The sequence below is a fragment of the Rosa rugosa genome, chromosome 2, assembly GCF_958449725.1.
Source record: "Rosa rugosa chromosome 2, drRosRugo1.1, whole genome shotgun sequence".
NCBI classification, from domain to species: Eukaryota; Viridiplantae; Streptophyta; class Magnoliopsida; order Rosales; family Rosaceae; genus Rosa; species Rosa rugosa.
This window is the reverse complement of record NC_084821.1, coordinates 54,118,770-54,175,175: the sequence shown is the minus strand read 5'-3', so window position 1 is coordinate 54,175,175 and position 56,406 is coordinate 54,118,770. Positions and strand designations below refer to the sequence as shown.

The window sequence follows — 56,406 nt, the reverse complement described above, 5'->3', positions numbered from 1 at the left end:
GCGACAATTTTAAGGAACTGTGAAGAACAAGTGAATTTAGCCATATGTTTTAAGTTTAGAGTAATGTGAACCACCTTTTGGTATACCACCTAGAGCTTACCTTATGTGGCAGCATATCTGACATTGTCACATCATTTAATGAAAGTTTATAATTAGTGAATGATTATACCATATCTGCTGCCACATAAGGTGGGCTTTAGGTGGTACACCAAAAGGTGGTTCACCTAGCATTACTATAAATTTAAAGTTGAAATTATATATAACAATTTAAAACTGTGCATTTATTTTCAGCCATTAGATTCACTTATCCCTCATAGTCTCTGAAAAACTATCTCTTAGGTGAACAATACTCTCTTAATATTAGTGTAGACTTGAAGTGGAGTTTAATATTTTTAGACCAAACACATGAAGATGTACTTCAATGATGTTCACAAAAATGGTGGTCGGGTCTATTTTGTTGCTATTTTTATTGTAAATTTGGCTAATTTTATCAATCTTTTTTAGGGAATGTCATCTCTAGAAATTTACTGTCATTTTACCGTGTTACTACAACTTTTGATGGCTATAACATTACTTTTGAAAGAAAAATAAGCATGTAAATGAAAAGTATCCCTAACGTGAAATAATATTATGACTAGAATGAGAAAAAAGTTACTAGTTTTTTTTTGTGTGTGTGTGTGTGTGTGTGTGGAAAGAATGGCTGATGTGATTGCTCTCAAGTCTTAATTAATGAGACTGCTGAATACAAGGGGAGGGGGGAGGGGACATGGAGCCTAAACCCCTAATTACAATAAGCATATAGAGGACATCCCGAAATAATATCAGAAGTCTCTACAAAATACATGTATTCAAACAAGTACCAATTAGCAAAGAGTGCACTAGTGGTTACTCCATTTGCTTTGACAGAGCGGTGACATACTAGAAAGATAACTCGATTACAATGAAGCATAATTACCAAAATCACAGCTTTCCCACTATGTTGTCTCCGGAAAATAAATCCGACGACACTCAATTTCATCCTGCCACTAGGAGGCTGCAACCATTTAACAATGGATCGTCGCCTCGCTAGGTCAAACAAGGCAATTCGAGTGCATACTGAAGGAATGGATGGATTTCAAAACTTTTTAATTAGTGCGGAATTAGTTTAACAATTAAACTACTAACTAAACATAAAATTCATTCCTTTAACCCATGATCTTGGATTATTATGATACGTATATAAACATAGCATGCATAGTAAGGAAGAACAAATAAGTAGTTTATGTTCTACTCACCTTTGGAGCGTGATTTTAATCCTATTCAAGTGAACCACCAAAGTTCCTCTCCTTGATTTCTCCTTGTGTGTGTTTCCTCCACCTTGAAGCACCTTGAATTAAGAACTCCTTCTTGTGCTTGTAATCTTCTCTTTGATGTAACAAGTAAAGCCACAAAAGGATATGGCCTCTAAGGATCTTCACCAAGTGAATCAAGAGATGAAGAAAGATGAAAGAAAAGAAGAAATTATGCAAGTGTTCTTCTTTCCTTTAATTATGTAATGGACCAAGAGAGAACTCTCTCTCTCTCTCTCTCTCAAATTTGAAAACAATAGTGTGTTGATATTCTTTTGTCCATGCTTTCACTTTATATAATAGGAAATAAATCCAATTACTAAAAGAAAAATATTGACTTTTATAAAGCCAATAGTCCATACATGTTATTGGGAACTAAAATTGTGTCTTGGGCTTTCATTTAAATCTCATTTAGTGAAGCCCAAGTCCACACCAAAACCCGACAATCGTTTAGGCCCAATAGGTTCGGTTTTTTACCCGAAAATCCTAATTATGTTCAAATAATAAATCTAATTAATTATTTGGTCATAACCAACTCTTGTTTAATCTTCTTCATATACAATCTCAAGGATCCACTTATATGGTGTGCGATCTCTTAGGTTCTAATTAACAAGGCAATGAAGTGTATAGAAACCATTCTATTTTGTTTACAAATCAAAAACTCCATTTTTGATTCTCCCTTGTTATTAGGATTATAAATGTTTATTAATCCTCGGGGACTTCACAAGTCATGAATGACGTCTTGCAACATATCATGACTACCCTAGTTAATGTAGAATGACAAAGAACCTATTCAATTGGAATTACAATACAATACGGTCCTTCTCTAACACGATGTTCTAAATCACATCATCGGGGTATGGAATTGATATGTCAATCCCCTAATGTGATTTTTCATTCTTATGTGATTCTTAGAATATGATTAGAAACTCCTTTTTAATCTCATTCAATGCTTTGGCCAAAGACTCATTGAATCACATCTTTGAACATACACCTTATTTACTTAAGGATAGAGATTCCTTATTGTACACTCACATGTCTCTATGACCGAATTGATTATACCAATGAATGCATCTATTATATCCATTAAGGGACACAATATTATTGCATCATCAAGAGATAATCCATTCACTCATAAGACAACTATGGTGTCTCAGGTCAAAGGACTAATTTGTATTATTGCAATTTAGAGTTCAAGTTTGACATGTAAATAAGACTCCATACAAGAACTCTAATGATCACGTTCAATGTACTCTTTAAGTTAAGGGCACCCACATGCTTGTATTAGTGTCTCTACACAAATGATAAGAGACATATCATCCTCCATATTGAGCATACATAGTATGTGCTAGTCTTTCCGGATTATCAATGTCCAAGTGATAATCCTATGACTAGGAACCTTTTAGGATAAGAGTGTGAAAGAGTAAAGGTCTCACACATCTAACTCTTTATATTACTTTCTCTTTAACTCATATTCCTTGGACCTTGTTCAATCAAATATTAAATATAAGCAATGAACAATAAACTTGCCCTTAATAATAATTTCATCAAAATGATTGTTTTAGGACACAACTCTTTCACATACACAGGCATTTAGTCCGACTAACCCTACAAAATATATGTAGGCACTTATTTCACACCAAAGACGAGACAACACTAACCAACTCAAACAAATAAAACTAAAACAGAAATTAAAATTACCAGCCCAATGTGAAAACTTGGACCTAGAATAAAACCCCAGGCCTAAGCCACACCAGGCCCAGGATAGTCCCACCATTGGACAATGGCCAATAGGGCCCAAACCTTGATTCCAGCCTAATACAACTTGGGCATAGTTGACTCAGCCACCATCGCGTCTCCCAGACCCGCGTGCCGCAGCCTCTTTCAGAGCCCGACTGCCGTCGACCCACCATCTCCGTCAGAGTTCTGGCAGATCTCCTCCTCCACCACCACAACCCCAAACCACGAGGGTCTGATACGAGGAACTGCCATCTCCGGCAAAGACCCAGTACCAAGCCTCTCATCGACGCCAACTGCTACACGATTCGATCGGATCCACCCACAAATCCAAGCTCCAGATCGGATGCGAACTCCGTCCACGCAACCGGTTCAGCCACGAACCGTCCTTCTGTGCCTCCGTCACTTTCAACTGGAACCTAGGCAAGAGCAAACCTTTCAGCCACAAACTCTGATTACCAGACCAACCTCTTACACTAACATCCCGTCCGGCCTCACTCGACGCATGTCGGTGAGGTCAAAGGCCTGCACCCAGGCCGCAACATAGCAGAACGAGAACTAGTAAAACCATCGACAAGTTTTCTAGGGTTTAGGCACGTGGAGCGTGTACAAGTTGAAAAGTTTAAGTAAATTGACTTTTTTAGTATATGACTATTGGAAATAATATATTTAACTTTTATTTTTTATTTTTTAGAATTATTTGGTATAGGTGAAAACCTTATTTTCTCTAGCAGCGCTCGTTCTCACGCTAACACTATCACCGCCTCCTTGTGTCAACGATGAACAAGGCAGCCAGCTTCTAATATCAAGACTTTTAGGTCCGATCGTCTTCCTACCATTTGATAGCGGTGTCATAGGTTATGGCGGCGGTAGTGTTGCAGCCGCCAGTTAAGAGCTATTGTGTTGGGGCCCAAAATATCTAGGGCTAGGGATTGTGGGGCCCGTTGGGGGGTCTAGAGATTTTGGGCTCCGTTTTGTGCTCAACAATTTTGATGTTGGTGCAGCTTCAAATCTGATGTTGATTTGGTGCAAGGTTTTGAAGAGGAATGTTGGTGAGGATAAGCACTCCAACCCTAAGGGGAATCGAAGGAGATGGTGGTTGCCTAAGGTTTGGTCTTAGTTTAGTCTATCTTAGTTGAAGATCTTCTATGAGTCTTCTTAGAAGTGTTGTTCAATATGTGCACTACAATTGCGTGCTCAGAGCATATTAAGTAACAACCAATATTTTTCTTTGAAGGCGAAGTTTCTATTGTATACTTCAGTGCTTTAATGTTTGTTGGAGTAGTTTATGCACCAAAGTAGGTGTAGGCCTATGTCTTGTATTGGTGTATGCACTATTCCAACCTTGAGGTTGTTTTCATTTATCCAATGAACTGTCTTACCCTTAAAAAAAAAGGTATAGATGAGTTTAAATCTGTAAGGGAGAGTGAAACATAGGATAAGTAAATTACCAAATGAAATTCTTTGTCACATGTTTTTTTTTTGAAACAAAATATTCTGTGAGGACCAGCATTTTGTGTATAAGATGGAAGAAAATATACTAATTAGCACTCGTTGTGTGTATATGACATTTCTCGATCTCCAACAATAAGTTGGTGGAGGTCTAAATTTCAAATCTTTCTTCCCTCCCAAGTAAACAAAAATCCACGACTATATGTGTGTGTGTGTGCGCGCGCCCTATTCTAGCTTCAATGACAAAAAGTACTTTCCTTACATAATTCAGACATTAAGATTATCTACGTTGTTATGTTGAGGATTTCTTTCACATTGAGAGCTAGATTTGCACACAGCTAAATGTGTAATGTTATTGAGCTTGATCTCTATATTCTTTTATATTTTGAAAGAAGGCCAGTACGGCAGTCCTTAAGTGTTGATCATTAATGAAACTGCAGAATACATTAAGAGGGGGGGGGAGGGGGGATATGATATACACCTGAACCCCAAATTACAATCCTGAGATAATTACGAGAGTTTGTATAAAAAGTATGTATTCTAACATGCACAATTAGCGAAGAGTGCACTTTTCTCAACTCTATTCGCTTTACAAAGGTGGTGACATACCGAAAAGTTAATGCTTACTTGAAGTAATAATATACTAATAAGATCAACTTTTCCACTATGTAGCCATCGAAAAAAACAAATCCATTGACACTTAGTTTCATTCTATCACTAGGAGGTTGCAACTAGACCTGTAAATGGACTGGATTTTGATCCGGACATGCTCCAGATTAGTGGCTATTGGACGGGTTTGGATCGAAAATTTTGATCCGAATCAGTTAACCCAGTTATTTAACGGATCAAATACGGATTTAGGTCGATCCGATCCGTTAATGATCCGGCCCGTTTTCGTAATAATAAAATATTATTTTTTATTAATATATTATTATTTTTAAAAAATATAAAATATAAAATATGAAGAATTTCTAATACAATTTTTTTGCAGAAATCTAAGGGACAGTCCATCACCCAAGATTCCAAGAAGCATTAAGAATTTTGATAATATAATTTTACTTTTGGTGATACTTTTCATGTTGTTTTAATATTTTATTAATATTTTATGAGGTATCATGATATAAATTTAATACTACTATTAAAGTTTTTTAAATATTTGAAATTATAAACGGTTCGGATTAGCGGATAAGGTATCCGTTAATCCGGTGGATACGGATTTGGATCGAGCTATCAATGATCCGCCGGGTTAACGGAGCGGGTTTGGATCAAATTTTTTTTTAAGTAAACGGATTTATATTTAGGTCGATCGGATCCAAATCCGGTCCCTTTACAGGTCTAGTTGCAACCATTTGAAAAACTAAGGAATTCATCGCCTAATTAGGGCACACAAGGTGTGTATTCCGTGATAGAGCTCACGTTGCCCAACCACAACTCAGTAAAGGCTTATTGCTGACTTAAAGCCACATAATACTAAAAGTAAAAACCAAAATAAATAAAAACAGTAAAAACACTTCAGCCTAATTTGGGCCCAAAGTATGAGTTCAGGTTCACAAACTATCCAACATATTGTTGATGAGAAAATAACCATTGGGCCAAGCCACCCTTTTGGTATCGCAGCCGCCGCCGCCGCCACCGCCACAGTTGTCAAACAACCATTGCTGGCGAACAATTACTAACAACACCCATTCAACCCGATTTGGAGCATTTCTTTCCAACAATAAGCACCGACATATATTATTCCATCTCTGACCCAGATCAAATCTGCAACCAGATCCAAATCTGGCAACCATAGCAGTACGATCTGATCCCACCTACCTCAATCTCCCATCTCGAAACAATCTCTCCAAGCCGTCAGCGAAACCCTCATCACCATGAATCGATCCTGAACATAGCAAACAGACCCAGAACACCATACCAGACCAATAATGCAGTGAACTGACAGTGGTCCGTTCGATGAAGACATCTAAAGGTTGCGTTGCCAGATAGACAGAGGGGAGAAGGCCAGATAGACAGAGGGGAGAAGTTGATTTCCTCAGGCACTTGTAGGCGCGTTCCAAATTTCTAGATTTTTTTGTTGTTGTATAAACTCATTAGAGAGCTTTATTTACTTAATCTCTATATTCTATCTTGTCCAAAAATAAAATCTATATTCTATTAGAGGAGACCAGACTTTTGAACTACATAAAGGAGTTTGTACAACTGAAAAAAAAAAAAAAAAGGAGTTTTTTTTTAATCGAAGTAGGTCAGCCAGTTTTATAATATTCAGCAAGCAGTACCAGAAACGACACACCCCTGAGGGGCCGACAGAAAGAGCCGTCCTTAGGACATACAAAGTACCTATTCTAGAGAAAATAGAACCTCACACTCCCAGGTACACCCACCTTTTAAGGAAATTCACGCACCTTATTTCTAACAAAACCTAGAAAACTCAGAAGCACTTTAAATAAATATAACAACCGAGCATCTAGATTTTGTGACCTAAAGAAAATTTAAATATTGCTAGTAGATGAGGTCGTAAATTCCTCATCTACCATAATAAAATAAAAAACAAAAATGAAAAAAGCATCCCGAACCCTAGCAAAGATTGAAGCCAAAGCCCATGAAAGGGCCCAGACCCAACCAGATCTGCTAAGGACACCCCAAGCAGTGGCTTTTCCCATCACCACGCCGCTGCCGCCGCCGTCCTCGTTGAATCCCTGTAGCGACGCATCCCAACCTTCCTCGAGAATCAGGATCCCAAATCCGACCCCGATCTCGGGAGGCCCAATTAGGTCTTCCCTTCTACCACCAGTACTCCAGAGCAGAACATAAGCATGAGCCCGAATCAGGCATCTAGATCCGATCCTGCGCGATCCCAATCTTGATTCCGACCCTAGTATACCAGCTGACACGAACTGAAGTCGACAGCTGGAGCCGATCCCAATGCGGTTCTCAAAAGATGATCCCAATCCCAAGCCCAGCACCAGGATAAGGACTTCATTGTAGTAGTCTTTCGACCCAAAACCGAGTCAAGAACACAATGATTTGCCTCCACCCCAATAACCAAAGTAGACGGCGCCTGAACCGACACCGGAAACAAAGCTCCCCATCTAGAGATCAGAGCACCATCGAAGAAGAGAACCCAGCAGCCCCAACAATTCAAGGAGACATGTTGACGAAGAACACCGCCGCTATGATGCTCAGGCCAACCAGAAAAGATAAAGGAGAAGAACCCCGCTCTCCTAGCCGCAGTAGCATCACCAAAAGCCATGATGAAGAATTTTATCGAAGACAGAAGTGGTCGAGCAAACCCTAGCCGAGCTAGGTCAGGGGCTATTGCATTAAAAAAAAAAAGGAGTTTGTACAAAGAAAAACAATAAAGGCTTTGACTCTAAGGTCAAATTTTATTACCAACCCTCATTGCATTTCCCGAGCCTCAAGTTCCTCAACGTCCATATTTATCATAAGGAAAACAACTCGATCTGGAGACTTTTTAATCTGTACTCCTGTAGACTTCAAGATCTGAGTATCGATGAAAAATAGGGAAGATGTGGTGAAATTCAACATCATTGCGCTAGCTTAGAATATTTAAAATTAAAAAAATAAGGAAGTGCAGTGAAACTGAAATTGAAATTGAAAGTGAACATGAAGAATTGAAGTATATATTAGTTACGTGGTAATATAAAATGATTAAGGTTAAGAGTTTTTTTTTCTAGAAAATAATTTATCATTGATATAAGCAAAATGATGATTTAGAAGGTATTGGTTATAGAATTTCCCTATCATAATTCGTTGATTCAATGAGTAGTTTAGAAACATAGTCAGATTCTTTGGTCTTAGCAACATTTTCCTATACCATGCCCCAAAAGATTTGGCAATTCCCTTTATGAAATTCAAAACCTATCTAACTGAATAAAGAATTGAGAAGTATATAAGATTTGTGCACAAATTAATCTGACTTGTCTTTAGGTCATTTTTATAGGTGAATTGAGAGGATTCTACAACCAGGGGTTTTGGAAGTAAAAAAGGGTTTTTTTTTTTTTTTTTTTTTTTTTTGAAAGGGGTTTGGAACCCAGCCTAGCTGGGAGGCTCAGCCCCACGCCCGGTTCCATTTATTATATTAATAATATGATTTTGCAACAGGGGGGACATAAAACCTGAACCCCGTGCTACAGGAAAACACTTACAATAATCCTCGTTGAGAACATCCTGAATAATAGTAGGAGTCTCATCTAACCAAACATCATCAATAGCAAACAAACTAGCAAGGTGCGCAAGTCTATCAGCAACACCATTTGCTTCACGGTAAATATGACAAATTCTAACTAACTGAAAAGCATTAAAATAATCGTTACAATCATCTAAAATCGGACTGACCTCAGATAAATCCTTCTTCGAACTATTGAGTGCAGCAATCAGAATGGCAGAGTCGCTTTTAATGTCAATTTCAGACCAACCTTGGTGAATACCAAGTAGAAGACCTGCTCTACATGGCTCAGCTTCCATATTTAGGACTAAGTGAGCATGTAGAAAATGTCTAGATAGAGCAGCAATACCCATACCAGCGTCATTTCTGACCACTACACCAATGCCTCCACAACCATTATCCGCTCTAAAAGCCCCATCCACATTGATTTTCAGCCTGCCACTAGGTGGGCATTGCCATTTGGTTAAAGGCCTCTTCTTTTTCCTCACAGCTTTCGAAAAAAGAAAAAGAAAAAAAAGGGGTTTCTTATATGCTTTAAATTGGTTGATAAATTAAAAACAAAGGGTGATATTGGTTTTGACACATTCATTTATTTATTTTTTTAACAAAGAAATGAAATCTCTATATATCAGAAAGTCAGAACAGCACATACAATATATCTCTATGTACTTGTACTTGATTTTAACAGATTCATGTATTTAAATCAAATTTAGCATTAATTAGCGTTAAAAATTCAAATCCTCCTTGAGGATCATCTTCTCTTTCTGGTAAATAGGTTACCTTAATTATGTTGTGGTTGTTGATATGTTCAAGAACTTGATTCACTATAAATTTTGCCAAAAATTGAAAACATTATGAAACAAACATAAATAAGAAGTAATTTATTGTATTTCCAACAAAATAATATCATATTATAGGAAGCAATAATATACGGGGTTGAAAATGATTGCTGACCTTAATTAAGACGTAAGATTTGATTCCTTAATCCTATATGGCATGCCATGTCATATCCACATCATTGTTGTTATCCACGTCATCATGTGCAAAAGTCAATCATATCCATTTTTATCCAATAAGTATTATTTGTTCTACTTGATTATTATAATTATCTTTTTACCATGTAGAGAAAATACATGGCTGCCGGAGTTGTGGGGAAGATGCAGGGCGGTCGGAGTCTTACTTTTCCGTGGGCTGTGTGGCTTCCGGTGTTGATGTCGTCGACATCTCTTTATCTGGATCGTCTATTGGTAAGGGCGTCAGGGTCCCTTCCTCGATATCACTGGATCCACGATGCCGGACGGCCGGAGGTATGGTGGCAGGTTGGTGTGACTGCGGCAAGATCACAAGCTCTGTTGAGTTGACTGCAAGGGCAAACCCTAATTGGATTTGGGCTTTGCTATGTTTGCCAGAACTGGACTTGGGCCCTATTGAGCTGACTAGGACTACAAAATGTGGGTTTTTTCTGTTTTGGATCCGGATTTGGGATCCCGGTGGATTTATTATAAAAACTTGGGATTCAGGACGATTTTTGTCTCGGTACCTAATTTTTTATTGGGATCAATGCCCGCAAGGAACTGCTGGGATTATTGATCTGAGGTTGTCAGCGAGTTTATTGATGGATTCTGCGGAAAAATTTTATTGTCAGTTTCTTATTAGTTTACTCCCCCATGAGCTTCACTCAATAGGTGGAGTGATATTGCGTTTAGCGGTGTCTTTTTCTGACGGGCCCCACAAGGGCGGGTCACTGTGTAATATTGCTTTTTCCATATTGAATAAAAATGGCTGACCTCATTCTACTAAAAAAAAAAAAAACAACAACAACAACAACAATAGAATTAAGCTTTTTTGTCAATATCCTAAAACACTTCCCACTAAGAAGGCTTCTCTCTCTAGCTGCTAGTTTCCTTACAAACCCCAGCCGGGGTTTTTCAATACGTTGCTTGTTCGACAGTGGTTGGCAGCGGTATCGACTTTGGTCACGCTGCTGTAGCTAATGCCGAATGAGTGATTTTTTTATTTTTATTTTTATTTTTTTTTAAGAATAAGGGATTAGGCGATATATATTAGCTTCTCGGATGCAGACAATATAGGGAACATGTCCCACCCTCAAAGCCGAAGGTGAAAGGTCTGCCCCATTCTGGGAACTCACCACCCTTCCCCCTATTCAATTTATTAATAATAAAGAAAAGAAAAAATTTCAGTTTACTACCCTGTGGTTTACACTCAACATCATGTTAGTCCATCTCCTTTCAATTTGATCAGCAACACTCGATCTTATGCTTTCAATTTCAATCAGCCGTGCCAAATTTTTTATGAGACATCCAAATCAGACGTTAAATGCTGATGTGGCAGCGACAAACTCAGCTAGTAGTCCCAGAGAAAGGGGTAAATTCGATATTTCACTTAATTTCCACATTAAAAAGAAAAAACTCTTATTCTTCTCTTCCTCTGATCCTCCTCTCCCCACAACTATCTCTGGCGCCCAGCAAATCCAGATGAAGATGAAGGGAATGTTGAGGTGGCCTCCGCCAGCTTCTGGCGAATCCTGAATTCGATTCCTTGCTCGCCAGCACGAGCGACGATCACACTACACCGAATCTGATTGTCTCTTGCATCACAAAAAGTCAAGCCCTAGCATTGATACATATCCCAATTCACCTGCAAATCAACCAAAAACCCCAAATCTGAAACAAACTCAAATCACCACTTTCTACTGCACTTTACAATCAGCATACAACGCAAGCAACCAATTCCAGTCCAAAAACCAATAACAAATTCATTAACTCATCGAAATTTCCTTCTCAACTCAAATAACTAGTATAGTTACGGTAATTTGATAAAAGCGATAACCAGGGAGAACTCGATCTCAACTTAATCAACCACAATACATTCAACTTCCACACTTTGATTCAAAGTTCGGGATATACCTTGACTCACTACCGAAACTGGGTTGATGATGAACTGATGATGTTTGACGCTGCAACCCCGCAAGCTTCTCGATGTTTGATCCATAAGTGCTATCAAGCTAGAACCAAGCCCAAAAGCGCCGAAAAAACTTGTCGGCGTCAAAGACAACGACTGGGTCGAAGCAACCCCAAAACCAAAATCAGTCAAAATCGATTGAATTGAAAAACTAAGCAGACTAAAGTGGAGTGCATGACGAGGGGATAAATTTTCATACCACTTGCAAGTCAAACAGAGGCCGAAGTCACCGGAAAATGTAGAAACATCGGAGATTGACAATCCCAAGCCAAACAGAGAACCAGAACCAGAACCAGACAATGTCTTCTATGAAGATCGATAATCCCATGCCGATGTCGTCTATGGAGATCGACAATCCCAAGCCAAACACCTCCAATCATTTTGGTTGTTCTTTGATCCATTCCTTGGGGAAGCGACCAAAACGGAAAAACGAAACCGAAAAATCCCAGAAGACGAAGATGAAGATGCCGGAAGAGTACGATCTAGCCAGGCCGAACGACTACGTGGAGTGCAGGAAGGAGAGACTTTCTCAGAAATTTGTACAGGTGTGGTTAGCCAGTTAGCCTTCAACAAAACTATCACATCTCCACCTTGGCAACAAGGCTTTGCATCCATACCCAAAACCCAAATGAAATTTGCATTCCCTAACTGTAATCTAAGTAAGAAAATCAAGCTATTAACCCCAATTTCACAATTGGTATCCAAAACCCTAAACCCAAAAACTAAGTACAATTTCTCAAAAATCTTCAATCAAATAGATGCATTCATAGGAAATAAACAATATGAGTAATACCCAAGAAAAAAATCGGACCCCAACCTGAGAAATCAATTGTTCTTGGACTCAAGGAGAGGATTTCTCAATGTTCTAAACCTCAAACACGAAGAAGTGAAATGGAAATTGAGTTGAACCAAGATAATAAGAGATGGTGTTGTTGACCTCAAAGCTTTTAGACGATAGATTGAGACATTTGAGGCTTGTGCTCAGGTTTTTCTTCAAGTAGAGAGGAAAAAAGTAGTGTCGAACAGAACTAAAAATTGGAAATAAGATGAGATGGGCTTAAAGAGCGAAATGAAAAGAAATAGAGCGGCAGACTGAAAAAAAATTGGCCATGGCTTTTAGGACGTTTCGAACGTCATGGGCTCAAATATTTTTCATGGCGTTTTCAAACGTCATTAAAAAACTATTGGTGACGTTTAGGAAAAAGCTATAAATTTTAATGGCGTTTGCTAAATGCCACAAGTATAATATAAAAATTTGGTATCAAATAAACAATGACGTTTCAGTAGAAAAACGTCATTGAATATACTTTTCGTGACGTTTTTCATAAAATGCCATAAAAAAAATGTCATTAAAAGTACTCTTCCTAGTAGTGGTTGGATATGAATCTCCAACTATCGTCCGCTACCTTGAACCCTTGACAGGCAATCTCTTTACCGCTAGATTTGCGGATTATCACTTTGATGAGACAGTCTTCCCATCGTTAGGGGGAGATAAGAACACAAATGTTCAACAGGAACGACATGGTCTGTCCCCACTATGTCTCATCTCGATCCCCGTACCGCATAGTCCGAACTTGAAGTGCGACGAATTATCTAGCTCCAGAACGTAGCAGACACTCTGCCTGATGCGTTCTCTGATGTTGCCAAAGTGACGAGATCACACATACCTGCTGCAAACGTGCCTGCAAGGATTGACGTCCCAAATACTGGACGTAACGCCGTTCTTGAGGTACCAGGAGATGGCGCCACTGTCAATATTGGCAGTGATGTGGCGTCTATGGTCATAGGTCCCTTGAGGAAGTGTGGTAGACCGATTGGTTCGAAGGATACTCGCCCTAGAAAGAGAGCGAATGAGGCACAAACAAATCATTTGATCATCGATACTCAAAATCTGTCCCATGAGAATGTTCCGGATTATGGTTATGTCCAAGAGACATCATTGGGGGATACCTCAATGTCAGAACTTATCCCTGAGAATGTAGAGATCTCTGTAAATTACACTAGTGTATATGGGACGTGGGAAAGAAACTCCATCATCATTGATGATGTATTCGCGTATTCCGTAGGGCTTGAGATTATTGAGACCAATGACATCGAACCACGCTCCGTTGAGGAATGCCAACGTAGAGCTGATTGGTTAAAATGGAAAGATGCGATCCAGGCTGAACTTGATTCTCTAACGAAAAGAAAGGTATTTGGAAAGGTTGTACCAATACCACCCAACACCAAACCAGTTGGTCATAAATGGGTATTCGTTAGAAAGCGTAATGAGAGAAACAAGATTGTAAGGTACAAAGCTCGCCTTGTGGCGCAAGGCTTCTCACAACGCCTTGGAATTGACTACAAGAAGACCTATTCTCCCGTAATGGACGTCATTACGTTCCACTACCTTGTCAGTTTGGTAGTTTTCGAAAAACTGAACATGCAGCTTATGGATGTGGTTACTGCATATCTATATGGGGATCTAGATACAGAGATATACATGAAGGTTCCAGATGGACTTCAGTTACCCAAATCAAGTGGCTCTAAACCACAGAGTGCGTTTGCCATAAGGTTGAAACGCTCACTATATGGATTGAAACAATCCGGAAGGATGTGGTATAACCGTCTAAGTGACTACTTGATTGGTAAGGGATATGTTAACAATGAACTATGCCTATGTGTGTTCATAAAAAGAACAAGTTCTAGATTTGCAATAGTAGCAGTTTATGTTGACGACATGAACATAATTGGCATCCTTAAAGAGTTGAGGGAAACTGCTGAACACTTGAAATCCGAGTTTGAGATGAAAGATCTTGGGAAAACACGGTTTTACCTCGGTTTGGAACTTGAGCACCGTGAAAATGGTATCCTGATTCATCAATCAGCTTATACCCAAAAGATGCTTAGGCGTTTCAATACTGAAAAAATTAAGCCTTCAAGCACCCTAATGGTCGTCTGTAGTCTTGATCCAAAGAAGGATCCATTCCGTCCAAAAGAAGAAGACGAAGAAGTGCTAGCGGCAGAAGTGCCCTACCTAAGTGCAATATGCGCATTACTGTACTTAGCACAATGCACAAGACCGGACATTTCATTCGTGGTGAACTTGTTAGCTAGATATAGCTCTGCGCCAACACGACGCCATTGGACTGGTGTTAAAGATATCTTTCGATACCTAAGTGGTATGATTGATATGAGCTTGTTCTATCCCTACAGAGAGACGATGGATTCAGATCCATCATATGCCAGGGATGCCACACATAGTGGTCTGCGTTCCCTCTCCCCATCCCAAAACGATATAAGTGTTTTGGAAGGTTTTGTTGATGCTGGGTATCTCTCTGACCCTCACAAAGGTCGTTCCCAAACTGGTTATGTATTCACCATGGGAAAGACCGCAATATTTTGGAGGTCTACAAAACAGACCTTAGTCGCTACTTCTCCGAACCATGCAGAGATTATTGCTCTTCACGAAGTAGTTCGTGAATGTATATGGCTTCGATCTATAGTTACGCATGTTCGAAGTAATTATGGTCTGAAGTCTATCACAGATGAGTCAACGAGCATTTATGAGGATAATGCTGCTTGCATTGAACAAATAAAGCAAGGGTACATCAAATGCGACAACACCAAGCACATATCGCCCAAGTTCTTCTACAATCAGCAACAACAGAAGCTCCTCAAGATCAAAGTAAATCAGGTACGATCTGAGGACAATGTGGCAGACTTATTCACTAAGTCATTGCCCAAATCCATGTTCGAGAAACATGTGGCAAGCATTGGCTTGCGAAAGTTATCTGAACTCCTATTATCGTACTCATCAGGGGGAGGCGCAGACATCAGGGGGAGATGTCTACATATTCATCTCGAAACGTGAAGGCTAGGCCGGGTGTGTTGTATTCTTTTTCTTCTTTGACCGAGGTTATTTTTATCCCACAAGGTTTTTGTTACTCGACAAGGTTTTTGATTAGGCAACGAGAGGAGCACCACATTTGGGCGACACAAGGGGGAGTGTTTAAGTAAATCTCTATTTTGTGTCTGGCCCAAACTCTAGGTTACTTGACCTAGTGGTAATAGGGTTTAATTAGATAATCTCAGAGAATCTTAGAGATATCCATTCAATGTACGATTACCATTTCTTGTACAATTCAGATTCTATGCATTGTAATCCTCTATATAAAGAGGTCATTATAATCAATAAGGATGTACAACAATTTTCTCTCAATTCCCGTCTCTCTAAAACAAATCTTTCTATTTTATTATGTTACTGTTCATCACCCTCTCTCTCGTCATTCATCCTTTTATTATATCTTTTCTGGGTTTTAGGCATCACTGGTATCCCAAATCCAGCAGAGAGGAGGCACACACATACACTCAAACCAGAAACCCTAATTAAGGACCTTCCTCTTAGCTCGCATTCAGACCCAATTCGCAATCGGCTTGACCCAAAATCGGGTCTTCAATTCCTGACCTTGTGGACGTGGTTTTTGAGGGTCTGTGTGGCTCAATCTCTATTTAAAGCTTTCATGACTTTTCGAAAAGGTTAGCCTTTAGTTTCTCTTGGACTGATTTGGGGAGAGATCCATCGATAAAAGTATCAATCTTCTTTGACCCGGCCACAGTCGATGGCGAATGAGGTAAGGGAATTGATGGAGTAGTCTGCAATAGAGTTTGCTGGGAAGAGTTGCCATACTTGATGAATATTAAATTACAAGTAGAAGAGAGAGAATATTCATGTAGTGGTCTGCAATTGAGTTTGCTGGGAGGAAGATGTAAACTCCCGAAGAACTGTTTCTGAGAATTGGGAAGGAACAGAGAGAGAGTCATTTTTATTTCTTTCTCTTCATTAATCATAGATATTATTAGTTTATTGTACTAAAATTTTAAAGAATTAACTATAGTTATGTTGTTAAACACATGGTGAAACTTTATGGAATGGTGGTATCGCCACCTAACTAAAGATATCACCACCTAAATTTGAAATCCGAATTATGGAAGCATGACAAAAAAGCTACTTGCAGACTGATATTTGACTGTAGATGGCTATATGTCGATCAACAAAGTTCATTTATACGTCTTTGTTTTATACGGCTTTGTTTTTTCTGGCAGGTGTCGATCATTTACTCTTTCGTACACAATAATAACCAAAAAGCACGATGACTGCATTGCAGAACTTTTTTTTCTTCTTCTTCCTGACTTTGAAAGATCGTTACGTCACTATAATTTCACACGCTTAATACGCTTAATTACAAAGCGTGTGTTAAAACAACCTATACGTTCTTCTAAAAAAAAAAAAATAATGATCTATACGCAATATGATTCTCAGTCAAATGAAATTATATGATTTCACATGGTTCATTACACAACGTATAAAACAACATGTACGTTCTTCTGACAAAAAGAAAAGAAAAACAAACAACGTGTAAAACAACATGTACGTTCTTCTGACAAAAAGAAAAAAAAACAAATAACGTGTAAAACAACATGTACGTTCTTCGGACAAAAAGAAAAAAAAAACAAACAACGTGTAAAACAACATGTACGTTCTTCTGAAAAAAAAAAAAAAAAAAAAAAAAAAAAAACCACCTATACGCAACATAATTATCAACCAAATGAAATATGTCCTAAGATCATATAAGCTTTTCTAGGGTTCTAATTCAGATTAGATGATGAACATTTATTATCAACTAATTAGATTCCCGCACGTAAAGAAGGTTCCAATTATATATTTTATATAAAACCAAATATAACTCTATAAAAGCAGGCAGACTACGCTATTGGTTTCCAAATCAATCCTAACTCGAAAGTAGCGATGAATCTTGTATTCTCCTCCTCCCCTACCTCAGTCTCGCTCACAAGAACCAGTCATCCAAGAATGCTAGTTCCAGGACAGCTACTACAAGCGTATCATACAACAAGAGGGAAACAAGCCATTGTCTCAAACTCATCATCATCAAAGGTCATTGATCCTACTCCGGCAGCTCAACGCCGATTAGCTCAATACCATCCAACCATTTGGGGTCCCGACCTCATCGACTCCTTCACCACTCACTACACTGTACGTATTCTTTTCTTGCAATGTATATTACTTGGGTTCACAGTTACAGTACTCAGTCTACTTAGAAAGTGTTATGAATTCACCACTCTTCTGTATGCAACAACCTCCTATTTCCTTTACGTAATATGTGCTTATTAATTCATGTTTTATCAATTTGATGCAGTATGAATCACATGGCACACGTTTGGAGGGTCTAAAGAAGAATGTAGCCAAAGCCATAGTCGCATCCAGTATTAAAGACGATGCTTGCTCCATTTTGAAGCTTATAGCCTCGGTGCAGCGGTTGGGAGTAGCATACCACTTCCGAAAGGAAATCCAAGAAGCTCTAGCTACTCTTCTTTCTTCCAATACTCTTAGTACCACAAATGATCTTCATACAGCGGCCTTGCAATTTCAAATACTAAGAGAAAATGGTATATCTGTAAGCTCAGGTAATTTACATACATACGTGCAAATAAAAACCCTACGTACATGCCGGAAATGTCCTGTTTCCAGATCTGAAATGCTATTTTGAAACTCAACAGATTTGTTTAACAAGTTTAGAAGTGGAGAAGGAAGCTTCAAAGATAGCTTAAGCAATGACGTGGAGGGACTTTTGAGTTTGTACGAAGCCTCACACCTTGGAATGCCAGGAGAAGATGTTCTGGAGGAAGCCAAGAGATTTAGTTCGAAAATTTTGAAACAATCCGTGGCAACAGTATTGAACGACGATAATCTAACGAAGCGAGTAAAGAAATCACTGCAAACCCCTGTACACTGGAGGATGCCGAGGATAGAAGCTCTGAACTTCATCGATATGTACCAAAGGGATGATTCTAAGAACCTGGCACTCTTGGAGTTGGCTAAATTGGACTATAATCTTGTTCAATCAGTATATCAAATTGAGATAAAGGAGCTTTCTAGGCAAGATATGCATCATATAATTATATGGAAATGTTTTATAACTTATGCTGTCAGAGTGACTATTAGTTGACTCTTGTTTTAATTTGTGGTGTGAGATTCGTATTTTAGCAACATATATAACATTGTCACGTAGCAAATAATTTAATTTCACGTATGTATAGGTGGTGGAGAAAGTTGGATTTTAAATCGAAGGCAAGTTTCTCAAGGGACAGACTGATGGAGAGCTATTTGGGGGCAATGGGGATTAGTCATGAGCCCCAATTCTCAGAATGCAGGATAGGCCTCACCAAGTTTATGTGCATATTAACAGTCATTGATGACATGTATGATGTATATGGATTCCTGGATGAGCTTGAGTGCTTTACAGATGCAGTAATTCAGTAAGTTGTTTATTAACTGATAGTAACCACCACAGGTGGTCGAGTTGGTAAGAACCTCCAGGTGTGGAACCCCCATACCCGGGTTCGAAACCCGCCGACACTTATTGGAGTTAAATCCCAATATATTCTTGGTGGCCAGGGGGGAGGAAGCATTCTAACAAGATCCCCCGAGCACGGATTAGTTTCTGGGCCTAGGAAGCCTTTGAAGACTGATTGAACAATAAAAAAAAACTGATAGTCATAGTTAGTAGAATATAGGAGGACGTGTATAGTACACGAAACGTATATTTAAATTCATTGAACAGTTTGAAAAAATATATTTTTTATTAATTATTTAATTAAATTTTTAATTTTAAAATATTAATTTATATTCATTTTTGTTGAATGATATGTGTAAAATAAGGAAAAAAAATTAAAAATCGTGTATAGTACATGTATAATACTTTTAGCTTCAATAATACAGAAAATTTAACGAGTCATTTTGAAAAATATGAAGTAAGGAAGTATTCTTGACAAAAAACGTAACTACATGTTTTATTAGTGTATAATACGAAAAATTACTAATTATGTTGATAGTCTAAGCTAAAAACTGATGATTTCATACTAACCGCGGCCCTTAACGTCTCTTTTTGTGATTTCTGAAGGCTTCACTCTCTGATATCTGGTGTTTTACTGTTTTTTAATGCAGATGGAATATGGAAGCAAAGGAGAAACTTCCCGAGTACATGAAGCCAATCTATATTGCCCTGCTCGAGTTTGGCAATGAATTGTCTGATAACGCATTCAAAAATAGTGGTTTAAACCCCCTCCCTTGTATTAAGAACGAGGTAATCATCTAACTCCTATAATTAAACCACATTCAAAAGGTTAATTTCATAAACTAATCAATAAGCAAAATTGATCCATGTTTTTTTATGGTTTTCGGCATGCAGTGGGTTAATCTTTGTAAAACCTATATTGTGGAAGCACGGTGGTTCTATGGCGGATATACACCAACTCTGGAAGAGTATTTAAAGAATGCATGGACTTCAGTGGGTGGTCCTGCAGTAATGCTCCATGCTTATTTGTTAACCGAAGGATGCCAACTAACAGAAGCTTCACTCGAGTCCTTTAACCATGGCTTTCAACTGATATATTGGTCATCCATCGTGACTCGACTCAATGATGATCTTGGCACTTCCAAGGTATATATATCATATTGGCATAATATATTACGTATTGTGTCGTCATACGTACAACATTGTTAATCTGATAACAAATTTGAATTAAATTTCACGTAAAATAATGTTTCAAACATACATATTTCTTTCAAAAAAACTGACGTACATATTACAGAGTTGTTAATATATATAATATGTGAGACCGTTTTAGAAAACATGCAACAATGTGATTTTTTTTATTTTTTTCATTTGCTTAAAGCCTGAGGGCGAGAGAGGTGATGTCGTAAAATCCATTCAATGCTACATGGAAGAAAAAGGCGTATCGGAAGAAGAAGCACAGGATTACATAAAGGGTTTAATCAGCTATTCATGGAAGAAAATCAACCAAGAGAGTGCCAAAACTAGCATACCAAAATCCATTGTAAACCTGTGTCTGAATATGGCTCGGACTGCTCACTGCATTTATGAACATGGGGATGGTATTGGAAACTCAATTGGGGTGACTAAGGATCGTTTGATCTCTTTGATTACAAATCCTATCCCGGGATAGGATTTGTAATCAAAGATTTGTTTAACTTGTAATAAGCACAACAAGTCCCAACAAGTTAATTATCGCTTCTCTTAGTTCAGACTAGTTTGTATTTCTTTGCTTTGTTACACTTTTGGGTTATGGCTTCATATCATTGTGCTGCTCTTATTTTGTATTAGGTGGGGCTTGTCTCACCTTTTAGGGAGGTTTTGATCTGGTTCCCCTCCCATGCGTGTATGTTTGTTTGGTTTAATAAATGTCTAGCAGAGGACAAGCGGTGGACTCCCGGTTATAACAGATCCCTTCGGGATTGTATGGGTGCTGGTCACTCTTTCAGACTGTTAGAGAAGCTAATATCGCCTAATCCTTGTTAGTACAACTAAAAAAAAAATGTCTATCTATCTAAGTGTGTGTGAATCACTGTTCTTATGTATGTTTTATGTATTTGCTTTCCAAGGACTTGCAGACTTGCAATCTTGTGGCTCCATCATACTTTAGCTAGGTAGATGTGTTTCAAATGATTTGGCCAAAAAAAAAGTGTTTCAAATGTGATTAATGAGATGCATAATCTTATTTTCCAATCTATCAAAAAACATTGAATGGAATGAAGAAGAACAAAAATAGCAAGCTTAAGTGAAATACTTTCTATTAATTTTTGTAAACGCATTGAAACATAACTGCAAATAAATTTCATGGTATGGCTACATAGTCTATGAAAGGCATTTTGTTTGGTTCCACTCGTTCTATGAAGTTGGTCTGTATAATCATAATATTAGGATTGATCATGGCATTTGTTGTTTGATTTATATGATCAGTCCTTCTGTTTCTTCTTTTGTTAAGTTAGTGGCGGAATTGAAAATTATCTTCTTTTTTTTTTTTGAACGAAATAGGTCAGTCTTTCATTAGATTCAACAAGCAGTACAAAAGCGAAACACGCATGAGGGGTCGACAGTAAGAATCGCTCCTAGGAATCTCAAAAAACCTATTCTTAGAGAATAGCTCCCCAATAGTCCCTAGTACACCCACTTTTTAGTGACAATTACGCACCATTATTCAAACAAGAACCATAAACCTCAAAGCACACATAAATGGCATCAACTAAGGCACTGGTTCTTGCGACCTAAAGACTAAAATAAAGCTGAAATGGTCGTAGAAGGTGACAACTCACCTTCCACCCTTCCCTCTTCAATAGGAACCTCCCCTACCTGAGTAGTCTCACCTTCTCCCCTTTGCATGGTATCATGCTCCTCAAGTATCTCAGCATCCGGGGTGACAAGTGGTGAATCAAAACTCAAAACTTTTCCTTGACGTTTATACTTTCGAATTTTCTTCTCTTCATGTTCATCTAAAGACTTAAGCTTATTTTTGCTTCCCTTGGGATGCCCAAGCTTCTTCTTCTTTGGAGAAACCAACGGCTTTCCATTCTTATGTTGCACAATCAACGAGACACTCTCTCCAACTTCCAATTTCGAATCAGGAAAAGCCAAGTACTTCTTCCCAAAACGACTCAAACTGGATGCAGCCTTTCTTTTCTTCCCAGCTGATAACACTTGCATGGAAGAAAACTCCACCCTAGCTAGCCTTCTCAACTCCTGTCACAGTCGCCATTGGTAGCAAAGCCAACACGCCGAGTCCACGGCTTTCTAAACACACTACAACAAAATCTGGCATTAGTGACCAAATTGTTAGTGACCACATCAAAGTTTGTCACAAATGCTATTGAATCAGTGACCACTACTACATGCTGGTCACTAACACTTTTACGACTAATTAAATTCATTTACCTGCCCATCATTCAATTTTTAATGACCAAAGGTTTTAGTATTAGTGACCAATCATATTGGGTCACTAATGTTTTTAGACTTTATAAGGCATGGTTCTGGTTTAGTGACCAAATTTTTCAAGAGGGAATTTTTCACTTGAATCTTAAAGTAGGCGGGTTCTTAAAACACGGCTTTCAAAATGAAATTCTTTTCCAACCGCGGTACTCCAAAGCGCTATTTTTAACCCCGTATAAAGATAAAATCCTTGGTTCCGGAGACACATCCCTCTTTATCTTCATCGTCCTGATCCTCCCTCACTTGTCTTCCTCGCCCTCAACCCCTTTCTTCATGGTGGGTCGAGGCCTCAATTTGGACCACTTTGGATGCCGCGTTATGGGCTTCTGCCAATTACGATTGCGTTTGGATATCATGGATTACAGGTTTGTTTTTGGCAAGTAAAGCTTTGAGATTTCAGTATGTGGTGGGATTTGAGAATTGGAAGGTTTAGTGGTTGTGTTTTGGCTTTCTATCAATTTGATTGGCTGCATATCTTCTATAATTCTCCATCCCTTTGATATTGTAATAGTGGAGCTATTCAGTAGAGCTATTGTTTGAGTAGATTGTTTTGTAGTGGGTAGAAAGTTCTTAATCAACCCAAAATGTTTGGATCTTAGGCTGGTGATTTGTGATTAGCTTTTGTGTGAAGGTTTGCTTTCCTTGACCTAGGGAAATGATGAAAGAAGCATTAAAGTTTTGGCTCGTACAGATTTTAGAACAAAGTTCGTTGCTCGTAGATTAGTTAGGGGATGAACCCCTATCTGGCATTCATATCAACAAATGCTAAACAGAGCATGAGAAGTTGCTTTTTAAAAATTGGCAAATAGCAATGAGAAGAGTTATGAGTAGATTAACTATGGTTTGTGAAGGGTAAGGTCTAGGGCAGACGCGACCAAAATTTAAATTTTGGGCCTTCTTGAACTTTCAAATATTGAAATGGTTTGCATATGACATGGCTTTGATGATATGTGTAATTCAATATAGTATTCACTATGAGCAAACTAGTGTACTCAGTTCTCTCATGATTCCAATTTACATTAGAATCTGATCATTAAGTAGTTAATGTATCGGAGTTTACTATTTGCATTCTGTTTATTTGGGTTCTGACCACCTTCTATTTAATTTTATGTGATACCAGGAAGCAAGTGATATTCCTTTTGCTGCGTTGACTACTTGGCATGCTCTAAAAGGTACTGTAAGGATATCTGAGGGGTATGTTCTTATATATATATCAAGATTGAGTTGATTGTTTCAGTTCTGAGTCAAAAAGGTTTTTTGAGTTAATTTTCCATGGCTTTTGTTACATTCTTCTGTTTCGTTTTTCAATAAAAGGTTGTTTCTGTCAAAAAGGAAAAGTATTGACTGAATTTTCACATGGGTTTATCATTGTGTATGATGGTCTTCCTTTCACCCTGCTTGTACTTATCAGTGTAAGAAAAGATTGTCCTTGTCTAGCCATTTCTCGGCGAAATGAAATTTGTTTATTGACTCATTGGAGATGCCAGAATGAAACTTTTAGTCCCCAATATTTATTTGTGACGTTATATTTTCTGAGTTGCTATATGTTTCTGAATAATGATTGGGTTGAAGATGTCCCTTAGGCTATTTCTGAGTATTTTCGTTTGGATCTGGGCTTAATTGTATCATTGATAGTTTTGATGGTTGAAGGTTGTAAAGAATATCTCAGCAGGAAAGGTTGTAAAGAATATGATTACTATCTGGATGGACTCCTTGTTCATTTTATTCACCAATAAATTGTCTTCTTTCTTATTTGAAGATAAATAAGTATAATTTTCTATATTTTTCAGAAACCTTATTGCTTCATATATTCTGCACCTTATCTGCACAGGCAAAGGCTCTTTGTGGTGGGTGGTGGAGGAGCTGTAGGTTTTGCTGCAATCTGAGGTATCCACCAACACATGAATCTGAAGCTTTATTTCTTCATTTATTTTTTAGTTATATTCATGGATTTATTTCGTCTCTTTGAGAAAAGTTTGAATACTTTTTTTTCTTTTGTTTTGTTATCATAATAGGGATTGATAGTGTGCTTATGTGGAATTCATTGGAATTAAGTGGACTTGAGAAGTATTAGTACACTTTGTTGTAAGTTGAGGAAATTTTCTGAATGAGTGTTGCTATTGGGACCTCCAAATTTGCTCATCTGACCTCTCTACTCTCTACACCTCCTTCTTGCTTTTAAATACCCAATGTTTGCTCACTAGACCTCCTTTTGAATTCCTAAAATAACCTTAGTTATATTATTCACATACAAAACAATAAATTACTCATTATACCTCTAATTCACTCACTACACCTCCATTTGTTTTTTTTTTCTTCTTTGCATGCAAACACAAAAAGTTACCCAAACAAAATTTCTAGAATTTTCGTTCATGAATCAAACGGTCAGAACTCTTTCATTTAATTGAAACAAAATTATTTACAACATAATCTGACAATTAAGTAGCACCCCAACTGAATAGTTTCAAAGTAAAATGGTTGCTCTTAAGATTTGACAATAAACTTGTAATTCTTCCTATACCCATGTACCAAATCCCATAGCTGATGCTACAACTCTATAACCACAATTACCATCAGACTCAACATCAAATGAACCTAGAATGTAAGGCCTCATACCGAAAATGAATTGCACCGTATATTTTTGTGTTAGCTCAAATGGTGAAGTGCTTTGAGTCACGCAGATAGGCTGTACAAAAATAATTACATGTTAGCTTCTTTTTTTTTTTTTTTTTTTAGGTGTTGTAATTGAAATTGTTATTATATACCACAATTGAAAGACACACCTGATTTTTCTCTGGATGCTTATTTGATTTTGTAGAAGGCAACACAGTACTAGGAGATGCATGAACAACCTTTTCAAGTAGTACTTGCGACTGACTACCATGTACGGAAAAAGCCTCGGCAATCTCAAAAGCAGATGGTAGACGACGAGTGCTACTGTCAATCTTAGAAGGACGCCCTTTGGTTTTAATCTTCTCATTTGGTTCTTGAAGCATTGTGCAACTTGGATTTATAAGCTCGTCAATCTTCAGCAAAACTTGTCTCTTGGTTTCATCATCTTGTTCTTCTAGCCATTTTTGTAATTGTGTCAAACGTGGTCTTACCATAACTTTTTCTTGGGGATCAATTTCCTCCACAAAATTACCTACACTTAACCGTCTCCAATGAGAATGGATAGCATCAATTGGGATAGGCTGATGGGAATTTCGATATTCGGCAATCTCATGTGCACATGGTAATTGGTGCGTGCGGCGAATGGCACAACCACATGATACAACATTAACTCCAACTGCATCAACCCTATATACCATGGTTGAGTTAGTGTGTATGTTATATGGAGGAAAAATTAAAAATAAAAAGAGAGAGAAAACGTAAAAAAATAAAAGCAAAGGAAATTACGTATTTGATTCACGTACAATTTTGTTTAGAGCAATAATAGATACATTACCGATCAATTCTTTCAAGTATGCATGCTTAAATTGATGTTGGACGAAACATCGGCTTTTTTCAAAGGATGCCTTAATTTCAGTGTGATGCAACTCCATCAAAGAGTGAATATAATCCCATGATGTGCTGAAGTCAAGTTGGCTAGAACCAAGTTGTCGCTTAAGTTTTGAATGTGCACTTTCCACCCTAATAATAAAAATTGAAAAAAAAAAAACATAAAGAGATAACTTAGAGTGTGTTCACATAGAATAATAAATGAAATACGACAAAAAATAAAGACAAAATAGTTAAAATTACCTGTTTGATGTAGTGGTACCAAGATGCATACAAGTATCTATCCATGCAGCCACAAATCTGTCTTTATAGCTGTTTAACCAAGTGGTTTTCAAATAATTGATGGCCCCAGGAAATGTGCTAAATTTTGATTCAAGTAATTTTAAATTGTTCGAGTACTCATCTTCAGAATTTGAATTCACCACGGACTGCCAATCATTATTAAATGTATCCCATCCTTCTTTTGTTGCGAATAATTTCTTGCAATGAGTTAACACTTGCTTGTTGATGTGCCAACGACATAATACATGTCGTGTATTCGGGAATACATTACTTATAGAATTCATCAGTGCCAATTCTCGATCTGTAACCATCACACTTGGAGCACATTTGTCATCTAAAAGAGTCTTCAATCTAGTTAAGGCCCATGTATAGTTGTCTTCTTTCTCTTTTGATATGTAAGCAAATGCAACGTTGAAGGTCTTGTTAGTGGACGTGATCCCAACAATCTCCAGAAGTGGAAAGCGATATCTATTTGTTTTGTAAGTGCAGTCCATGATAAGTACATGTGGAAATGTACATAAAATCTCAATGCTGTAAGGGTGACACCAAAACAAATCCGTTACTTTATCACCATCACTTCTATGATGCTCAATATACTTGTGCTCAAACAAGTTACTTAGCAGTTGCTGCATTTGTGTTCTCCCAGCCCTAATTTTTGTCCTATGCCGTTGTCTGGCATTATATATTGTCTTCATTGCTGTCACATTCTTCGGATTTCTTCTCTTGATGGCTGTCAAAATCTCTTTAGGCCTCATTAAACTTGTGGACATATCCATCAACAATGAATTTTCTTTTTCTGACAATCGACCTGCGAATGAGTGCCCATGAAGGTATTCTGAAGCAGCATGATTATGCACTCCACAAACCACCTCTAACTTCCATTCGTCTCCATTTTCAATATTGATGCCTCTTAATGAAAATGGGCATCCACATTTCTTTGTACCAGTAAGCCTCGGACGCTTTTCTTTTCGACTATCTTCATCAGATTCTTGTGTATTTATATCAGACTTCAAAGACTTATATGCTTTATACTGACCATTCCTCTCACAACAAAATCTTATTTTAGGTCTCTTCTTCTTATTGCCAATTTTTCCAGAATCAGACCTTCGGATAACAATCACAAAATTGTTTCTCGTTCCTTCTGAACGAGTCCATTCAAGCAACTCAGCTTTACTTTTGAATATCTACCAGTAAAAAATCTAATCATGATTCAAAATAGTATGCCTTCGTGATATTGAAAGAAATTTATAAAAGAATTTACCTTATCAGTTGTAAATTGATTGGTATGATCTAATACATCATCCACTTCAACCCTGCTATCTGGAATAAAGGTATCACCATGTTGTTGATCCTGTGTGTTGTAATTGAAAAACAAAAACATAAACACAAGCAAGTGATGTTGATTAAATGTAATGTCAATCAAGCATGTATATTTGTCTTTCAAGCTTTTGAGAATCATATATAGGAATATAGTTAAAGCTGAAGAAAACTTTAGGCATGCATCAGCATCATTTTCAAAACTTGGACCATATTTTTTTACCAAAGAAAAAATAAATCATGATCCTAGCTAGACTATACTTGCAGCCGCACACACAGCTTGATTATAATATTTATATATAAAAGTGAACCCATTAACTCCTATGCTCCTATTAATTTAAACAATGCTTCAATGTGGTGATTATACACACTAAAGGTCATTAAGAAAATAATTTATACACATAGTGGCCTTAATTAATTATTATCATATTTGGATGCAAAACTTTCATGTATCAGTTACTTAATTAAGGGTATAGCAAACGCAGCAGAAGAAGAAGCAAAAAAAAATTATCTCCCAGCCCTAATTTTTGTCCTATGCCGTTCTGGATCAGTTACTTAGATATGGATGCAAAACTTTCATGTATATATGATGATGGTCATGCATGTTGATAATGACCATCGTGATGATAAAGATAGTATTGGAGAACTAGAGAACTCAATTAAGGGTATAGCAAACGCAGCAGAAGAAGAAGCGGAAAAAAAAAAAAAGAACACCAGCAATAACGGAAACAAAGTACCATAATTCTGTTGAAGTCGGCCCCAATCTTTGCACCTGCTCTTGTAGTTATCGTTCAAGATAGCTGTCCAGTTTCTATTGAAACAAATCAAAATCTAGTTGGTAAATTCAATCCGTAATGAAAAGCATAACCCAAAAAACCAGAAAGCAAGAAGAAAGAACAACATCAGACCTTGATGGGCAGTGGAAGAACATCATCAAGCCTAGTTGCAATACCTCTTATGCACGTCACTGGGTTTGACGTTGTGATCAGAACGGGACCGTTATCATAGATTAGAGCAACATCATAGGTCTAGGGTTTAAACCACTGTATCGTGAAAACTAGGTTGAAAGATTTGTAAAGAAAATACTAGTTAATTAAAATTATTGTCTATAATTGTCATTTTACAAGAGGATATATATGTAATTCAATAATTCAAAAGAGGTGGAGGTCAAATGAGCAAATTTGGAGGTCCCAATAGCAACACTCTTTCTGAATTGAGGTTCCATCATATTAAAGATTTCTCTAAATTTTCTACTATATGTTTGTACAGTTTACGAATTTGGTCATGTGTATTTGAAGGATTTGTGACTGGGTTTCTTTCTATTTGAATTCAATTGTCTCTTTAACTGATTACTTTTGATTTTTTTGTTTCAAATTGTATATATTGATGAGGCATTGTTGTAAATAGACTAATTTGAATTGCTGATTGGAAGACCTTTCGAACCAGAGCTTAATTCGGCCATTCTTGCTTCTAAAATGCCCTGTGAGTTTTATCAGACATCTTGTATGCCAAATTATATGAATATATTTTGTTGATTTTTGTCATAGTGAGCCATATATAGATTTCATTGTTCTTGTGTTTGGCAATTGGCTGTTTTTGTCAGTGAGGTGGAGTCTTTGTATGAGCTATATAAGAAACTAAGTAGCTGTGTAGTTAAAGATGGGCTTATACACAAGGTGTGTGCTTCCTCCTAGTATTGTTCTTGCTCTTTGAAGTTTATAAAATATGTATCTCATATGAATTATGTTTGAAAACTTGATTACTGAACTACTTTGAGGTTACTTGAATAACAACTGAATTGCTCTGCTCTTCAACTCAAAATCAGTGCAATGTAACTCTCTCCACAATTCCCAGTACCCATTGCCATTTAATTTAAGGTTTTGTACATTAATTCTTGTGAATACTCATAATTTAGACAATTTTTGTGAGTATTCATTATAATGTTCAGGTGTATAGGAGACCAAATATTATAATTTACAATTTTTGTATCTCCCCTTTAACTGTTTCTTGTAATAGCTCTTCTTTTCATTACGTAACAACACTGATGTTACTCTTGTGTCAGGGTGCTCGACAGGTACTCGTGCTGCAATAAAATACATCATTCTGGCTATCTCTGGTCATATGGATGATATCTTGGGAAAGTATAAGGTATTCAATAGTGTTGTTAGTTTTTCATTGCAATTGCGTTGCTTCATTTTTCTCATTCATAAAATGTGTTATTGCGTTGGATAAAAAACTATGTCTTGGCTTAGTAGAGGCTATATTGTCTCTACTTATATCAATTCTGTAGTAATGCTATTACAGTGTCAACATTTTGTAATGCCATTGTCGATATGCTCTTGGTATTGTTGAGATTTAGAAGTGCACAAAAGCTTGGTTTATTTGTGAAGTTAATGAAATCTTGCTATTTAGCTTCTCTATTGTGTACTTTTCTCTGTTTTCAGGAAGTTAAGCACATGATACTGTTTCTTTTAGAGATGCTAGAGCCATTCCTTGATCCCGCTGTAGGCAGATTCAAGGGTAAAATAGCCTTTGGAGACCTATCTTATGCATATCTAGAACGCAGGAACGGAATTGTGCTATTGCTATTAATGTGATCCGTACAGCAGTGCAGAAACCAGCAGTTCTTCCTTCACTGGAATCTGAATGGAGGCGTGGATCAGTTGCTCCTAGGTAATACATGGTTGTATTATTCCAAATCTTTTCTTGTGACTTTCTGAACAGATGTAGACCTTTCCGTAGTGGCCTTGCAAATTTGAGAAATACTTGGTTGAGATGGACCTGATGTTAATTTACATATGTTTAAGTGTATAGGAGACCAAATATTAAAAGGCCTAGAAAGGCTTTTATTTACAGATTTATTTATTTATTATTTTTTTTATGACCAATGTTTTAGTGGCCGGTTGAAATGGTCACTAATATAGGTATGTGACTGATGTTTAGTGACCAAATAATGCTTTTAGTGACTACATTTGACCCCTTCAGTGACCAATTCTTTGGTCACTAACACTATTACTATCAGTGTCCAGAATCTAGTGGTCACTAAAAGTTTTGATTTTAGTAAACACAATCTTTTTTTGATAGAATTAGTGGTCAGTATTGATAGAATTAGTGACGGACTTATAGTGACCATCTTTTTTTGGTCACTAAACACAATAAGTGACCAAAATTGCTAGTTTTTGTGTCTACTCCATTGGTCACTAATGCTGGAAATTGTTGTAGTGACGACCGGCAGCGGAAGGCTCGAGCTCGAATTCCCCCTAGAAACCTCCAAACCTGGATTCAGAAAATTAGGGTTCCCCATCACCTTGGAGCTCAAGAAACTCCCATATGTCAGAGATGCATAGTTACCCTTCCCGGTCACAACAGTCCATACTCCACTCTCAACAGAACCTGACTCCCTTTCCCCTCTAACCGGATCGGTGCTAACTCTTCCCGCGACCTTCTCTGTCGCCGAAGGCCCCACTTCTCTCCCCGGAGACAAGGACATACCCTCTAATGTAGCCGCCGGTGGCCTAGCCTGGAGCTCCTCCTTCTCTTTGATCAAGATTTTGTCACACCCTAGGGCATCGTGAAGGAACAATCCACAATCACGACAAAACCCCTTAACCTTCTCATAGGTGAAAGTTAACTACGACCTCACCACTGGAGAAAACTCAAACACCTTCCAGATTCGGTCGCCGAACATCGAACACGATATTGATCCTCTGCTCCTCTTCCTTTCTCTTTAAAGCATTTTGATCCATCATGGTTACCTTCCCTAAAGACGCCCCCACCATAGCTAGCGCCTTCTTGTTCCTTAAGGCAAATGGAAGCCCCTTCACAGCTACCCAGGTTTCCATCAGATTCAATGAAACCTCCTCTACCGGACTGATCCCGTCATATTCCCCCACCACAAGCATAGTATTGCGGTAGAACCAAGGATCAAACTGGAACACAAACCGATCACCTACGTATTGGATGGACAGTCCCGATCTAAGGTGCCAGATGTTAGCAATGGTACCTTTAAAACCTGGAAGCTTAGCCTTCGACTCTAGCAGCCTGCCCACCATATACCAATGGTTATCCTGAAAAGCCTTAGCCCCTGCATCCCCCAGTTCCACCAGGGATGAATCTGCTTGGATTAGTGCAGTCTCATGGCAATAATTGATGTCAGCCATCGAATGAAGAGTGAGATCGGATGAAAACGATTAGATTTTGAAGTTTTTGTCGATTTAGCAAGACACCGAGAAACCCTAGCAGAGACGACTAGGTCAGATTTGATTTTTTGTATTTGAAAAAAAAATGAAAATTATCTTTTTTAGTCAGTGTACAAAAGTGGAATTGAAAATTTTCTTTTTTTAGTCACTGTATAAAAACGGAAAATAATTGATACTGGTCTTTTTTTTTTTTTTTGGTCGAATGATACTGGTCATTAAAGATGGAAAATTATTGGCGTCCCCACTACGTACTCATTCGTGATGGACCGCAGTACATCCAAAACATATATACAGTGACATCACTCTAATAGAAAGAGCCAAAATATGGCCAATTCTTAGGTGCGGGTAGCCGCACCACGTGTACGGTGCGGCTGCCCAATCAAATCTCAGAATTTTTTTTCTTTGTTCCGAAATTGTCCCTGATTTTTAAATGTGAAATACCCAAAATACCCCCCTGCTAGGGGAATGATTGGCCTGCCGCACCACGTGGCGGTGCGGCTGCCCCACGCAAGAATCACTCGCCAAAATATATATTGTTTGAAAGAGCCAAACGGCGGCCCTCCCATGACATGACAAACCCCTAAATCCTATATCTATAATGAGCAAGGTTGTAATACACTAATACAAGAGTCACAAAATGGAAGCCATGAATTAATGGCCTTAAGCTCTTGTCTTAGTTACAAAGAAAATTAAGAAAATTACAAATCAAGGTTAAGAGAAAGAAGATACTAAGCGAGTCTTATACTATAATAATCAGCTAAGCTTTCTAATCAATCTCACTAATTCAACCTCTACAATTAAGACACGTGGCACTGCATTATTATGATGAAATACTTTGATTCTCAACACCCTCAAGCCTTGACCATTAATAAAATCATAGAATACAAAGGGAGGATTCCTTTTCAAAAAAAAAGAGGGAGGACATGCATAGTGTCAAAACCCCAAATTACAATAACCATCAAGAGAACGCCTCGAAATAATATCATCAGGATTCTCTACTAAATCTATGTATTCCAGCAAGCACTAATTAACAAAGAGTGCTCGATTGACATCTCCATTTGCTTTACATTTGAGGTGACATAACGAACCGACACTGCTCACGCGGAGCCATATATAGCACAAAGATACTAACTTTCCCATTATGTTGCCACCGGAAAATAAATCCGATGACACTTAATTTCATCCTACCACTAGAGAGTTGCGACCATTTGACGAAATAAGGAACTCGCCGCTTACCTAAGGCAACAAAGGTACACAAATTGTTGAAACCGAGATAGAGCCCACCTTGTTCTACCCGAAAAAGATAGCGACTTATTAAAGGCACGAAGCCACTTAAAATTAAAAAGCAAGAACAAAATAACTAAACATAAAACAAATATAGCCTAGGGTTAAAACCCAGGCCCAACCACCAAGCCCAAGTAGAAGGATCGAGTTGGCCATGAGAAAACAATAGTGGATTGTCATAAGCTTTAGTACATACTAGTTGCTAAGCCCCGCGTTGCTGCGGGGTAGATCCTGCAACATCCAGGGGTAATATCGTCCTATCACTATTCACTGAACAGTAATAAACAGTGCTTTGGAGTTTGCCTTTGAGTATAGAGTATTCCACTATGTAGCCACAAAAAAAAAAAAAAACAAATCCATTGACACTAAGTTTTATTCTGTCACTGGGAGGTTGCAACTATTTGACAAAGTAAAGAATTCGCCACCTAATTAGGGCACACAAGGTATGTATTCTGCGACAGAGTTCACATTGCCCTACCACAACTCAGTAGAGGCTTATTGTCGACTTAAAGCCACATAATACTAAAAGTAAAAACCAAAATAAATAAAAACAGTAAACACTTTAGCCTAATTTGGCCCCAAAGTATGAGGTCAGGTCCACAAACTATCTAACATATTGTTGAGAAAATAGCCATTGGGCCAGCCCACCCCTTTGGTATCGCAGTAGCCGCCGCCACTACTGTAGTTGTCAAGCAACCATCGCCGGCGAACAATTACTAACAACGCCCACTCAACCCAATCTGGAGCATTTCTGTCCAACCATATCCATCGACGCTTTTCCATCTCCGAACTAGATCAAATCTGTAACCAGATCCAAATCTGGCAGCCATGGCAGTACAATCTGATCCCACCTACCTCAATCTCCCAGCTCGAAACAATCTCTCCAAGCCGTTAGTGAAACCCTCAATACCATGAATCGATCCTGAACATAGCAAACAGACCCTGAACACCAGACCAAACCAATAATGCAGTGAACTGATAGTGGCCCATCCGACGATGACATTTAAGGGTTGCGCCACCAGATGGACAGAGGGGAGAAGTTGATTTCCTCAGGCACGTGTAGCGGTGTAGGCGCGTTCCAAATTTCTAGTTTTTTTTTTTTTTTTTTGGTATAAACTCATTAGGGAGCTTTATTTACTTAATCTCTATATTCTATCTTGTCTAAAAATAAAATCTCTATATTCTATCAGAGACCGACCAGATTTTTGAACTACCTAAAGGAGTTTGCATAACTGAAAGAAAAAAAAAGGAGCTTGTACAAAGCAAAACAATAAAGGCTTGCCTCTGAGGTCAAATTTTATTATCAACCCACATTGCATTTTCCGAGCCTCAAGTTCCTCAATGTCCATATTTATATCATCCGGAAAACAACTCGATATGGAGACTTTTCTTATCCATGCTCCTCTAGACTTCAAGATCTGAGTATCGATGAACAATAGGAGAAGACGTGGTGAAATTCAACATCATTGCGCCTCAGCTTAGAACATTTAAAATAAAAAAATAAGGAAGTGCAGTGAAACTGAAATTGAAAGTGAAGATGAAGAATTGAAGTATATATTAGTTACGTGGTAATTTAAGGAATTGAAAGGTAGAAGGCTAGAGCTACAAAATGATTAAGGTTAAGATTTTTTTTTTTTCTTGAAAATAATTTATCATTGATAGAAGCAAAATGATGATTTAGAAGATATAGGTTATAGAATTTACCTCTGATAAATCGTTGATTCGACGAGTAGTTTAGAAACATAATCTGATTCTTTGGTCTTAGCAACATTTTCCTATACAATGCCCCAAAAGATTTGGCAATTCCCTTTATGAAATCAGCAGATCTTGGTCCATGGAGTCCCAAGAAGGTAAGAGATTGCCTCCACGATCAGTGCCTGCTGCTCCTGGCAAAACCTATCTAACTGAATAAAGAATTGGGAAGTATATAAGATATGTGCACAAATGAATCTGACTTGTCTTGAGGTCGTTTTTATAGACGAATTGAGAGGATTCTAGAACCAGTGGTTTTGGAAGTAAAAAAGGGTGTCCTATATACTTTGAATTGGTTGATAAATTAAAAACAAAGGGTGATATTGGTTTTGACACATTCATGTATTTATTTCTTTAACAAGAAATAAAGATTTCATAGGATAAGAGAAAGCATCTCCGAGCTTCTCGGAGCGACTTTGGATTCAAAACTTAGGTTTTGACTGGCGGCGGCGTTATTCCTTTAGGTAAGGTGGCGTTTGTGGAGCGGCGAGGTACGACAGCTGGGCGCAGCGATCCTCAGCGTTGATCGTGGGTTGCAGCGAGAGGTTTCTGATTGGAGGCCTCTCTGACCGTGTTTTTTCTGGGTTCGAGTCAGCCCTTGAGCGTCCTACTGCGTAGGCGGCAATTGTTCTTTGATCTCCATCGGATCTAGCAGCTGAGGGTCATTCTGGGTGGCTGGTTTCGACAGGTTTGGAGGAGGTGGGTCGAGGGCAACTTCGATCTCCCTGGTTTTGGCCGCTGTGCAAGTGATCAGAATTTGCAGAGCTGCGTCGTTGGGTCGCCGGAGGCAGCATCGAGTTGCTGGTTGGTTTACAGGTGCTCGGATTGTAGAGCGTCTGTTTTGTAATATCTGCATGATTGATTTGCTGGTGGTTCTATTTTGGTGTTGCACCGGTCTGGAAAGGCCACTGATGCTGTGGCGAGGAAGGCTGCTGGAGGTCTGGTCGGCGGCAGCGGCAGCAATGGTGGCATGGCAGAGAATGGCCTATGCCTTTGCTAGGGTTGCTCATGTTTGGGCTTGGACTGTTGGGCCTGGGCTCCAATATGGGTTTCTTGGGCCAAATCAATGGGCTTTAGAGGAGGGTGTCTTACCACCCTCATTTATCACTTAGTGATGAGGGTGGGCCTGGCCTAAGAGGTGGACCTTCTTGGGTAGTTGGGTCATGCAATGGTCCAGGACCAATCGCTGCCAGATCAAGACTGCTACGGGAGTTGGTAATTATCTGGAATAAGATTAGCGCAAGCCTTTGTGAGTTTGGATAAGCTTCTATGAGTCTTCTATGACGTTTCTAGTTTCTTGCTTGTACCACAATTGCGTGATTGGCAAGGGAGGGCTACTTGAATGATTTCCTTTCTGTAGAGGACGAGGTTTATTCATTCTTAGATAGGCTTGCTTAAAAGCGAGTGTCCCAGAGATTTAATGATCTGCTTTAGCTTAGATAGGTTTGTTCGGATTTTCTTGCCGAATTTTGCTTATGTAAGTTATGGTACACTTTAGCCTTTGGATGTTGATCTAATGAATTCAATTTCTATTTCAAAAAAAAAAAAAATAGAGATTTCATTATAGGGTGATTCTACTTGGACCTCCTAATTTGTTCTTTGGATCTCCCATCCCAATTTTTTTCAACAAACTTCCTATTTTGTCCTTGTTTGTATTTTACTTTTTTAAAATTTTTTTTTTTTTTGATACCTCCTATTATATATGATACGTGCAGTTCCTTTGAACATCAATTTTTTTTATCTTTGTCCGGTAAGGAACTATATACATAGAGAGGAGAGGAAGGATTAATATATGACCACACTACCAACTTTAAAGTCTAAACTCTATACATGGCGTGGAGGGCCATTGACATGTTCGTCAAAAGGGATAAATACAGGCATACAGCAGAGTATTTAATTGAGAACTACAAGTGCAATTGTGTTGGAGTACAGAAGAAGGGCCAAGCTGGAGGCTACGTTCTCAACCCAAAAACCCACAAAAATTTCTTGGTTCTTGCATAATTTAAAACCACCTGCACATCTCAAGTGATGTAATCTGCTCTTTACTCATCGTACTTTTTCTCTTTAATTTCTCATGGCTACGGAATTATGAAGTGCATCACAAATTTTGAATAAAAAAAATAAAAAATAAAAAATAAAAACTCTATGATTCATATTTGTCAATTGGCTAAGACCAATTGCGAAGGAAGAGAGTGTTTTTAGAATAATGACTCTTGCGTATCAATGATATTCATTCTATATATTCAGTTTTTTTTTTAATTATAAAAGAGGGTTAAAATAGGGATTAAATTTTGACAAAAATTTAGATAGGTCCAAATAGCAAATTAAGAGGTCTGAATAGAACTACCCTTCATTATATCAGAAAGTCAGAACGGCACATACAATATATCTCTATGTACTTATACTTAGTTTTGATAGATTCATGTATTTAAATCAAATTTAGCATTAATTAGTATTTGCTAAAAATTCCAATCCTTCTTGAGGATCATTTTCTCTTTCTGGCAAGTAGGTTACCTTAATTGTGCTTGGCTGCTGATATGTTCAGGAAATTCATTCACTATAAATTTTGCCAAATATTGAAAACATTATGAAACAAACATAAATAAGAAGTAATTTATTGTATTTCCAAAAAAATAATATCATATTATAGAAAGCAATAATATACGGGGTTGAACAATCCTTTTTCTGCCTCTCAGTCTCTCTCTAGGGTTTCGATAAAAGTCCCCCTTCTCCGTCCGGCGGCGTGCCCTAGGGGCTCTGTCGTCGGACGGGATGTGTTGTTCCGCCTACGATGGTGGAGGTAGTGGTGTCCTCATGTGTAGGGGGTTCGACCTGGGCCGCCACGAATTGAGGAAGGTGGAGGAGGAGCTCATGGTCACTGTTGGGCGAAGATCTAGTTCTGGTCGGTGTGGTTGGTTGCTGAGGACGCCGTCGCTGGGTTTTGGCATCGGTTGGGTCGGGTTCTGGGTTGCTGCGAGGGTGGTGTCGAAGGGTTCTTGGCGGATCTGGGTTGGCATTATCGTTGTTTCCAGATCCGATCTCGAGATGGAGGATGGCTGGGCTGGTGGCGACGGGGTTGACAGGCGGCGACGGGTGGCGTCTTTGCAGGTGGTGCTGCGACAGGTGCTGCGCCTTCTCGGCGGGGCTGTACCAGAGCTGGGTTGGGCTTGGCATGTTGGCTGGGCTCTCCTTGCTTCTAGGGCTTGGGCTTGGGCCCTCTACTTGGGCTCAAACCAGGCTACTGTTTTCTTTATAGTTTTTATTCTTTTATGTTGTTTAGTTTTATTGCGAGTAATAAGTCTCTGCATATGTTGTGTAGAGCTAGTCGGGCCTTTTGCCTGTGGGTGCACTCAAAGTACCTTGTCTGCTCTAGGTAGGCGGCGAGTTCCTTGCTTCGTCAAATGGTCGCTACCTCCTAGTGGCAGGGTGAGACTAAGTGTCACTGGATATATTTTTCAGTGGCAACATGGTGGGAAAGCTGTGATTATGGAAATTATGCTATGCTGTATTCAAGTTGCAGATCGAGTTATCTTTCCGTTGTGTCACCGCTGCGAAGCAAATAGAGCCGTCTGGAGCGCGTTCTTTGCTAGTATGTGCCTGTTGGAATACAAGTGTTTAGTAGAGTTTCATGATATTATTTCAGGATGTACTCTAAGTGCCTATTGTAATCAGGGGTTTAGGCTCAATGTCCCCCCCTTGTATTCGACTGTTTCATTAATCAAAGCTTGAGGGCAGCTGCACCAGCCCTTTATTCAAAAAAAAAAATATACGGGGTTGAAAATGATTGTTGACCTTAATTAAGACCTAAGATTTGATTCCTTAATCCTATATGGTATGCCATGTCATATCCACATCATTGTTGTTATCCACGTCATCATGTGCAAAAGTCAATCATATCCATTTTTGATCCAATGAGTATTATTTATTCTACTTGATTATTATTATTATTTTCTTTACTAAAATATTTTTTCACAATATATATTAGCCATAAACGCACAACCAAAACAACAATAGAATTAAGCTTTTTTTAACACTTCTCACTAAGAAGAGCTGCCGCTATTTTTCTTATAAACCCCAGCTGGCGTTTTTCAATACGTTGCTCGTTCGGCAATGGCTAGCAGCGGTATCGACTTTGGTCGCGCTGCTGTGGCTACTGCCGAATGGGTGATTTTTTTTTTTTTTAACTTTAATTTTATTTTTTAAGAATAAGAGATTAAGCTATATTAGATTCTCGGAGGCAGACAATGTAAGGAACATGTCCCACCCTCAAACCCGAAGGCAAAATGTCTGCCCCACTCTAGGAACCCACCACCCTTCCCCCTATTCAATTTATTAATAATAAAGAAAAGATACAAAGTCCAAAAGAGGTACAAAGATGTCAATGAAAGAAAAGAGAAAGGGAACTTCCCCCTCATGTACAATTTTAAAAGAAAGAAACAGCCACGAAATTAAAAAGCTAGCACCCAAAATATGCCAAATTTTTCCTTGCAGCTTCTTGAAGTTGATCATGTAGCTAACCTTGCGCACAACTTCCTAAAATAAAAGCCTCTTCACAAGGCGTGAGCAATAGCAACAAACCAACATCTTGGTGGAGGGGTGGCCAGTGTGCACTGTTTTCAGGCGGTGAGGACTAGTTTCGGTTCCAGAGGAGGCGATGGCGGGGCTTCATCGTTTGACTGCTGGTGGCTTGGTTCCTCCATAGCTGGTTTCGGGTCTGAACCTCGTAGTGGTGTTGCTAGGTTGTGATGATACCTTGAATGCAGGGTGACGATGGCGCACAAGCGATGGACGACGGTGGCTTGGCCGCGGGGCTAGTGCGCATCTCTTCATGGGTTGAGGAGATTGGTTCTAGGTTGGGCAGCAGGTGAGCCTTGGCTGGCTTTCCTTTAGGCCTTTCGGGCTGCTATTAGATATATTTTTCGTACTAAATAAATCTCTACTTTTGGGAGCTATGCACTGTGGTGTTTTGTTTTTCCATGCCTATTTTACTATGTCTTGTGGCATTAGCTTATATGCTCGCTTTTTTAGTGAACACTGTTTGTTTAATGAGTGGTCTATACTTATGTATTACCATAGTACCACCACAACTTCTTGTTTGTCTATTAATGGTAGCAGAAGATATGTAATGGCGATTTTGGCTTGCGATTAATATATGATCCATGACCTCATTAAAAAAAAAAAACAACAATAGAATTACTAAGCAAGTTTTTATTATTATTATTATTATTATTATTTGGCTTTCTCTTTGGGAATGAGAATTTGATTGGACTACATGGATATCCACTACAAATCATCTATCACATGGATCAACTTGAATTATATATTCACACACACATACATAGACTGTTTGAGTACTAAAAACAAAAAAACAAAAATCTTGCATAGATCTCAACGCTTAAGGATACTATAATTTTTTATGTTTTATTTTTTAATGACATAAGAATATCAAAATTGTGATCGAAGGATTAAAACTAAGGGAAATGATGGAAAAGGTCACTTTAGATAGTGAAATGATAATAAGGTCACCTAGTTTTCCACTTGATAAGAAGGTCCATTGTAAATTGTTATTAATATTAGTTTAGTCCTTATGAATAATGAGGTCAAGTTAAAAAAGGTCAGTTTTTAATTTTTATCATTCCGATTCTGCCCCTAAGGTAACAAACCTTTATAACCTTCCATTTCAAAATCGGGGAGCTCAAATTTTCTCTCTCCTTTGATCAGAAAGCTTCCGATTCGATTTGATCGGAGATCTCTTTCCGAGATTTTTTCTTCGCCGCTCTCTCCGTCGGAAGCTTCCGATTTCTCTTTGTGCCTCTGCGACGATCTGAAAGTGGTTTTGGAGCTTCCTCAGCTCTTTTCTCTTTTTCTGGATCTCTGGCTTCGTCGGTGTTCGTCTTGATCACGTTATTGTGTTCTTCTTCTTCGTTGACTCAGTGCTTAGTTACAGTCTCTCTATTTCTTCCTCTCTCTGGTTTTCTCTGATTTGATCGGTAAGCCATCTCTCTGTGAATTTGTTCGTTTTGGATTTTGCAGTGTATTTTTGTTGTTTGTGTTAAATTGTTGAATTGTTCGTTTTGGATTACTGTTTTCTTCTCCTTCGTCGGACTCAGTGCTATGTTGAATTGTTGATGATGTTTTGTGCTATTGCTGTACTATATTTGTTCTATACTGTGATTTTTTTATCAGTGACATGGCCAGTTACATTTTTAATACTGCTGTTTTGTTCAGGAATTATCATTTATTTTGCGAGTATGAGGTTGTTCTTCTGTTCAGGCATTAACAGTTACTTTGGCAGTGACTTGTTTGTGTTGATTCTTTTGATTTCCTTAGTAGTGACATGGATAGTGATTTGTTTTATTCTTGTGCAGTTGTTATGGATACTAGCTATGTTGTCAAGTTTATTTATTCTGGTGAAGCAGCGACAGTTCCATTGTTGCATAATTGGTCGTTTGTTGACCTATGCAATTCCATACGCTCTCATTTTCCTGATTTGATTCAAGGCAATTTCATGTTGAGGTACATTATTCCTCCGGATTCTACTTCATGTTTTCTAGAGAGTGAAGTTGATATGAGAATGATTTTTAGGAATTTGGTTCGTTACAATTCTGATTTTGTTGAAGTGTTTGTGACTGATTTGCCTTCTATTAGTGAAAGTGTGGTGAGTAACACAGTGTGTGAGGATTCTAGTACCATGCTTGAGGAGAATGATTATTTGGGGTGTTATAGGGCAGAGGCACCGAAGAGTTATATGACGAAAGGTTGGGAGAGTTATATTCATTCTGAAGGCCAAAAGTTTGAGGGTGGGGTTGTTGAGTTTAGGGATAAGCTGCGTAAGTATGCTATAGAAATTGGCTTTTCATATGAGTTTGTTAGAAATGACAAGGTTCGTGTTATTGCTCAGTGTTCTAAGAAACATTCTCAAGGCTGCAATTGGCTGGTGAAGGCTTATTTATGTAGGGCTAATGGTTTCTTTATGATTAAAAGGTTGGTTAATGTTCACACTTGTCATGGTGTGATTCGTTTGCAGAAGAGTAAGATGATGGGATCCAAGGTTGTCAAGTCTATTGTGCTTGATAAGATTCGTGCCAATCCAAACAAAAAGCCAATTGATATAGCTGATGAGATCAAGAGTGATTATGGTTTGGATGTTGCTTATCGTACAGTTTGGTATGGTACGGAGTTGGCAAAAACAGCCCTACATGGTGATGAAGCTGAGTCTTATGCTCAGCTACTTTGGTTCAGTGAGTCTGTTATGAAGTCAAACCCCGACTCTAGGATAGTGGTTGAGTTTCATCGAGAAACACACAGGTTTCAGCGTATGTTTGTGAGCTATGGTGCATGGATGAAGGGTTTTCAATCTTGTAGACCTATTCTTTTCATTGATGCTACATTCATCACCAACAAGTACAAGGGGCAGATTATTGCTGCATCGGCAAAGGATGCCAATCAAGGTTGAATCTCCTTCATTACTTGTAGTTTTTTATTTTTCTTGTTTTCTATTTGCTGCCATGTCTTGTTTTTTTTTTTTGTAATGTAAGTGACATGGTTAGTTACATAGCTACTGACATGGTCACTTACATGTTCATTGACAGTTACATGTCCAATGACCTAAATGTTCTGTGATTTGAATGACATGTCTCTGGCCATGTCACTGTCAAGTAATATGCAGTTATGTCAGCGACATGGTCAGTGACATTAACAGTTACATGACAGTGACATCATTTTGTTTTTCTGTTCAGGCTTGTATCCAGTTGCTTATGCTATTGTGGATTCTGAAAATGAGAGTAATTGGAGTTTTTTTCTTGAGGTTTTGGCTGAAGAGTTTGCAAAACACCCTATGAGGAGGGTGACATTCATTTCTGATCGTCATGTTGGGCTTGTTAGTGCTTTCCCTAGAGTGTTTCCTAATAATCCACATGGGTTTTGTTTTAGACACCTGATGTCTAACCTTTCTGACAAATTTCCAGCTGGATCTTACCTCAAGGATCGGATTCCTTACTTGTTTATGTGTTGTGCTTATTCTCGCACACCGGAGATGTATGAGTTCAACATGGAAATCTTGAGGAGTGAAGGCGGGGACATAGTTGCTCAATTTCTGGAGGATCTTCCCAAGGAGAACTGGTGTATGGCTTACTTTAATGGTGAAAGATTTGGTGAAATGACAAATAACTTGGCTGAGTCTTTCAATAATTGGGTGTTGCCTTTGAAGAGTCTTCCTATTCTTGATATTAATGATGGCATTAGAGTGAAGTCCATGGCTTCAATTGCTGCTCGGAAGCAGGATGCTCATGAATGGTTTTCTGAGTTGTGCCCAGTGATTGAAAAGAAGCTGAAGGACAATTTGGAAGTCGGAAGGCATTGGAGAGTGAGCAGGTCTGATACCTATGTGTATGAAGTTCACTGCCAGAAGTACAATAGCATGGTAAATTTGGAAAGTCGGTTTTGTTCGTGTGGAGAATGGCAGCTGTATGGCTTCCCATGTTCCCATGCACTTGTAGTGATCCAACAACATGGTTCTTCCCCGTATTTGTATGTCAATGAGCTGTACAAGGTGGATAAATATCGAGAAACTTATTCTTTCCCAATTAATCCTCTTCCCTCTATTTCGAAGCAAGTGCATGATTTTGGTAGAGATGCTGTGATCTTGCAGCCGCCTTTGACTAGAAGACCACCGGGAAGGCCTAGAAAGAAGAGGTTCAGAAAAAGGAGCGAGAAAACCAGGGTGATCAAGTGTGGTAGGTGTGGAAAATGTGATGGTCACAACAGAAAGAGTTGTACAGCTCCGATATAGGTTCAATTCTGCCTACATGCCTTTAACAGTGACATGGCAAGTGACATAGCAAGTGACTCCAATACAGTTTGAATATTTGTTTTGATTTTTCATTTTTTTCAATAAATGATAAGAAGTGCTTGTAAGGTGCTTACTCATTGGATTTTTTTTTTTTTGACTATGAGACAGTTTTTCTGCTTTCTTCTTTTATAAATCCTTCAGTATTCTTTGTGTCTACAGGTTTTAATAGTTACATGTACAGTGACATAACCATTTGTAAACTAATTGATTTGTCCATTGACATTAGTTTTTAGTTATCTTGTCGGTGACTTGTTCTATGACTTGTAGTTGGATTACTGCATATAGATTTGGTCATTGGCAGCGGAACGCTGCCGTTGCGGTGCAGCGGCACGCTGCAAATATTAATGAAAATTAAAAAATGAAGTAGCTACAACAACTTTGGTTTATTAATTGGCAGCGGAACGCTGCCGTTGCGGTGCAGCGGCACGCTGCAAACTGAAATAGGAATATCATTTTGGCTGTGACTTCTCTAGTGACTTATAGTTTTAATGTTTTTTGTCCAGTTACATATTCAGCTACATGTTTAGTTACATGTTCAGTTACATGGTCAGTTACATATATTGCAAGTTACATGGTCAGTTACATGGTCAGCTACATTATCAGTGACTTGGTCAGTTACTTGAGTTTTACAGTAACTTGCCTAGTGACTTGGCCACTGACATTCAGTTTTCTTTTTACTTGGCCAGTGACTTAAGCAGTTACATAATGGGCAGTAGTGAATTTAACAATGACACTTTCAATTATATGCGTTCTTCATATTTACATAGTCAGTGACTTGCCCTATGAATTCAGAAGATGCATTAAACTTGAATAAAAAGATCCATACAAGTATATTTGCTGAACTAAACAAACAAATTTCTGAAATTCTGAACTAAACAAACAAATTTCTAAAATTCTTAATTTGCTGAGTTCCAGCTCTGCTTATGTTCTGCAAATTTTTTGAATATTTGAGCTTTGAACTTCATCATCTGAGCTTTGGTGACTTTGTTTGGCAGCTTCTCCTCTTTTGCCATTCTGTCCATGTAATACATTACAAAAGCTCCGCAATCTAATCTGTTGACAATTAAAAATTTCAAGTTAATGATTTTGACCAAACTTAGTAACAGTAAAGTTATCATTTTAAATTTTTGAATATAGACTTACGATTTTTGGTCTTGTTGGGGGCAGATTCTGGCATGGTTCAAAGGGATCCTTCCACCATCATAATTTTCCTTTATCCAGCTTATTGTTCTTATTTCGTCATCGCTCAAAATACTTTCAACCATCTTTAATTTTGTGTGAGTGCTTTGACTCTTGTCAAATTTCATTCGGCAGCCTTGCTGCAGCATATCATCTGCTTGATCTTTCACTGCTCTCATCCACAGCTCGACCATTTCAACCTGTAGTTTTTAACAGATTAGTGAGTGATAGTTACATGGTAAGTTACATGGTCAGTAAGAAGTTTCTTACCAATTTTTTTATACTTTTAAAGCACTCCCCTGTTCCTGCTCTTCTTGGTTTCATTGAATCAAAATGCAGCCATTGCGGTATGTCCTTGTCAAAGACCAAGAGCGTGTGGTGAAATTCTTCATTATGGGTAATTGGGAAGAAAAGCATGCTGCATTTTCCCATGTTTTGGAACAGCGGCTCACACAAGTATTGATGGAGGTTTCTCACAGTTAAATGTATTGTCGAATACTATTTAGAAAAAGAAAGAAAGAAATACATAGAACGAGTTATAAATAAACAAAGAATGAGAGATAAGGATTCAATGTTTATGAGAAAGTGCTCGTCATACTTACCCAACACATGCTATGCATAAAAGCAGATCTTCCCAAACTTTGTGAACTTTCGTTTTGCAGTTCATCCTTCAACATTTCCCCATAGCAATCAATCCAGTTGTTTGCTATTGATTGATCGCTTATGAGCATTTTGACATCTGCCCTTGTGATTTCGCTTCCAGGCTCTTTTCCCTCCCAGAATAATACGCTGCATAACATAGAACGTTGTTAGTCCTGTGACTTAGCCAGTTACTTTTCACTTGCCAATGATCTGGACAGTGACTTGGCCAGCTACATGGCAATTGCCATGATCTGGACAGTGAGTTGATCAGTGACTTAGCCAGCTACATGGCAATTGCCATGATCTGGACAGTGACTAGGCCAGCTACATGGCAATTGCCATGATCTGGACAGTGACTTGGCCAGCTACATGGCAATTGCCATGATTTGGACAGTGACTTGACCAGTGACTAGGCCAGCTACATGGCAATTGCCATGATCTGGACAGTGACTTGTCCAGTGACTCAGACAGCTACATGGCAAGTTAAGTCACTATCTTGTGAGCTGTAACATGAAACATTACCTTTGTTCTGCCTTGTTCCAGTACTTCTCTAGTTTGCTTTTAGTTGGGCTGTCAAGTAGGTTGTACAGTTGTCGTTTTTGCCAATCTATCACTTCAATTTCGTTTTTTTCTGTTTGTTCCTCGTCATCCACATTAATCGTCAAATCATGTATCACTTCCTCCTGTGGCTTCTGTTCAGCTGTCTGTCCTTTTTTCTTTTCCTGTGCTGTGATTCTGGTCATTTTCGCCCTCTGCCTTTGCTCTTTCACCTCGTCCCACCAGAAAATATGATGTGTTTTTTGTACTCTCTCCTTTCTCTTCGTCCTAACCACATAAGAATAGAGGCCAATAGATTCTGAGTCCTGCCCTGATATCTCCTCTAAAATTGGCTTGATGAACTCAGCTCTTGTCATCTGTTCTGTAGGAGGAATGTAATTGACTGGTTCGACGTCAAAAACAGGCTGAACCTCTGGTGATATAATGATCTGATACTTGTTTGGCTCTGCTTGCATATCTTCCAAACTGACTTTTCTTGGAGGTGGAGTTTGAAACACGCCCGGAGGTGGAAACACAAACAATGCATTAACCCAAGCAGTGTTCGGTGTACAAGCATCTTCCGTCATTCTCAATTTAACCTCAGGAGAGGTTGGTGAATGAATCTGTGCAGCTGCTTGGGCAAGGCATTGAAGTGGTGACTGATGTCCTTGGTCGGTTGAGTGAGGTGCTGCAGATGCCATCTCAGATGCGCTTGCTGTGGAGCAGGCAGGTTGTGATTGAGTTCCCTGACTACCACCTTGAGATTTTGTGTTTTTGGAGTGCTTGCTGTCAGTTGGCTTGTCCTGAGGGGCCTTTGGTTTTGGCGGAGGGAAACTAGGTGGTGGGGGAGGAGGAGTTGAGTCGTTGTCATCACCTGGACGTGCTATTGGCGACTCAAACTTCTCAGTTAGTGCCATCACTATGCCCTCCAAGTGCTTCACTCTGTTAATTAGTGAGGCTTTCTCAATTTTCAGCACCTCATTTTCCAATAACACATCCTCATTCTCTTCATTTATTCTGCCAATTTCCTTGTCCTTCTCCTCAACTTCTTTTTTCAAAGCACTTAGCTCTTCTTCCTTTCCCTCCAGCTTTCTCTGTAATTCCTTCTTCTCTTCATTGTTCTTCCCTATCTCTGTCTCCATCTTCTCATCCTTAATGTTTCCACTGGTTCTATTTTCAACAATATCTTCTTGCCCATCATTCTCTTTTTCTTTACTTTCTGTGTCTGTATTAGACTCAGAATCTTCTTCCTCTGCATCTTCTTTAACTTTATCAAAGATTTTCTGAAACAAAATTACAAAAGTTGTCAGTGACATAAGCAGTGACAGAAAAAAAACAACAACACAATCATAGACATGCAAAGATACATGCACTGTGACATGAAAATATAACAATAACATGACCAGTGACATAGTCAATGACTTGGTCAGTGACCTGACCAAGACCAGGTCACTGAGCAAGTGACAAGACCCAGTGACAAGACCATTGACCTAGTTTATCTACATCAAATTAACATACCTTCAACTTTCCCATGGTGTTGAAATCCCCTTTTTTTTCTATCAGGGTCTTTAACTGCCACTTTCTTATTCCGTGTTTTTCGGTTTCTCTTCCAGAGATTGGCGGCACTACTCCTGTCTTGTGGCAAAACCAATACTGTTTGGAAAATAAAAAATAAAAATAGAAAACTAGTTAGTTATTTTTCAAACAGCTGCTTACCCATATGAATATCACAAACATAACCAATGACATATGCAAATACAACAGTGACATTGTCAGTGACAAAAACTTGACAGTAACATTAACAGTGACCTAGCCAGTTACCTGTCCAGTGACCTTAACAGTGACATGACACTGATCTAGTTTTTGTACTTACAACAGCATACGACAGCAAAATGATGCATAAACAAATTTTTAACAAGTTACGGGAATTTACCATCACCAATATCACGCAACCTGCCATGTTTTGGGATTCTTTTGCCTTTCGTTTAATTGATTTTTAAGGAAGTCGCCAACTTCCTTTGCCCAGCTATATTTTCCCAGACTTTCCACCTCTTCACATACTCTTATATAGTCCCAAGATATTGTTCCTCCAGAGTTTGGGAACAGGAGTTTGATGAAAAGGTTCAAGAGTACTAATACGGCAACATTTCTGTCCCGTTTCGTTTTTTCATCCCCTGTTTCTGGAGTTTCTGCCAATGCCTTCTTCAAAGCTTCCTCTGCAGCCGCCTTGTTGATCCTCTGCTTTTTGTCAAAGTATTTAGTCACGAACTCAGATTTGTATGCCCCTTCTTTGGTCTTTGGTACTGATAACCCGGATGCCGGCACTCCTAAAATCATAGATATATCACTTGTTGACATTCTGAATTTCCTGTTCCCAAACACAAAAAGGTCTGTGTCACTGTTGTATGCTTGTAGCAGAAGTGTGATTAAATCATCTGATTTCTTTGCATCCTTTTCTTTAATTGAACCTCCATGGAATGCATCTATCAGCGTTGCAAAGGGTGTTTTCTGCAGCAGCTCTAAAGTACCTTCAGTCAGGTTATTTTTGTTTTCTGCAATTGTTTTCAGAAAAGCAAGCATTGTGCAGCGATACTGCACATAACCCTCTTTTACATATCTTTTCCTTTTCCCTGGGACTTTTTCCTCTTCATCATCCTTTGTATCTTCTTCCTCGTCAGTTTCTTCCTTCTTCTTTGTACTCTCTTTTTTGGTCTTCCTTTTATCCATTTTCTTCTTCTTCTTTGCACGAACTTCTTCTTCATCTTCATTTTCTTCCCTTTTTCTTCTTTTCTCCTTTTTAATCTCATTCTTCTTCTTACTGCGGACTTGTTCTTCATTAGATTGTTCTTCATCTTCAGTTCCTTCCGGTTTTCTTCTTTTCTGCTTTCCAGTTTTCTTCTTTTTATCCTTCTTCGTCTTGTTACGCCGGACTTGTTCTTCATCAGATTCTTCTTCATCTCCAGTTGTTCCTTCCTCATCTTCACTTGATTCTTCTTCATCTTCAGTTTTCTGCTTTCGCTTTTTTCTCTCTTTCAGTTTCTTCCATTTTATCACTTTCAACTTTTCTGCAATTGTTTCTTCTGGACTTTGTCCTTCAGATTGTTCTTCTCCAGATTCCTTACTTTGTTTTCTTTTTAGTTGGTCCATTCCTCGAACTTTTTTAAAAAAATCCTGTAAACAGTTAAGAAAATTAGAATTCAATAGTTATTTTTGACAGTTACTTAACCAGTGACATATTTATGCACATGTTTATGATAGTGACATGACCAGTTACATGACCAGTTACATGACCAGTTACATGACCAGTTACATGACCATAGCCAGTGACTAGTGCAGCGACATGGGCAGTGACAAAGACATTGAACAATGACAAAATGCTGAAATTTTCTCGCATCATCCCACATGTAATTCAAACAAAACTAACATGGAAATTCATTTTGTCATCAAATTCCACATGTAATTCAAACAGAAATCATCATTTGCTCTCATTAGATTCCGCATGTAATTTAAACAAGTCTCACCATTTTCTCATCAGATTCCACATGTAATTCAAACAAATGTCGCATGCAAATTCATTTTCTGATGAGACTCCACATGTAATTGAAATATGTCTTTTCTAATTCAAACAAAACGCAAGCTATTCAAATCGAAATTATATGAAAGAAGGAGGAGGAAGTTACCGGTAAATTTTCGGTAAATTTGTAGAACCCTAGAATTTGGGGTTTAGTCGGTGAATCACTCTTGCTTACCCATCGTTTACGGTGGAGGAAAGCAGTCGTTGTCCGCTGTTTTAGCCGGAGAGAAAATCTTTGAGCAGTTTCTCTGAGTTTAGGGCAAAAATCGTATAAAGTTTCTCTGAGTTTTGAAATTGTGAAAATGAACCAAGAGAAATAGTCGCGCTCGGGTTAGATAACTGCCACTGGCAGTTTACTTGTAGTTGAATGGTTAGATAGGTAATTTCAAACATAGAAAGTGACATAAGCAGTGACTTTAATTTTTACAGGTACTTGTACTTGTTCTATTTATTGGCTCATGACATTAGTTTTTAAAGTTACTTGGCCAGTGACTTGGCCAGTTACTTTATAGGGTACATAAGGACATGAATTTTTTTTACAGTTACTTGCTTTATGTATTGGTTCATGACATTAGCTTTTACAGATTTTTAATTGAAACTTAAACTTTGTTTGTTGTTGTGCAGCGGAACGCTGCAGTTGCGGTGCAGCGGCACGCTGCATTTAAAAATAAAAAGATCAGTTTGGTAATGTCTTGTCTTTTGCTAGTGAGTGACTTTGTCAGTTACTTTGCCAGTGACTTGGCCAGTTACTTTATAGGGTGCATAAGGACATGAATTTTTTTACAGTTACTTTGCCAGTGACTTGGCCAGTTACTTTATAGGCTACATAAGGACATGAATTTTTTTACAGTTACTTGCTTTATGTATTGGCTCATGACATTACCTTTTACAATTATTTTTGCCAAATCATGGCTGATTACTTGTTCAGTGTCTTGCTATAAGATCTGTAGACTTATTGATTGACTCGTTTAGTGTCTAGGCTAGTTACTTGGGCAGTTACGTTGTCAGTGACTTTGCCAGTTACTTGAGACGTACAGTGACTTGACCAGTGACTTGGTCTATGACATACAGGTTGCCATTTCCAGTGACATTCAGTGTCTCTGTAACTTAGCCAGTTACTTACTTTAAAAGGTACCTAAGTACATGAATTCGTTTCAGAAGATCATATCAAACAAACTTTTATATACTGAAGCAATATCTGCAAGAAAATATTAAAAAATTGAAATTCCGATTGAACAAATGAATGGATATATATGATGAATCAATTCGAAAAAACTATATAACCTATCCTATTCCCTAAACAAATTTCTACGATTCTTCATGTGTTGAGTTCCAGCTGTGCCTACTTTCTGCAAATGACTTTACAACATGAGCTCTAAACTTCAAAATATCATCCTTTGTGAGCTTCTTTGGAACTCTCCCTTTTTTCGAAATTGTCTCCATTGTGTACATTACAAAAAGTCCGCAATCCAATCTGTTCATCATATAAAAATTGAAGTAAATGAATTTGAACTTTATAATGATTATATTGACATTTTTAAAGAGCTGTGTACTTACGAATCTTCTCCTTGCTGAGGGCTGTCTTTGAGTTCTGTCACTGCCATTTTTGTTTTATAGTTATTCTTGATCCACTTTATGCTTTCTCTCTCGGTTTCAGTCAATGGAACTTCCATCATTTTCAGTTCTTCTTCTGAACTGTTCTTTTCATCAAATTTCATTCTGCATCCCTGTTCCAGCATGTCATCGGCTTGTTCTTTTACTGCTGTCATCCAAAGTTCTACCATGTCAACCTGCATTTCCAACATCGCAACATAATCAATAATATGCTTTCTGCTTAAATTAAATATATGAAATTAGTATGACGAAAGTGTTCCATACCATTTTTTGTACATTTTTAAAGGATTTTCCAGTTGATGATTTTTTCGGTCTTTTTGAATCACAGTGGTACCAGTTCTTTAATTCCTTGTCAAAAATGAGCAGTGTATGATGAAATCCTGATTCATGTGAGATTGGGAACAATATATAGTTGGATCTTGCCAGATTCTGGAACAGTGGTTCGCATAGGTACAGATGTACATAATACACCGTCAAATTTTCTGCAGAATTCTGTTTGTAAGAAAAAAAGAAGACAAGTTATTATCAATTAAGAATCATTTGCTTTGATTGTAGATTGATAATCGTTCCACTACTTACCCAGCACAAGGGATTCATAAAAGTTGGGACATCCAATCCTTGTGATTCTTTCTCCAACAGCTGATCAGTCAAGAGAATTCCATAACATTCGATGCAATTGCTTGCTATCGGTTCGTCCATGATCATGTCTTTTAAATCCTGTCTTGAAACTTGTGCTCCATACTGTCTTCCATCCCAGAAGTATACTCTGCAAAGAATGAATAGTGTAAGTAACATAGATAGTGATGTCGTTTATTTAACAATCACATGTCCAATGACTTGGCCTGGCCAGTGACTTCCACAGTTACATGGACAGTGACTTGGCCAGCGATTTACTTGGCCAGTTACTTTGTCAGTTACATGGACAGTGACTTGGCCAGTGACAATAAGTTTAAAATAGAACTTTCGTCTTGGCCAGTTACTTTGATAGTTACATAAACAGTTACTTGGCCAGTGACAATAAGTTTAAAATAGAATTTTGACTTAATTAAAGTATTACCCTGATGGTGCATTTTGCCAGTATTTCTGGACTCTCCTCTTGGTGTCCTGGTCCATAAATTTGTATACTTTGCTCTCCTCCCAGTCTACGACCTCAGGAGGTAGCTGCTTCTCTTCTTGCTCTTTATTGATTTGTGCATTTTCTGTAGCGTCCATCTGTCTTATTGCTTCCCGAACATCCTCTGGTACATCGTCCAATTTCTGTTGTGCTACCATCTGTTCTAGCCTTTTACGTTCAGCATCTGGCAGTGAGGCCTTCATCTCCTTTTCTTTTTCTTCTTTTTCTTTCTTTTCAGCCTCTTTCAATCTCTGTTCAATCTCCTTTGCTTTCTTCTTTCGTTTTGCTTTCACATCCCCCCACCAGTAAATGTTGTCCTTTTTCTGTATTCTTCTCCTATTCTTTAATCTCACAACGTAAGAGTAGAGACCCATTGATGATACAGTTTCACCAGAATGTTGCTCTGTAAGGCGCATTGTTAACTCTCCTGTTTTGTTCTCCTCTGGTGTCTTCTCCTCTTTCTCTGGGCTCAACGTACAAAGTGGAAGGCCACGCGCAGCTACAGGACTTTTTACTATCTGAAACATGTCAGCTTGTTTTTCCATTTCTTCGACTGTGAGCATGCAGACTGTGGGGCTCTGGAACAGTGAGTTCTTTTGCGATGGAGTTGTCGATTGAGTTTCTTCTTGCACTGTGCAGTGAGGTGGAGATTGAGCTGCTGCTGCTGCTGCACATTCTTCGACTGTGCAGATGCCATGGGACTGAGCTTCCTCAACAGTCGATTGATCTTTATTTTCTGCGTTTTCAGCAGCCTTAGATGCAGCTCCATTTGATTCATTTTTTTCTTCTGCAGAGGTAGGTGGTGGGGAGCTGTGCTGCTGAGCTGCTGTTGAGGTGTGAGTCTTTTGGCTCAACATTTGCTCCAATTCCTTCAATTTTATCTCTAACTCCTTCACCGATGATGCAAGGCAGAAATTGTCGGTCACAAGTGTAGCATTTCGTTCCTCCAGATTCATCATTTCCTCCGTGATTTTCCTCAGTTCCTGTTCCTTTTCGTTCAGTTTTGTCTTCAAATTATCTTTCTCCACAGTGATATATCTTATCTCCTCCTCCTTTTTCTGAAGCTCTTTCTCCCACTTGTTTTTTTCTGAAGTTGTTTCCTGTTCAGCCACCTCAACTTGTAGGTTATCTTCTTTGTTTTCACAATTCTGATCATCAGTTCCTTTTTCCTCTCTTTCCGGAACTGTCTTTGCTTCATCTGATCTATTCTCCTCTTCCTCGGATTCTGATTCCTCTCTATCCTCCTTCAGGTTTTCAAAGATTTTCTGAAAGAAACATATTCAATATGTCAGTGACATGCTATGTGACATGAGCAATGACATGTTTACAACAGTTATGAAGGCCAGTGACATGAAGTGTGAATTGGCCATTGACATGCAGTGTGATAGTGACTTAATCGGTGACTTTTAACCAAGATAGTTACTTGGCCAGTTACGTGGCCAGTGACAACTACTTTGACAGAGAAGAAAATACCTCTAGTTTTTTCAAGCTGTTAAAACTTGTCCAATTCTGTATCAGCTTCTGGATGTCCCATTTTCTCATCCCATGATCTTCGTTCTCCCTTCCAGATATTGGGTTGATTTTTCCAGTCTTTTGACAGAACCAGTACTGCTTGCACAAAAAAACAAAAAAAAATTAGTCATAGTGACTTGACGAGTGACATGCAGTTTGTCTTGATTAGTGACTTGACCAGTTACATCTCAGTCTGACAGTAACTTACCAATATTATCAGAACGCAGCCCCCCGTATTACCATATGGGCTGCTTGACTCCTTTTTCTTTTTCAAAGTCTTTATAGACTTTTTTAAGAAGCTTCCAACTTCCCTTGCCCAGTCATAAGATCCGATCTTATCCAAATTTTCGCAGGCTTTGACGTAGTCCCATGAAATTGTTCCTCCTGCGTTTGGGAACAGAAACTTGATGGACAAGTCCAGCAAGATTAATCTTGCCACATTTTTGTCCTTCTTCTCAATCCCATCCTCTGTTGTTGGATTGTCTTTCAGCGCATCTTGCAGAGCTTTCTCCACGGCTTTCTTGTTAATTCTCGCTGTGTTTGAAAAAAACTGCTGGACAAAGTCGGACTGATATGCACCCTCAGAAGTCTTTGGGACCAAGTCACCTTTTTCTGGCATTCCTAGGATCTTTGAAATATCTCTTGTCGAGATCCTGAATTTCTTCTTTCCAAAGAAGAAGAGGTCAGTTTCATGGTCGTAGGCCTGCAGGAGGAGTGTAATGAAATCATCAGATTTCTTGGCTGACTTCTCCTCTATGTAGCCACCATGGAATGCATCGACAATATTTCCAAATGGTGACTGCCTGAGCAAATCTAATGTTCTTGCACTGAGATTCTTCTTGTTATCTTTAATTGTGTTCAAGAAACTTATTAATGTGCACCTGTACTGCACATGTCCTGGTTTCACATTTCTCTTCCTCTTTGGTGCTGCTTCAGTTTTTTGAAATAGCACCAAAGAGGAACCCTTGTTTGGTGATTGTTCTACTTTTTCTTCTTCTTCTTCTGTTTCTTCCTGTCTTTTTTTTTTTGATTTTAAGCTCTTCTTGAGAATCTGCTTCAGTGATGGTTCTTCTTCTTCTTCTTCTTCTATTTCTTCCTGTCTCCTTTTTTTTGATTTCTTCAAGCTCTTCTTCGAATTCTTCTTTCTGTGTATCGTTCGATCGTGTTCTTCATCTTCTGATTCCACCTCTTGGTAGTCTTCGTCATCATCGCTTGGTTCCCTTTCTTTTCTTTTTGTTCTTGCCATTTTCTGATGTTTAAATTCTGTTGAAAAAATAAGAAGGTTAGCATTGAGTTTGCAGTTACATAATCAGTTACTTGGCCAGATACATATATTGTAAGTTACATGATCAGTTACATGGTCAGTTACAGCTCATTTCAATGACAACGTCAGTTACATGATCAGTTACTTGGCCAGTTACATATGTTGTAAGTTACAACGTCAGTTACATGACCAGTTACATGATAAGTTGCATGCATTGTAAGTTACATGGCCAGTTACATGGCCAGTTACATGGCCAGTTACATGATCAGTTACATGATCATTGACAGGAGTTTAACACACGTTGCCAATGAGTTGGCCTTTTCCAGTGACTTATCTGGCCTTTGACTTGTCTAGCGACCTGGCCAGTGACCTCACTGGCCAGTTTCATTATCTGAGCCTATAAAATATGTATTTGCACTAGCAGAATTTCCATTCAAGTAAAGCCTAAAGCCTAAACAGCATGACACACAGTCATTATCTCCATATAAATTGTTATGTTACTGTCCATGTCTCTGTATCAAATCACACCAAAATGGAAACAGAGCCCCTCCAAAATCAAATGATACCCAGTCAGTAGCCTATGTCACTGGCTATGTTACAGCATCAAACTAAAATTTGAAGACAGTCATTGATCATCTCCACTCAAAAAAGCTTTAAATCTTCACTCAAACCAAAACTTGGAATCGAATTGTTTTGTTTCAGAATCAAATGCTGAAATAATTATATCATATTCGACTTATAATTCCAAAACTAAATACTATATCAATGACTCGAAATTAAGTAAGAGAAGTTTCTGAGAATCAAGGCTGAAAGATTACCCGGTCGAGGTAGACGATTCGAGTTCTGCAATTCTTCAAATCCCTAAAATTTGGGGCTTTTTCTGTGAAGTACTTTTCAGAGTCGGCGTTGCTTCACCGTTGAGCAAAACAGTCGTCGGAGAAGGTATGTGTCTAAGAATGTGGCCGCCGGAGATTAATATTTCTCTATTTCGGAGTAGGTTTGAGCGGTTTTTTGAGGTTTGAATTTCCGAAGTAATGTGGAGAAGACGAAACAATAGTGCCGTTTTAGTCTACCTCTTACAAACCGCCAGAGAAAACTGACGGTGGCAGTTTTGTAATTAAATTGAAGTACAGTGGTAGAACCTGAACAGGTGACCTTAATTATCATAGGGACATTTGTGCTGTTTGAATTATAATAAGGCACTTCAAAATGACCTTTTTTATCATTATCCCTTAAAACTATTGCACGATCGAAA

At 38.4% G+C, this 56,406-nt stretch overlaps 6 protein-coding genes across 6 annotated transcripts; 2 read left to right on the top strand and 4 right to left on the bottom strand.

Annotated features, from left to right (window-relative positions):
* The first annotated feature begins 17,438 nt into the window (after positions 1–17,438).
* On the top strand, positions 17,439–20,712 carry LOC133731030 (probable terpene synthase 9). Its single transcript, XM_062158507.1, has 7 exons — positions 17,439–17,719; positions 17,883–18,150; positions 18,244–18,622; positions 18,784–19,002; positions 19,691–19,829; positions 19,935–20,186; positions 20,422–20,712. The coding sequence occupies exons 1-7, from the start codon at positions 17,474–17,476 to the stop codon at positions 20,710–20,712; spliced, it is 1,794 nt and encodes a 597-aa protein (XP_062014491.1). The 5' UTR covers positions 17,439–17,473.
* Positions 20,713–41,358: 20,646 nt separating this feature from the next.
* Positions 41,359–43,792, top strand: LOC133728431 (uncharacterized). Its single transcript, XM_062155847.1, has 2 exons — positions 41,359–42,315; positions 42,604–43,792. The coding sequence occupies exons 1-2, from the start codon at positions 41,373–41,375 to the stop codon at positions 43,653–43,655; spliced, it is 1,995 nt and encodes a 664-aa protein (XP_062011831.1). The 5' UTR covers positions 41,359–41,372; the 3' UTR covers positions 43,656–43,792.
* A 1,062-nt stretch (positions 43,793–44,854) lies between these two features.
* On the bottom strand, positions 44,855–48,015 carry LOC133731029 (uncharacterized). Its single transcript, XM_062158506.1, has 5 exons — positions 47,592–48,015; positions 46,059–47,356; positions 45,497–45,683; positions 45,165–45,392; positions 44,855–45,094 (listed from the first exon to the last, which is right to left on the bottom strand). Exons 1-5 carry the CDS (start codon positions 47,604–47,606, stop codon positions 44,855–44,857), a joined length of 1,968 nt encoding a protein of 655 aa, XP_062014490.1. The 5' UTR covers positions 47,607–48,015.
* A 2-nt stretch (positions 48,016–48,017) lies between these two features.
* On the bottom strand, positions 48,018–49,787 carry LOC133731028 (uncharacterized). The gene is made up of 2 exons (XM_062158505.1): positions 49,754–49,787; positions 48,018–49,244 (listed from the first exon to the last, which is right to left on the bottom strand). Exon 2 carries the CDS (start codon positions 49,218–49,220, stop codon positions 48,018–48,020), a length of 1,203 nt encoding a protein of 400 aa, XP_062014489.1. The 5' UTR covers positions 49,221–49,244; positions 49,754–49,787.
* A 1,069-nt stretch (positions 49,788–50,856) lies between these two features.
* Positions 50,857–52,797, bottom strand: LOC133734138 (uncharacterized). Its single transcript, XM_062161774.1, has 5 exons — positions 52,319–52,797; positions 51,841–52,027; positions 51,526–51,753; positions 51,205–51,437; positions 50,857–51,121 (listed from the first exon to the last, which is right to left on the bottom strand). The coding sequence occupies exons 1-5, from the start codon at positions 52,789–52,791 to the stop codon at positions 50,956–50,958; spliced, it is 1,287 nt and encodes a 428-aa protein (XP_062017758.1). The 5' UTR covers positions 52,792–52,797; the 3' UTR covers positions 50,857–50,955.
* A 47-nt stretch (positions 52,798–52,844) lies between these two features.
* On the bottom strand, positions 52,845–53,978 carry LOC133731027 (uncharacterized). The gene is made up of 3 exons (XM_062158504.1): positions 53,849–53,978; positions 52,945–53,640; positions 52,845–52,874 (listed from the first exon to the last, which is right to left on the bottom strand). Exons 1-3 carry the CDS (start codon positions 53,915–53,917, stop codon positions 52,845–52,847), a joined length of 795 nt encoding a protein of 264 aa, XP_062014488.1. The 5' UTR covers positions 53,918–53,978.
* Between the last annotated feature and the right edge of the window lie 2,428 nt (positions 53,979–56,406).

Coding starts and splice junctions, on each gene's coding strand:
- LOC133734138 (XM_062161774.1), bottom strand. CDS start 52,791: ATGCGCCTTACAGAGCAACATTCTGGTGAAACTGTATCATCAATGGGT. Junction 52,028..52,318: donor TGGCAAAATGCACCATCAGG/GTAATACTTTAA, acceptor CATTCTTTGCAG/AGTATACTTCTGGGATGGAA. Junction 51,122..51,204: donor CCTCAGCAAGGAGAAGATTC/GTAAGTACACAG, acceptor TATGATGAACAG/ATTGGATTGCGGACTTTTTG.
- LOC133731029 (XM_062158506.1), bottom strand. Junction 45,393..45,496: donor TTATGCATAGCATGTGTTGG/GTAAGTATGACG, acceptor TTTTCTAAATAG/TATTCGACAATACATTTAAC. Junction 45,095..45,164: donor TTAAAAGTATAAAAAAATTG/GTAAGAAACTTC, acceptor TAAAAACTACAG/GTTGAAATGGTCGAGCTGTG.
- LOC133731030 (XM_062158507.1), top strand. CDS start 17,474: ATGAATCTTGTATTCTCCTCCTCCCCTACCTCAGTCTCGCTCACAAGA. Junction 18,151..18,243: donor TGGTATATCTGTAAGCTCAG/GTAATTTACATA, acceptor GAAACTCAACAG/ATTTGTTTAACAAGTTTAGA. Junction 20,187..20,421: donor ATGATCTTGGCACTTCCAAG/GTATATATATCA, acceptor ATTTGCTTAAAG/CCTGAGGGCGAGAGAGGTGA.
- LOC133731028 (XM_062158505.1), bottom strand. CDS start 49,220: ATGGACCAACTAAAAAGAAAACAAAGTAAGGAATCTGGAGAAGAACAA.
- LOC133728431 (XM_062155847.1), top strand. CDS start 41,373: ATGTTGAGGTACATTATTCCTCCGGATTCTACTTCATGTTTTCTAGAG. Junction 42,316..42,603: donor GGCAAAGGATGCCAATCAAG/GTTGAATCTCCT, acceptor TTTTCTGTTCAG/GCTTGTATCCAGTTGCTTAT.
- LOC133731027 (XM_062158504.1), bottom strand. CDS start 53,917: ATGAGAAAATGGGACATCCAGAAGCTGATACAGAATTGGACAAGTTTT. Junction 53,641..53,848: donor ACAGCTTGAAAAAACTAGAG/GTATTTTCTTCT, acceptor TGTTTCTTTCAG/AAAATCTTTGAAAACCTGAA. Junction 52,875..52,944: donor CACTGTTCCAGAGCCCCACA/GTCTGCATGCTC, acceptor AAAGTCCTGTAG/CTGCGCGTGGCCTTCCACTT.